At 43.1% G+C, this 63,066-nt stretch overlaps 1 protein-coding gene, 1 long non-coding RNA gene and 1 pseudogene across 5 annotated transcripts; 1 reads left to right on the top strand and 2 right to left on the bottom strand.

Annotated features, from left to right (window-relative positions):
* The first annotated feature begins 25,107 nt into the window (after positions 1–25,107).
* On the top strand, positions 25,108–25,585 carry LOC118634660 (annotated as a pseudogene).
* Positions 25,586–28,256: 2,671 nt separating this feature from the next.
* Positions 28,257–29,022, bottom strand: LOC118634661. The gene is made up of 3 exons (XR_004960386.1): positions 28,864–29,022; positions 28,433–28,547; positions 28,257–28,309 (listed from the first exon to the last, which is right to left on the bottom strand). It is a non-coding gene; the product is annotated as an uncharacterized LOC118634661 (long non-coding RNA).
* A 2,304-nt stretch (positions 29,023–31,326) lies between these two features.
* WSB1 (WD repeat and SOCS box containing 1) lies at positions 31,327–42,623 on the bottom strand. 4 transcript variants are annotated; one of them, XM_036268624.1, is made up of 9 exons: positions 42,455–42,617; positions 41,256–41,524; positions 39,819–39,950; positions 37,807–37,907; positions 35,391–35,563; positions 34,758–34,871; positions 32,701–32,808; positions 32,128–32,426; positions 31,327–31,441 (listed from the first exon to the last, which is right to left on the bottom strand). In XM_036268624.1, the coding sequence occupies exons 4-8, from the start codon at positions 37,900–37,902 to the stop codon at positions 32,267–32,269; spliced, it is 651 nt and encodes a 216-aa protein (XP_036124517.1). In that variant the 5' UTR covers positions 37,903–37,907; positions 39,819–39,950; positions 41,256–41,524; positions 42,455–42,617; the 3' UTR covers positions 31,327–31,441; positions 32,128–32,266. The 4 variants fall into 4 exon arrangements, 3 of the variants coding, with proteins under 3 accessions (XP_036124517.1, XP_036124518.1, XP_036124519.1); XR_004960333.1 differs by having other exon boundaries at positions 31,332–31,441; positions 35,391–36,927; positions 42,455–42,623; XM_036268625.1 differs by lacking the exons at positions 37,807–37,907; positions 39,819–39,950; positions 41,256–41,524; positions 42,455–42,617 and adding an exon at positions 36,752–36,897.
* Positions 42,624–63,066: the final 20,443 nt, after the last annotated feature.

Raw genomic sequence — 63,066 nt, 5'->3', positions numbered from 1 at the left:
TTATGGTGGTAGTTACACAAATATATATGTGTGTGTGTATGTGTGTGTGTTAAAATTCTTAGAACTATACAAAAAGGAAATAAGAATACCTTTTACTGTGTGACAATGTAAAAAATAAAAAAATTTAAATGTATTATGGCAGGTATACCACATATTATCTAAAACCTCCAGTAGGGCTGAAGATGGCACTCCATAATCCAACAGTAACATTTCTTCAGCAAAATATATGAATAATCACATTCAATGGGATAAATCAAGACTGCCAATAACCTCAAATAACTTCAGATCAGGTGTTTTTTTTTTTATTGTGGTAAATAACACATACTATGAAATTTACTATTTTAACCATTTTTTAAGTGTAAAGTTCAATGGTATTAAGTACATTCATATTGTTGTGTAACCATCATCAACATTCATCCTCAGACATTCATTTCCTCTTGTAAAATTGAAATCATACGCCTATATCTCCTCATTCTGCTCTCCTCCTAGCCCCAGGCAAACACCATTACAATTCCTGTCTTTATGATTCTGACTACTCTAAGTACCTGATGTAAGTGGAATCAAACGGTATTTGTCTTTTTGTGACTGGTTGATTTCACTTAGCATAATGTCCTCAGGGTTCATCCATGTTGTAGCATATTGCAGAATTTCCTTCTTTTTAAAGGCTGAAAACTGTTTCACTTTATGTATATACCACATTTTGTTGATCCATTCATTTGTCCGTGGACACTTGCTGCCACATTTTAGCTGTTGTGAATAATGCTGCTATGAGCCCTGGCCAGTTTGGCTCAGCGGTTAGAGCGTCCACCTGCAGTCCGGAGAGACCCGGGTTCGGTTCCCGCTAAGGGCACGTACCTCGGTTGCAGTTTGTCCCCGGCCCTGGTTGGTCGTGCGGATGGCAGCCATTCGATGTGTCCCTTTCACATTGATGTTTCTCTCTCTCTCTCTCTTCCTCTCTCTCCCTCCCACTCTATCTGTACAAAAAAATGGAAAAATGTCCTCGGGTGAGGATAAAAAAATAAAATAAATAATGCTGCTATGAATTTGGTATTTAAAATATCTCTTTGAGACCTGCTTTCAGTTCTGCATTAGGCTTTGTCATGAAGTGAGTTTAAGCCAAACTTAGGCAGAGGAAAAGACTTTCGGTGTTCAGGGTTTTTGTTGTTTTTTTTTTTGGATTTGGGCATTGCAGATAAGTGATTGTAGGCATGTACCAATTTATATTCCCCTGAGAAATTTATGAGTTCTCATTTCCTCATATCCTCACCAACACGGTGTACCAGGCTTTTTCATGTTGGCCAATCTAATGGGCATGAAATGGGCCCTCATTATTTTATTTGAATCTCATGATTATTAGTGAGGTTGAGCATTTTTCATTTGTGTATGGTCATTTTGGTTTTCTCTTCTGTGAGTTTTGTATTTATTAATTTGTTTTTGTTACAGATGTTTCTCATTTTTTCCCCATTGACACCCTCCTTTCCTCCCACCCACCCCATCCTCAGCTTTGTTATCTATGTTCATTGGTCATACATACATGCATGTAAGTTCTGTGGTTTATCTCTTCCCCCCCAAACCCCCCTCCTGTGAGTTTTGTCAGTCTGTACCCTATCTCTATGTCTCTGGGTTAATTTTGTTCAGCAGTTTGTTTAGTTCATTATATTCCACAAATAGGTGAGATCATGTGATATCTGTTTTTCTCTCCTTGGTTTGTTTCGCTTAGCATAATACTCTCCAGGTCCTTCCATGCCATCTCAAAGGATAAGAGATCTTTCTTTCTTACAGCTGCATAGTATTCCATTGTGTACATGTACCATAGCTTTTTTATCCATTCATCTACTTATGGACACTTGGGTTGTTTCCAGATCTTAGCTATTGTAAATAGTGTTGCTATGAACATAGGGGTACATATATTCTTTCTGATTGGTGTTTCAGGTTTCTTAGGATATATTCCTAGAAGTGGGATCACTAGGTCAAATGACAGTTCAATTCTTAATTTTCTGAGAAAACACCATATTGATTTCCACAGTGGCTGCACCAGTCTGCATTCCCACCAGCAGTGTACTAGAGTCCCCTTTTCTCCACACCCTCGCCAGCACTTGTTTGATGATTTGTTGATGGCGGCCATTCTGACATGTGTGAGGTGATACCTCATAGTTGTTAAATATTCTTATTTAGTAAAACTAATACAAAGTAATATTGAATGTAAAATGTAATTACAATATAAAATTAGACAAAGAATAAAAATATTCTTATTTATGATGTGGGCTCTTCGTGTCTTATTTAACAAACTCTTCACTTCAAATTCATGAACATATTCTCTTGTAGATTTTTTTTTGTTTGTTTTAAAATTTGGCTTTTTGGCCTGGCAAGTGTGGTTCAGTGGTTAAGCATCAGCCCATGCACCAAGAGGTCGTAAGGTTCAATTCCTGGTCAGGGCACATGTCCAGGTTGTGGGCCCCATCCCCAGTGGAGGGCATGCAGGAGGTGGCCAATAGATGTTCTCTTTCATCAATGTTTCTGCCTCTCTCTCCTTTTCCCTTCCTCTCTCTCTAAAATCAATTAAAAAATAAATACAAATAAAATTTGGCTTTTTGCCCCTGCCAATGTGCTCAATGGTTAGAGCATCAGCCTGTGCACAGAGGGCTCTCAGGTTCCATCCCTTGTCAGGGCGCATGCAGGAGGCAACCAATCAATGCGTCTTTCTTATGTGAGTGTTTCTCTCCTTCCTCCTCCTTCCTCCTTCCCTCCCTTCCTTTCTCTCTAAAAATCAATGGAAAAAATATCCTCAAGTGAGGATTAACAACAACAAAATATTAATTTTTTATATTTAGTTTAAATATATATATCTAGAATCTATCTTTGAGTGGGGTGTAAGGAAGAGACCTAATTTTATATTTTGCATATGTTAGTCAGTTGTTCTGTTACTGTGATCAGTTGGTCCTTTCATTTCACACTGATTTGTAGAAACACCACCTCGGTTATAGTTCAAGTCCCCATCTGTGTGATCCATCTCTGAGTCCTCTATTTGTTGGCGGTGGTTAGAACGGCACCAGGTGTTAGACAGGTGGCATCAGACCAGACTGGTTCAGCTACCTTGGTACTTGAGCTCTGACTAGGGAAGAATTCAGAGTCAAGACTCAAAATATAAGAGAAAGTTTATTTAGGAAATCACAGAGGTAGAAGAAGGGAGCTTTAGGAAACAAGCTACAGAGGCAAACGAAGGAGTGTTTGGAGTTTAGGAGAAAGGAAGGTAAAGGTAACAGGCCTAAGGGAAGAAGAGGGAAGAGGAAGGTTGGGGCGGGCCCTCCCTGGAGGGAGGGAGAGCCTGCTGGGTCCTTGTCCTGTGGTACGTGCCCCTAGCAGGAACCGAACCGGGACTCTCTGGCCCGCAGGCCAAAGCTCAACCGCTGAGCCAAACGGGCCAGGGCTGTCCTAAGTGCTTTTAAGGGTGGAGATTTTAGGGAAGGTCCCAGGGGAGTCTCTCAATAGCATATTGGGCAGCTTTCCAGGTGTGTCCTTTCTGGGTCGTGGGCTCCACTGATGGGTCAGCACCAGGGCAAGGGCATCCTTAGTCAATGTAGCTGATCCTGAGGTCAGCCTTGGGGTCACTTGTCTGGTTTTGCTGCTTTTCAGGGCCTGGAGCTGAAACACAGCTGAGGCCCAGATATATTTGATGTGGGTCAGAATCTCACTGTCCTGGGGGCTTAATGCTTAAGGGTTATTCTCTGGTCCCCTTGATCATTCCCCCTCGAAGGGGTCAAATCCACATGACTGGCAACATGCCAGGGGAGGAAAGGTCAGGGGAGGGTCTGAACCACATGACCAATGATGTAAAAGGTCCGGGGTCTAAACTGTATGACCAGTGATATGCTGGGGAAGGAAAGACCACCCTGGGGACAGGTCCTTGTTGTCCCGGTTTTGCCTATTGCTAGGCACCGGGGGCTTTCCGCCCTGTCGACTCCCTGTACCTGGCCCGTCATCCTCGCTCCGCTCATGTCTGTCTGTCTGATCTCTTTGTCCACCTTTGCTAATAACAAATCTTTATACATGGCAGGACAGCCTCCCTCCCTCCCTCCCTCCCTCCCTCCCTCCTTATGCTTCTTCAACAGTGTCTTGACTGTTCTTGGCCCTTTAGTCCTTTATTTTTTTACATCAATTAAAGAAAAATGTGTCCATTTCTATAGGGAAAAAACAGTTGAATTTTGCTAAGCACTGTCCATGGGCCACAGGTTCCCTGTTAGTAAGGAGAAGCGGAATACATTTTTTTTTTTCTCAAAAGAGATGGCAGTCACACCTCGCTCAAGCTGAGGTCACTTGTCAGCCACCCTCTAATATCTAGACAAGGGAAAATGAGAAAACGTAACAAAGGTCTCTGAGTAACCAGAGAGAACCGAGGGCTTATGCTCTAAATCACGTCCTTTTGTCAGAGCCGACCGGGCCTCCCTCAGAGCAGACTTACCTTTGCTCCAGGTATTATTCTAAGGAACTTGATGGTCCAGCTTCCTAGCCCACAGCAGATGAAAGGCTTCAACGCAGAGGGGACGTGCGGAGAGCAAAGCATGCTGATGACAAAGGCTGACAAAGGCAAGTCCAAACCAGTCTCCAAAGCATAAGCAGGAATAAGGGGGCCGCAGAACGGGGCCACTCACTTCTGGAACCTGGGAGGCACAGCCCTGCATTTTATTATATTTTTTTAAAATATGTTTTTATTGCTTTTCTAAGAGAGAAGGAGGGAGAGAGAAATAGAGACATTGATGACGGAGAAACATCCATCGGCCGCCTCCTGCACGCCCCCTACTGGGGATCGAGCCCACAACCCAGGCATGTGCCCTGACCGGGAATCGAACCAGGACCTCTCAGTCCATGGGAGGACACTCAGTCCACTGAGCCACACCAGCTGGGCACAGCCCTGCTTTTTATAAACAGAAGGCAGCTCAGCTCCACGTGGTCACTTGGGAGCCACCTTCACCTTGTGGCTTCCAGGCTGCTCTGCCTGTGGCCATTCTGGTCAGAGATGAGAAGGAAAAGTGAAGAAACTCCAGTCCAGTATTTCCTCCTAGGCAAGTGAGGTGGGACTACGCACCCACCACCCGCAGCATCGTCTCCTCGGGGAGAGGTTAGCCTGTGACTCTGCCTAGCTGCACAGGGCGACAGGATCCTTCACTGGGGAACCTGGAGGCCAGCCCAGGACTGTGGCTCACCCTGAGTGAGACAGGGAGCCACTGGAGGATTTGAGCCCAGCAGTGACTTGGCTGATTGGTAAAAGATCTCTCCAGCTGCTGCCTGAGAAGGCTGAGGGGTGAGGGGTGGGGAAAAGGACTAGAACAAGAAACTTGGTTTGTGTGACCCGCTCTATGAAGCTTTCCCGGCTCCCTCCTACCCTCAGGCAGAGCTGACTCTTGTTCCTTGCACAACATTTCTCACACTCAAGCACTTTGCTTGTCTGTCGTCCTCTAGATCACTGTATACACAACACCTGGCCCAGAACAAGTGCTCACAAGATAGTTTCAAGCATGTTGGATACAACTGAAATAACAGCTGAGACTTGATGGTCAGGGTTCTCTGAGTGTAAGCAACGAAAACCAATTCTGGCTGTCTTAAAGAAAAGAAAACTTCACCCTGGCTGCTTGGACTCAGCAGTTAGAGTGTTTACTGAAGGGTCCCAGGTTCGATTCCGGTCAAGGGCACGCACATAGGTTGCACCGGGTTCGATCCAGCCCGTTGGGGTTGTGTAGGAGGCAACTAAACACACATCACTATTTCTCTCTCTCTCTCCCCCTTCCCTCCCTTCCACTCTCTCTAAAAGAAAAAATAAAAACCAATGGAAAAATATCTCAGGTGAGTATTAACCAAAAAAAGAAAAGAAAACTTGGGAGATGCCCGGAATCCACAGGCAGGCTGGAGGACTAGGCTTGGAAGAAGTATAGGGAGCAGAAGAGAATGTCCCTGGCGGTCAGGTTATGCTGCTGGGATGAACAGGCCAACTGCCTGGCCCGGCCTTGTCCTGGGAAGGGGTCTGATGTGGTGGCCTGCCCAGGCTTCTGTCTCTCTGGTGCAGAGAGAACTGTGTCTGACAGACCTCCAGACACCGCTTTGGCTCTACAGGACTCCCTGATTCATTGTCTCACCAAGGCTGTGCTCGTGGGGAGCAGGTCGTGGGAAAGGAAACCACAGAGAACTATAAGGGGAAATGAACGCCGAGTGGCCAGGAGCCAGCAAATGTCCACGACATTTTCCCAGGGCTAGGAAAGCACAGAGGCATGGACTGTGGACTGTGGACTGTGGACTGTGGACTGTGGACTGAGGACTGTGGACTGTGAAGGAGACGCATCTTTTCTGTCTCTGCACTCTGGTGCTTAGCAGGTGCTACCTAATGTTTATCCAGTGAGAACATGGATGCACTAACCAGATATGAAAACCCAAGGGCTATGTGTCTCTTGAAACATTAATTTTATGAATAAAAGGGGATGAGATAGCAGCAGTCTCAATGAAGAGAGTTGCCAAACAGAAGGAAAAAAATGGTCCCAGGAGAAAAATCATAGCGCTGTTTTTTTCTGAACCTTCCCAAAGGCCCTGTCCATCTAGCTCTGAGCAGGATCAACATTTATTTAAAGCAATTGGCCCCATGCAGCCCTGGCTGATTGCGTTGGATACATTGGAGAGATTGGGCAGCAGGGGGTGGGCCGGCCTCCAAACCCTCTTAGAAGCCAGGGATCTGGCCCTTACATGACGCCCAGAAGCCTCAAGGGAAGGAGCCAGCAGGAAGTTTTGATTATGTGTGCCATGAAGCCAGTGTCTTCCAAGGAAACCCACTGAGCCAGTGACCAAGGGTCATAATCCAGATCTGGGGGGTTGGCTGTCCGACCAGCCTGGAGTCCATACTGTCCAGAGATCTCCAAATGTGCTCCTGAGCCTAGGACACCACCAAGGGCAGGGGGCAAGGGAGGCTGCACTCTGAGCCCCCGGCCCAGTCACCTTCCACCAGAGTAGGAACACACTTTCAGGTTTTCCAAGGAAGCTTCTTTGTGGATAAAGAGTTCTTCTGTGTAGCGGCCACAGAAATGTGGGATCTAGTTCACCGTCTTAGTGCACACCCGTTTGACAAAGTGCTTTTGGGTGCGTATGTGGAAAGAACATTTATAGTTATGTGACCTTATTCAGCTTCAGTTTCCTCATCTCTAAAACAAGGGCAACTTCAGAAGACTGTGGTGAGATTAAATGGGATAACGTATGTGGCTAGATTCTTTTTTTGTGTGTCCTTTTTATTGAATTGATTGGAGTGACACTGGTTAATAAAATTATACCGGTTTGGGGTGCACAATTCTACAACACATCATCTGTACACTGTATTGTGTGTTCACCATCCCAAGTCAAGTCTCCATCCATCACCATTTACCCCCTCATACCCTTCTCCACCGCCTGCCCCCTGAAATCACCACACTGTTGTCCCTCTCCATGAGTTTGTTTTCTCTTTTTTCTTTTTTGCTCAATCCCCCCACACCCCCACCCTCCCCTGACGGCTGTCAGCCTCATTGATGTTCATTTTTCTCCCTGTATTTTTCCATCCTCTTTCCCCCATTTGAGCAGTTTTGAGAGTTGTAGCAGAGTAAAGAGGAAGAGGAAGAGAGGCAGAGGAACCTAAAAATTTTATTTTATTTTTTAATATTTTTTATTTATTTTATCCTCACTCGAGGACATTTTTTTGCATTTTTCTTCAGATAGAGCAGGAGGAAGAGAGGGAGGAAGAGAGAGAGAGAAACATCAATGTGAGAGAGACACACTGAGTGGCCACCATCCACACAACCCCAACCAGGGCTGGGGACAAACTGCAACCGAGGTGCGTGCCCTTAGTGGGAACCGAACCCCGGTCTCTCTGGTCTGAGGGCTGATGCTCTAACCGCTGAGCCAAATTGGCCAGGGCTTAAAAAAAAAAAAAAAAAAACAATCTCTTTGTAAGAGTCTAAGCCCTTAGGAGAACTGAGTTGTTTCCTGGAGGTGATAAAAGTGAGGAAGAGGATCCGTGCGTGTTCAAGGCACCCCGGCTGGAAGCAGTGGGGAGAGACCAGAGCCAGGAGGAGGGTCCCCTGTCTGAAGAGAGTGACAGAAGGTCCTCAGGGCAGCTCTCAGGGAGGCAGTGGGAGCCCCGGGCAAACGGTCTAGGGATGCACCTAAGCCGGTCTGTGACCCTGATGAACTAACAGGACCTGAAGGGCCCTGCAGACTGGGCGCGGGCAGCCTCGCAGGGACTCGGGGATTGTCTCCGGACGATCAGACTGATCAGACGGCTGTCCTCCTACCACGGGGCACTGCATTAAGGCCTCAGAACTATGGCACAACCCCTGGAAGAAGTTATGCATTTTCCCCCACCAGCCTGGTGGAAAAGGGACTCAGAGTCAGAAATGAGGCAGAATTCTACAAAAAACAGGAAGTTCTATTTTTCTCCCTCCTTGGGGTGTCTGGAGGCTGAGGGAAGACCCCGCCTGCGGGTCTAAGGCCTGGAGGCCAGGGCGGGGCTGTGCCTGCTCTCTGCCCCTCCTCTGGCTTCTTTGAGGCCGCACCAAACGCTGCTTCCTCCCCAGGCCCCATCTGCTCTGCGGTTCCGTCCCAGCTTTGGCTTCCTCTGGAGGGTGTAGCCGCATTTTACGACCCCTGTAAAACACTGTGGGCTGTTTCCTTCTTTCCGTGGGTTAGATTCTTATGGGAGCAGGGAAGAGGGTAGTGAGGAAAGGAGGGGGCAGGCTGAGCTTTTGAGGCTTCCCCTACTCCCCAACCCAGGCCTCAGCCAGGAGATGTGGCCCAATCCCAACCCCTGGCCAGACAGCCAGGGATATTTACAAAATGACCAAAGAAGAGGAGGGGCAGAGAAGAAAACTGCTTCACACATGGAAAGGCCTGGCAATGTTTTCCAGATGCATTCTTCTCCGGTGGTTTTCCAGGCCAATGCGGCCTGGGGCAGAGAGCTCCTGGGGGCCACCGTGGCCCAGCTGATATGCAGATGCTTCCTCTCTGCTGTGTGTGTGAGCATGTGTGGATGTGTGTGCATTGTGTGTGTGCATTGTGTGTGTGTGCATTGTGTGTGTGTGCATTTTATGTGTGTACGTCGCTATTCCAGGACAAGGATTCTCCCTAGATCTTTAGAGCCTGTAGGGCATCTAGAAATCTCCTAAATTGAGGCCCTGGCTGGGTAGCTCAGTTGGTTAGAGCACCATCCCAATACGCCAAGGTTCAGTTTGATCCACATACAAGAAGCAACCAATGAATGCATAAATAAGTGGAAAAACAAATCAATGTTTCTCTCTGTCTCTCACTTCCCCTCTCTCTAAAACACAAAAAATTAAAAAAAAAAAAAAGATAAATAGAAATCTACTAAATGTAACCACTTCTTTTCAGGGATGTGAAAACTAAGGCCTAAGAGACATGATGTGCTGAGATCATACCATTCTCCAGAGGCAGAGGAAGAAGTGGCCTGCACCCCAGCACTGCCCCCTCTTGACTGGGGGGGGTCGCACTCTCCCAGTGGCATGGCCACTTGATGAAGAGAGCGCAGTTGTGCCCTGCACTGGCCCTCACCTTGGGCCAGGCTCTGTGCTTTATTGTTTACATAGGTTATGCCATTCCATTTACTCCTCACCATCATCTTCCAAAGGAGGCACTTTAATCTACCTTTCGGATGAGGAAATAGAAGCCAGATGCCTTTTCTTTCCCACAGTCCATGCTCATTCTATTTATGTAATTGTGGTTGATATTTCTGAGTACATACTGAGTACCAAGCACTGTTCTAAGCACATCACGTATGTTAGTTCATTTTGTCCTCATCATAGCAGATTCTGTCACCACCATGTTATAAATGAGGTCCCTGATGTGCAGGGTTCAAGCAATTCACTCAAGGAAAAAGAAATTGCAAGGGGAAAAGTCAGAAATCCAACACGTGGTGAGGGCGGGGAGACGTAAGACAGGAAGGGGAGGAAAGCCATTGAAGTCTGCGCTAATAAGCAAGCTAGCACCGTGGGCAGGTGGAGCCCACCCTCACCAGGGACCTGCTAAAGGCTGCACAGAACACACATCAGGACTTGGCAGAGGGGTCAGGACGCTCCTCATAGGTAAAGGGTCACACTTGGGGTGGTGGCAATTCCTTGGCACTTTCTGAGCCGCCCCTGTGTGGGCTTCTCACTCAGGGAGTGTCCTGAGGCAGAGATGCAAGAAGTCACCTTCATAAGGTACCATCTGCAGGTGACTCCTGCTGGCCCAGGAGAACAGGCAGGACAGTAGCTGCTAGAGTGAATCAGGCCCGACATACGGATGCTCACAAAATGCTCATTTTCTTCTCTTCTCTCTACAAGTACTTTTTTTTTTTATAACCCAGACATTCCTGGAAATCAATAAAGTTGATTTCATTAAGTACACTTCAAAATGAAATTAGCTTTTACAGCACCAAGAAATTTTCATATTAAAAATTTCATGAGCCCTGGCCGGTTTGGCTCAGCGGTTAGAGCGTCAGCCTGCGGTCCAGAGAGACCCGGGTTCGGTTCCCGCTAGGGGCACGTACCAAAAGAAAATAAAAAATGTAAATATATATATATATATATCTCACGAATTAGAAAACTTGCTTTGTCAGATGGCTACCCAGTTATTAAATAAAAAAATTATAGTTTTTCCTAGCCCATGTGGTTCAGTGGATTGAATGTCAGTCCCATGGACTGAGAGGTCCTGGTTCGATTCCTGGTCAGGGCACATGCTGGGGTTGCAGTCTTTTTTTTTTAGAAAGGGGTTCCATTTATTTATTTATTTATTATCCTCACCAGAGGACATTTCTCCACTTTTTGTTCAGATAGAGTGGGAGGAAGAGAGAGAGAGAGAAACATCGACGTGAAAGGGACACATCGAGTGGCTGCCATCCGCACGACCTAACCAGGACTGGGGACAAAAACGCAACCGAGGTACATGCCCTTAGCGGGAACCGAACCCATGTCTCTCAGGACCGCAGGCCGACGCTCTAACTGCTCAACCAAACCGGCCAGGGTGGGGTTGCAGTCTTGATTCCTGGTAGGGGACGTGCAGGAGGCGGCCAATCGATGTTTCTCTCCCTCATCCGCTGTCTCTCTAATAAAATCAACAACAAAATTCTACTTTCTATGAATGTTCATAGCAGCTCTAGTCACAGTTGCCAAAAGATGGAAGCAGCCAAATGTCCACCAATGAATGAATGGATAAACAAAATGTGGTATATATGTACAATGGAATATTATCCAGCCATATCAAGAAATGAAGTACTGATACATGCTGTAACAAGGATGAATTTCAAAAACATTATGCTAAGTAAAAGAAGCCAGACACAAAAGGCTCCATTTATATGACATACCCAGAATAGTCAAATCCATAGAGACAGAAAGCAGATTCAGGGTTCCCGGGCTGTGGGGAGAGGACTGGAGGATGACCATTCGATGGGTACTGGGTCTCCTTTGGGGTGATGACAATGCTTTGGATCTAGGTAGAGGTGATGGTTGTCCAACATTGTGAATATACTAAATGCCAACGAATTGTTCGTTTTAAGTGGTTAATATTATGTTATGTGGATTTCATCTCAGTTCTAAAAATTATCATGGTCACATTAACTGTAAGGAAGGAGAGAGAGAGGAGTCAAAGGCAGGTCTCAGATGAGCCACACAGGAAATGGGACAGCTGCTTCCCCCACCCCACCCCCACCCCCATCGTCCTGCCAAGGGATTCCATGCTGTCAAAAAACTGCATATTAATGGAGAAAACAATGAAGGGGCATTGTTTTGGTCTTTCATACTGAGACACGCTTATACAAATGGCTCAACCTTGGCCTGCCTACAGTGAAAGGGTTTCTCTTTCATGTCTGGTGAGATAAAAATTAGTCGAGCCCTTCTGGAGGAAGGTTGGACATTTTGTATTCTAAGAACTGAAAATGTTCATGCCCTTTTCTTTTCTTAATTCTCACCTGAGGATATTTTTCTGTTTATCTTCAGATAGAGTGAAAGGGAGGGAGAGAGAGAGAAACATTGATGTGAGAGAGACACATCGAGTGGCTGCCTCCTGAATGACCCCAACCAGGGCCAGGGACAAACTGCAACCGAGGCACGTGCCCTTAGCGGGAACCGAACCTGGGCCTCTCTGGACCGCAGGCCGACGCTCTAACTGCTGAGCTAAACTGGCCAGGTGTTCATGCCCTTTTAAATGATATACCTCCTATCCAGTTTTTGTGTGCAAATGTTTTACTCAAGACTGCATTTTTACCTGGAGCTAAAAGAAGAATGTGAATGTGTCCTTAAGTCCATGATCAGTGGTCTAATATGTTTGTTTTGTTTTGAAAAAGAAGTCCGTACCCTTTGACCCAATGTAGTTCGAAACAGGCCCAAGCATTTAGTGTACAATCGAGGAAGGCTGAATAATGGTATTTGGGAAGTTGGGAAGTTTTTCTTGGAGAAAAACTAAATTTAGATCTTTACCTCACCACACCTTATATCAAAAATAAATTCCAGATCAGTTTAAAAGCTACATGAAAAGGGAGAAGGAGGAGGGAGAGGAGGAAAAAACAAAAATAGACATCTAGAAGAAAATTAGGGAAATCTTTGCCTGGTACTCAGAGGAGCAAAAGGCAAAAAGCAAAAGAAGAGCCCTGGCCAGTTTGGCTCAGCGGTTAGAGCTTCGGCCTGTGGTCCAGAGAGACCCGGGTTCAGTTCCCGCTAAGGGCATGTACCTCGGTTGCAGTTTGTCCCTGGCCCTGGTTGGTCGTGCGGGTGGCAGCCACTCGATGTGTCCCTTTCACATCGATGTTTCTCTCTCTCTCTCGTCCTCTCTCTCCCTCCCACTCTATCTGAACAAAAAATGGAAAAATGTCCTCGGGTGAGGATTAAAAAAAAAAAGCAAAAGAAGAACAGATAAGGAAAACATCAAAAGTTCAGACCACATAAAAATGTAAAGTGTATGTGTCAAAAATCACCAAAACCAAAATCAGAAGGTAAATTCTAAATTTAGAAAAATATTTGTAACACATGTTACTGGACAGGGGCCAGGCCCAAAGCAGGTCTGCCTCAGCCTGTGGAGTGTGGGTTCTTGACTTCATGCAGGAAGTATTTCACAACACAAGTCCAGAGCAACAGGAGAGAGCCTAGGCAGGGCTGCTGTCAGCTCACAGGGATATAAAAGTCACAGTGACAGAAGTGAGCCAAGGTGGGGCCGCAGGGGGTAAGCCTGGAACAAGCTGCTGCTGCCCACTGCTCCCCTCGTTGCAAGTGTAGTGGGGACCCTTCGAGTTTAGGAGAAAGAAAGTAAAAAGTTCACGCCAGACGCCAGAGAACAGGCATGGGCGTGCTCCAGAGATCCTGCACAGGTGCCCTTTATCTTGAGTGCTTTTATCTCTCTTCCGCAGGTAAGAGTTTTAGGGGAGAGGTTCAGCAGAATATTCATCAGCTTCCCAGGTGTGTTTTTAATATGCTGATGCATCAAAATGGGCGTATAGGGGAGTTCGGGATTATTCTTTGGTCTGTGTTACTATTTATCTAGCGTCTGTCTGGCTGTAATTGGGTTTCTGTCACTTGTTCCTCTGCCTTCATTTGACCCTGGGTTTGGCTGGCACAAATGGCACTAACTGGGTCTCTGTCCTCTGTCTCCCTGACCAGGGTGATTTAAGCGATGCATTCTCTGGCTAGGGAGGAGAGGCATAAACCATTTGCTCTCGAGTGTCCTTGATCAGGGAAGACCAAGTCTTGCCATTCACTAGCTGTCTGGATGTTGTTTAAATTGTTTGCCCTTGTTTAATTACCTTGTCTCAGTTTCCCCATTCCACTTGCCAAGGAATTTTCCTAGCCTCTTACTTTCCTGTCTCAATATGACACACCTGACATTTTAAGAACTTCTATAAATCAATAAGAAAAGAAAAGAAAGAAAAGAAAAAAATGCACAAAAGAGCTGAAAAGGCAACTCACATCTATTTTTAAAATGTACCAGACACGTGGTCTTGGGCCTACGGAAAGCAGGAACATAACCAGGCTTTCAGTAAAACAGGCATTCCCCTTTATCCAGCTGGGCAGTGGCCTGCTGACCCCTCTCTGCGCGAAGCTTCCACCCGAGCAGGGAGCAGGGGTCGGGAATGCCCAGTCCGCCCTTTCCCAGGGCGCTGGAGAAACAGCTGCACCCTTATTGAGGCTTTCCCCAGGGCGAAGCCCATGGCTCCTCGGGGAGGTGGTGAAGTGATTCCTCTCCCTGTTTTCCGGACAATGGGCTCCCGGGAGCTGGCCTTCCAATCCTACAGCCAGCTTGCTGGGAGCTGGGCCAGGCCCCCACGGCCACCTCCTGAGCCCGTGCGCCGTGGCCACCGGGGGGCGGTGCTGCCCAGGGGACGCATCACTCTCCGGTTGGGGCGGCCGTGCCAGCGAGGGGAGACCACAAGGGCCGTTTCTTCTCCTCCCTTCAGGGAGGTAAGTCACAGCCGAGGCAAAGGAGGGGACCGGCGGCGATCCACAGGTGGCGAGCGGGCAAGCAGGGCGGATGCGTCTGAGTCACCGCGCTCGCCCGCCCCGGAGCATCTGCTGCGCGCCGGGCCTGCGGCTCCGCGGGAAACTGGGTCAGGCCAGTGGCCTAGTTTGCTGTTTAGCAGCAGCGGCCAGAGGCGGAAGTGAGTGAGAAGGGCAGCTCAGTTTACACCCTGGCCCATTCATGTGACAAATATCTGAGGAGTTCCTACTAAGTGCCAGGCAGGTCAGAAGGCACTGTGACAGGCAGTTTCTCAAGCCGGGGCCACATGAGTTCAGAATGTGTAATCTCAGGACCCTGGAGGCTGGGCTTGACTGGGCGGGTCCCCAAATCACTGGCTTCCTGTCACATCTCAAGTTCAGCTGCCTAGATTGGAACGCTCCATCCTGGCATTGGATTTCTTGGGATCTAAGCCTGCCCCACCTCTCTGACTGGTTCCACCAGCTGGTCCAAACCCTGACAGCACCTCCCATCCCCCATTGCCTGCTCCTATTGGCCTAGGGCTGGTGTTTGTATCCCAACCGGCCAGGGCCACCTGCCTCCCAAGCCTACTCAGTCTTCTCTCTGCTTCTGACTGCCCTGGGATGTCTGAGGACTACTTTCTTTTCCCCTCCCAAATCCTCTCCTTTTGCTAATAAAAAGAACACATTTTTAAAAATAAAAATGTTTTAATGATTATTTTTCCCTTCATTGATTTTAGAGAGAGAGGAAGGGAGAGGGGGAGAGAGATAGGAACATCGATGAGAGAGAACATCATTTGGCCGCCTCCTGCACGCCCCCCACTGGGGATCGGGCCCACAACCTGGGCATGTGCCCTGACCGGGAATTGAACTGGAGACCTCTTGGTGCATGGGGTCAATGCTCAACCAGTGAGCCACACTGGCCGGGCAAAAAGGACACTTTTGTCACCTGATCCAAAGGTGTGAGCTGCTGGACCTCAGCAAAGCCAGAAGCAGCCTGTACAGGCCTGCACTGCAGAAGCCAGACAGCAGGGCAGCTGGAAATGGCGGGGGAGACCCAGGAAAGAAGGGCCTTTCCAGAGAAGGCAGGGAAGCCTCAGGGAAGGGAGCAATGGGCAAAAGTGACACAAAGACGTTGGCCAGGAGGGAGGTGGGCAAGAGTCAGATGGAGGAGAGGCTGAGTCCAAAAGAAGCTAGCTAGCTCTTCCTCTCCTTCTCTAGTTCCTTCCTCTTCCCCTGCCCCACACCCCTTGAGGTTGGGTCTGTCACTGAAGCCACGTGATGGTGGCTGTGGAGTTGGCTGATGCAGGGAGTTGGCTGATGCAGGGCCTCTCTTCAGCTGTTTTGCTAACACAGTGTCATCTTATCCACTCCCCACCCTGCTTCACAGTGGCTCCCTGAGCATCAGAGATGCTCTGCCTGCCTTATGGGTGGACACGTTGAGGCTCAGAGGACTAAATGACTGCAGGAAACAGCAGAGAGGCAGAGGGTCCTCCTCACACTTCACACTTTAGAGGATGCGGCCAGAATGAAAGGAAAAGCAGGCTGGATGACTTGTTCATAGATTGGAAGGTTTCAATTTGTCTTCAGCATTCTTTTTTTTTTTTGGTACGTCCCCCTAGCGGGAGCCGAACTCAGGACTCTCCGGCCCGCAGGCCGATGCTCAACCATTGAGCCAAACTGGCCAGGGCTATCTTCAGCATTCTTTAAAAATTTTTAAAAATATTTGCTGTAGCCCTGGCCAGTTTGGCTCAGTGGTTAGAGTGTCGGCCGGCGGTCCAGAGACACCCGGGTTCAGATCCCGCTAAGGGCATGTACTTCGGTTGCAGTTTGTCCCCGGCCCTGGTTGGGTCATGCAGGAGGCAGCCACTTGATGTGTCCCTTTCACGTCAATGCTTCTCTCTCTCTCTCTCTCTCTCTCTCTCTCTCTCTCTCTCTCTCTCCCTCCCACTCTATCTAACAAACAAAAAGAATTGCTGTAGAACATCCAAATAAGAGAAGTGTATAAAATAGAATCCAAATGAAATTCTCCCCCAACTCACACCCGCACATCTCACTGTCAGCAGCTTAGTATACATCTTTCCAAGCTTTTCCAGCTCTCTGTAGATTTGAGCACACCATTGCAAAACTTACTCTGTTCTTTTCTGACAGTCTTATCTCCTTCTTATAAAAGCTCCTAAAGTCCCACCATGTGGTTAACCCAGCGCTCCCAGATGGACACTGAGGATGTGTCCTGTGTTCCTTTTCAGGTACACTTCTTAGTGCACTGTGGGAACAACTCTGGGAATATGTGAGCACAAAGGAAACGAATGTCTCCGCTAGTCTCTTTTAAAGCTTGTCATTGCAGGGCTGACAGGCACAGGACAGGCTGCATCAAGCCAGCACACAGCATTTCCAAATGTCAGCCTCCAGTGATCTCTCCTGGTCATCTGCTCCCTCCTCCCTGGCCTCCCCTCACCCAGGAAGTAGCCCAGTCTAAAGCTCCTGCCTTTGTGCACAGCCTCTGGGGTTCTTCTGGCACCCCTGGCACGTGCGCGCGCACACACACACACACACACCGCCGCCACCTCATTTGCCATCGAACACCTCCACCATCCTCTGATTATCAGAATCGACATTGTCCCACCATAGCGAACCACCCATTCAGCTATGAACTTGCAAAGCCTCCCTCTTGCAGCCCAGCAGCTCTGCCCACTAGCTTTGGCAACAAACCCTCTTTCCCTCCTTTTAAGGCAGTGACAAAGATGAGCAGTTTGTCTCCAAATGCAAATGAGGCCATCTCCACTGCCCCAGAGCTGGGCCTAGATCTGCTTGGAGTGTTACTGCTTATTGCTCAATGCAGGATCTGGGCTCCACTCTGGGTGGCCTGGCATGAGTGGTGTGTGCCCGCCAAGCAGTAGGCTTTCATAGAGCCTGTCTCTGCTCAGCCCCAACGAGGCACTGGGGGGAGCAAAGAGAAATAGAGGACATAAACCCTGACCCTTTGTCCCCTAGTACTATGTGCACAAGGGCTCCTATGATTAAACTCTGTCATACCCCAGCATGGCTTTAAAGAGCTTTGCCTCCCGCTGGCCAGGTAGCTCAGCTGGTTAGAGTGTTGTCCCGATATGTCAAGGTTGCAGGTTCGACACCCAGTCAGGGAACATACAAGAATCAACCAGTCGGCCCAGCGGTGTAGCTCAGTAGATTGAGCATCATCCCACAGACTGAGTGGTCCCAGTTCAATTCCTGGTCGGGGCACATGCCCAGCATGTAGGCCAAATCCCCAGTGGGGGCCATGCAGGAGGCGTCCAATTGATGTTATCTCTCATTGATGTTTCTATCTCTCTTCCTCTTTCTGTAAAATCAATAAAGAAAAAAAATTATTTTTTAAAAGGGAGTGTTCTTTAAAATAAAATCAACCAATGGCACTGGCCAGTTTGGCTCAGCAACTGGAGTGCCAGACCGCAGACCAAAGTGTTGCGGTTTGATTCCCGGTTAAGGGCACATACCTTGGTTGCAGGTTTGATCCCCAGCCCTGGGAGGCGGCCGATCGATGTGTCTGTCTCACATCAATGTCCCCCCGTCCCCCGCTTCCCTCCCTTCCACTCTCTCTAAAAATCAATGGGAAAATATCCCTGGGTGAAGATTAACACCACCAAAAAAAGGAATCAGCCAATAAATGCATAAATAAGTGGAACAACAAATCTCTTTCTCTCTGCCCTTTCCTCTCTCTCTCTAAAATCAATAAATAAAAATAATGAAATAAAATAAGGAGCTCTGCCTTCCTCCTGCCCAACCCTTCCCCGCCAAAAAAAATGAGTTCATGTGATTCTTCCTCCACAGAATTCCTCGGCCACATGAGTAGCAGTTCCAGCAGCATGTATTGTGGGAATGTTCAGACCAGTTCAGTGAGACTTCACAGACAGCTGCTGTGCTCCATTGAGACATGTACTGTGTGTCACTGTCTATGCTGGGACATGGGATGCAAAAGTGTCCCTGTCATTGGGTCCAGCCTCACGACCTGGCCACCTAGACAGATGGGTAAGCAATGACAACATAGTGAGACACGTGCAAGAAGAAAGGTAGGAAGAAGGAGGGAGGTTGTGACACGAGACGGTGATGTGGAATGTGTGGGGGAGTGTGATGTGTACCCAGTTCACCTTCTTTTCTTCTTCTCTTGCACATTTTTACTCATTTAATTTGAGGGTATATGTTTTCTGCCTATATACACCTCTTGTTCTTGAAATCCCACTGCCTCTGGAAACATTTTCAGTTTAGTCGAAGATAGTAACCTTCCCAATCTAAACGCAAACAACCCATGACTCCGGCCCACTTCACAGGTCTGCACGATTCCTATGTCCTTGCTGTAGCCTAATATTTCATTCACCTTTCATGAGCTCTTTCCTTCATTCACAGACTGGACTGGGGATATGAACCCCAACGAGGAAAACGCTGCCTGTTGAACAAGCTGGATACCAAACCTTTTTGGGGCAAGATAACACCCAGTGCTGGTGAGGTTGTGTTAAAATTGTCACACACGCACACATACTGCTAATTATAATTTAAATGCCAAGTCTACACTTGGCATTTAAAAAAAAGTCTACACTTTTTTTTTTTTTATCCTCACCCGAGGACATTTTTCCATTTTTTGTTCAGACAGAGTGGGAGGGAAAGAGAGGAAGAGAGAGAAACATCGACGTGAAAGGGACATATCGAGTGGCTGCCACCTGCACAACCAACCAGGGCCAGGGACAAACTGCAACCGAGGTACGTGCCCTTAGCAGGAACTGAACCCAGGTCTCTCTGGACCGCAGGCTGACGCTCTAACCACTGAGAAAAACTGGCCAGGTCAGATTCTACACTTTTGAAAAACAATCTGGATACAAAAGTGACAAAGTATGCCCTGGCCAGAGTGGCACAGTGGGTTGGGCATTGCCCTGTGCACCAAAAGGTTGTTGGTTCAATTCCCATTTGGGGGTATACAGAGGCATCTGATTGATGTTTCTCTCTCCCTTCCTCTCTCCTTAAAAAATAATCAATAAGCCCTGGCCAGTTTGGCTCAGCGGTTAGAGCATTGGCCTGCGGTCCAGAGAGACCCGGACTTGATTCCAGCTAGGGGCATGTACCTCGGTTGCAGTTTGTCCCTGGCCCTGGTTGGTTGTGTGGGTGGTAGCCACTCAATGTGTCCCTTTCACGTCGATGTTTCTCTCTCTCTCTCTTCCTCTCTCTCCCTCCCACTCTATCTGAACAAAAAATGGAAAAATGTCCTCAGGTGAGGATAAAATAAAATAATCAATACAAAAATATTTTTTAGCCCTGGCTGATTTGGCTCAGTGGTTGGAGCGTTGGCCTGCGGACCAGAGTCCCAGGTTTGGTTCCCACTAGGGGCACGTACCAAAGCAGTGGCAAAGTATAACTTCTGGTCCACTAGTCCATCTCTGAGATTACAAAAGCCCCTTGGCACGGTGACTTTTTCCGCAGGAAGCCCAGCACAGGCTGCGCACAGCGGCCCTCGGTAAAGGTGTGAGAGGCAGCGGGCTGAGAGGCGCAGCGTGGTCGTCAGACGTACAGCTCTGAGCCTGCCTGGCCCAAGCCTCCGCTCTGCCACTCACCAGCTGTGTGACCTGGAGAAAGTTCCGTCACCTCTCCGTGCCTCAGTTTCCTCTTCTGTAAAATGAGGGTGATGATTAGAGTAGGACCTATTTTGCGGGATTATGATAAGATTTAAAGAAGGTAAAATATTCATGAAGTATGAGACTGTCAACATATTATTATTGTCATCACTGAAACATCATGTGGTGATTATAAATGGTAATATGTAGCCCTGGCTGGTTTAGCTCAGGGTTTAGGGCGTCGGTCCAGGGACCAAAGAGTTGCGGGTTCGATTCCAGCCAAGGGCATGTACCTTGGTTGTAGTTCCATCCCTGGCCCTTGTTGAGGTCATGTGGGTTGCAACCAGTCCATGTATCTCTTTCGCATCAATGTTTCTCTCTCTCTCTCTCCCTCCCTTCCACTCTGTCTGAAAATAAATGAGAAAATAACCTCAGGTGAGGATTTAAAAATAAATAAATAAATGTAGCAATGGAAAAAATATGGATGATGTCATAGTCTCAGCCCATTCTCCCCACCTCTGACTTGCCCTCTCTGGAACATTCTTTCTTAGCAGTCACATAGCTGACAAGCAGAACTAACCCTTTAACTGCACTGCTTGGCCTTCACAGCCTCAGTTTCCCTGAAATGCCTACAAGCTGCGTCACACCTCTCTCTGTACCTTTACTGCCCCTCACGCAACCTGACCAACTACTCATCTTTCAAACTTAGCATTGCACCTAGAGCCTTCCTTCATTCACGTGCCTGAATGTGGCTGCTCACTCTGCAGCATACGTATGGTTCCAAGAGACAAACAAGCTCCTGGCCATGCCTGCCCTCTGGGTCTGAGCTAGACAGCCATGCATATAAATCCTATCACTGCCTCTCTGGTCCTGGGTCCCCTTCATCCTTCAGCCATTGACAGGCCATGCAGTGGCCCCTTCTCCCCTCAAGGCCTTGCTCTACCCCAGGGCAGGCAGCACTGTTATCCAAGGAATGAGTCCGGAACTGCAGAAGAGGGCTGGCCATCAAGTGCTTTGAACTGGAAAAGAGCCAGGTAATGAGGTCATTAGGAAGGGAGGCCAGGTAGGAAGGATAGCGCTGCCACCTCAGGTGGAATTTCCCAGCATCCTCCTTGGTGTCTGGTGCTCTCTCCCAGAACCCCCTTTTTCCGAGGGTCCCATTGCTGTGGGGACTGCTGGGGCAGTGGTTCCAACAACAGGAGTGAAAGGAAATAGTACCTTTGCCTCCCAGCCCAGATTCTGCTGTTAACTTCACCTTGTCTTGACCAAGTTGATTGCCTTCAGTAAAATGAAGAGATTTGAACAGATCAGTGGTTTTCAGTGTGCTGTGGGTCATGGTTCAGACTCAGAATCTCCAGGAAAGGGACCTGGCAGGTGTGTTTTCAGAAATTCCACCAGTAACTCATCAACACTGGCCTTAGCTCCTTTCTGGGGCCCCTTGTCGCTCCTCCATTCTCTGCTGAGGGCCATGGGGCACACTAACTGTGAACCTGGGGTGGGGTGAGTATAGAACCCCAGTGCTATACCAAGTGCTAACCAGTGTTATTACCAAGAACTTGCAGTGTAGTGAAGAAAAACAACTTAGATTGTGCTATATCATGAGAACTATTAAGGTAGTACAGGACAGTCTTGTAACTAGTAAGTCCTTATATTCTTATAACAATTTTATAAGGATGTTAATTATTATTATCCTCATTTTACAGCCAAGGAGCTGGGCCCAGAGAAGCTCGGTCCCTGCCCAAGTTCCCACAGCTGGTGAGTAGAGAGCTGGGATGCCCGCCCTGGCAGTTTGGCTGCAGAATACCGTCAACCGACTCTGTTGCTCATGGTAACAAGCCCAGCCAGTAAGGCCGGGCCAGTGATCCTGCGTGTGGCTCAGTATAGCAACTATGAGGCTGTCTTTTCCTTAGCTGTTTAGTGGTTTGCAGGTCTGTTTTCACTTGCCCCCTAGAGTGGAACTCCTAGAGAGCAGCAACTATGCTTCGGTATCCCCAGCACTCAGCATGGTCTGGCATATAGCAAGTCCTCAAGTGCTGCTGGGTGAACAAATGCACGAATGAAGGAAGGAAAGAAGGCAGGCACCCATGCATGAATGACAAGTGCTGGGAGAGAGGGAGGCACAGGGTGCAGAGGAAGCCAGGGTAAGATAGCCTGAGCAAAGGTGAAAATCGGGCCTGAGGGGTGGTTTTGTGCCGATAGATCCAGGTCCAAGGAGCAGCTAAACAGTGTTCTCTGGACAGTCTCTGCACACGGCCCTCCTCAAGGAGGCGGCTCCAAGCACTTGTTCCAGCAAAAACCTCAGCTTGGAGCTGCAGCCTCCCCCTGGCCCCACACACACCAGCCTTCCCCTCCAGTGGAAGTTGGCTCCTCCCAGACCTCCAGCGCTTGCGTCTTGGGGGCTGGAAGCCAAGCTGGTTTCCATCCCTTCTCCACCTCCCGTCTGCTCCCTCCCTGATCATCTGACTGCTCACATGAGGCCCAGACTGGGGTGTGGCTGTTATTAAGGCCTCTGGCAGTTATTTCCGCGAGGGGGGCGGTGACTTAAACAGAACAACTGCTTAACACACTAGAAAGTATTTTATGACTTGCCTCAAATTTGTATGGGGGCAAGGAGTAATGGTAAACACCCAAAGCCTCTATTGCAGTGGAGATGTGATCTTTCAGGCAAAATATAACAGCTCCCTGCCTTAGGCCAGGCCCCATGCTAAGTGCTTTGGGGGCTTGATTTCATTTAAATCTGAAGGCCATGGGCCTTAAGTACTATGATGATGTCTATTTCACAGGTGAGCAAGAGGCGCTTCGGAGGTTAAAGAACTTGCCCAAGGTCAAACAGCTACAAACTAGTTAAAGCAAGATTTTAAAAATATATATTTTTATTGATTTCTGAGAGAGGAAGGGAGAGGGAGAAACATTGATGTGAGAGAGAAACATCAATCAGCTAGCTACCTCCTGCACACCCCTTACCAGGGATCAAGCCTGAAACCCTGGCATGTGCCCTGCCCAGGAATCAACTGGCAATCTTTTGGTGCACGGGCTGATGCTCCAAACAACTGAGACACACCAGCCAGGGCTAGAGTAAGATTTTAAACCAAGTATTTCTTGACTCTGAAGCTGATGGTCTTATGACCTCATCTGAGAATGTCAATGGCCTCTCAATATTGCCTAGAAAAAAGGTAAAATGACCCACTTTGCACAGAAAAGCTACAGAGGGCACTCTATCTCTCTTTCTCTCTACCCCCTCTTCTCTATCTCCCTCCCTCCCTCCTTCTATCTCCCTCTGTCTCTGCCTCCCCCCTTCTCTCTCTCTTATTTGCAAAGTGAGATACCAGGGATGGGATCTTCTATGTTGTTCCTGGGAGAAGGAATAGTGTGTGAATTTTGTTTTTTATCATCTTTATAGTTTTCCATATAGCTTGACCTTACAAAATGATGAACATTTATCTTTAAAAATTATAAAGTCATGAAAACATCACTTTAAAAATACATATGATCGCTTCTCGGCCTTTTGGCTAAGATCAAGTGTAAAAATACATATGAATGCCCAGCCAGTGTTGCTCAGTGGTTGAGCATTGACCCATGCACCAAGAGGTTGCCGGTTTGATTCCTGGTCAGGGCACATGCCCAGGTTGTGGGCCAAATCCCCAGTGGGGGACATGCAGAAGGCGGCCAATCGATGTTCTCTCTCATCGATGTATTTTTCTCTCTCTCCCTCTAAAATCAATAAAGAAAAAAAATACATATGAAGCCCAGCCAGAGGGGTTCAGTTTGTTGAGTTTCACCCCATTAACCAAAAGGTCACCGGTTCAGTTCCTGGTCAGGGCACATGCCCAGGTTTGGGCTTGATCCCTAGTAGGGGGTGTGCAGAAACCAATCAAAGTTTCTCTCTCACACTGATGTTTCTCTATCTCTCTCTCTCTCGTCAATAAAAACATAAAAATACATGTGGAGATTTATATTTATTAAAAATGTATTTACTTTTAGAATCTGTTTTGCTCTGCCTGCCAGGAAGCTCAAAGAGGAACTGTGTGCTCAGTTGCATATTGAGTGTTTTATTAACTTTATTTCAGGACCTGGAGTTAAAAACCTGGATTTGAATCCTGACTCCACATTTTGCTATCAAGTGGCGTTTTAGCAAGTTCATTAAGTAACCTCTCTATGCCTGTTTCCTCATTTATAAAATGGGATGAAGGCCTCTGTTCATGACGGTTGCTGTGAGGATTAAATTATACATGTTAGGCTCGTAGAACAGTACCTGGGTCATAGCAATGTTCATAAACGTTATTTTTAAAAATTTTAATAGCCCTGGACGGTTTGGCTCAGCGGTTAGAGCGGCGGCCTGCGGTCCTGAGAGACCCGGGTTCGGTTCCCGCTAAGGGCATGTACCTTGGTTGCAGTTTTGTCCCCGGCCCTGGTTGGGTTGTGCGGGTGGCAGCCACTCTATGTGTCCCTTCACGTTGATGTTTCTCTCTCTCTCTCTGTTCCTCTCTCTCCCTCCCACTCTACCTGAACAAAAAAAAAAAAGGAAAAAGTCCTCAGGTGAGGATAAAAAAAAAAAATTTAAAAAGATTACATTGGCTGGATTTCATCAAGCCAGTTTTCAGGAAGGGCTCATGAATGTTGTAGACCTTTGCTTGCCTCATCTTACCTCACTTTTACTACCTGTTTCTCATGTCTTCCACTCCTAATATTATCTATAACATCTCACTCACCTTTTAATTATATATAAATTCCATTGACTTTGTTTTTATTTATTTATATTGAATTGAGAGGGAGAGAAACATTGATGTGAGAAACATCAATCTGTTGCCTCCTGTACGCACCCCGACCAGGGATCAAACCCATATTACTTTGGTGGACAGGACAATGCTCCAACTAAGGGAGCCACCTGGCCAGGGCTCTGCTTTGTATTTCATCAAATCCTAGATGCCACTGGTTATAATCTGTACTATTATAATGTGAATAACTTAAGAAAGAAAGAAAAAAAAACAAAACCTTAAAGACACCATCAATTCTAAAATACATCCCAAGGGGCATCCGAGGTGTCAGCGGGCAGCATCATGGATCAGGTAATGCAGTTCGTTGAGCCCAGTTGGCAGTTTGTGAAGGATTCAATTTGGCTGGTTAAAAGACTCACCAAACCTGATAAGAAAAGAATTCCAGCCCTGGCCAGTTTGGCTCAGTGGTTAGAGCGTCGGCCTGCGGTCCGGAGAGACCCGGGTTCGGTTCCCGCTAAGGGCACGTACTTCGGTTGCAGTTTGTCCCCGGCCCTGGTTGGTCGTGCGGGTGGCAGCCACTCGATGTGTCCCTTTCACGTCGGTGTTTCTCTCTCTCTCTCCCTTCCTCTCTCTCCCTCCCACTCTATCTGTACAAAAAAATGGAAAAATAGCCTCGGGTGAGGATAAAAAAAAAGAAAGAAAGAAAAGAATTCCAGAAGATCGCCATGGCAACAGCAATAGGATTTGCTACAATGGGGTTCACTGGCTTTTTTGTGAAATTGATCCACATCCCTTTAATAGCATCATTGTTGGTGGCTGAAGGCCTTTTTAGAGGAGGGTTTTTCATCTTGGGGATTGGTGAACAGTGAAGATTTGAGAAGCTCATGGAGTAAAAAAATTTGCCTACATGTTTTGTTTTGTCTTTCTTTCTTCCAAGATGTTTTCTATTTCTAAATTAAAATAATTTCAATAAAAACATCCCAAGTTCAGAGACGTTCAAATGCGTGGGGATAAAAGTGTAACTTGTAATCCATGAATACAGTAGGAATGATCTGATTCTTTATTCCTGACTGTGAACTGTCCCTGCTCTCCTGATGCATCAGTTGACCTGGTTAACTCCCACCCAATCCAGTCTGGCCTCCAGGACTCTGGCCGTGCCACCTGGTGGCTGCGATTCCCACGAGGTCAGCTCCAGACAATTGTCTCACCTTGTCCGCCCAGCTGATGCAAGGGCCTCAGGTTTTCCCTGCATTTGGCAGCTTGTAACCTGACCTAATGTTGATCTTTAAAGGCAGTGGGGCTGCTTTAAAGGCCATCTATCTGACTTTCTCACCTTCAGTGACTATTTTGCTACTTCCTGCTTCAGCCTGTCTGAGTTGGGTTGTTTAGATGGGCAACACAAATGATTTGTTTGTGGTAAAGTAAGTTCCTAAGGAGCACAGTGTGGAGGAACAACTAACCAATGTCCAGGGTAATTCCCCAGGCAGTGGGCAAAGGGCAGAGCACAACAGTCGTGTTCTTGTCTGTGTGGGTTTTGATCACAAAATTATATTTGGAGTTATTCCTTCTTTGTTTTGTCCACAATGCAGTGAAAGGTGGAGTGTGTTGGGAAAGGTTAAGCCTGACATCATACTTGACCCCGGGGGATTGGCAAAGAGGAGGGCAGGAATTAATTAATTAATTATTTTTATTTTTATTTTTTTTATCCTCACCCGAGGACATTTTTCCATCTTTTGTACAGAGTGGGAGGGAGAGAGAGGAAGAGAGAGAGAGGGAAACATCGATGTGAAAGGAACACATCGAGTGGCTGCCACCCGCACGACCAACCAGGGCCGGGGACAAACTGCAACCGAGGTACGTGCCCTTAGCGGGAACCGAACCCGGGTCTCTCCGGACCGCAGGCGGATGCTCCAACCGCTGAGCCAAACCGGCCAGGGCGGGCAGGAATTAATTTAGGAGTCTGATGTTGACTGAGTGCTTTTCCTAAATTATAGAGCCCATCCATGGCCATTATAGAAACAGGGCTCTGGAGACAGAGTAACCAGAATTATATCCTGGGTGGCATTTCTTAGCTGCATGACCTAGAGGAGTGAGTCGGTCTCTCTGAACCTCCACACCTATAAAATGGGGATAATACTTCAGAGTTGCTGGGAAGCACCAGGAATAGCAATGAGCCCACGGCCCGTGCTCAACAAATGGTAGTGGTAACAAACACTGAATGCCTACCATGTACTGACACTGTGCAGATATGAAATAAAAGCTAAACACTATTTATGCAGGTGAGGCATTATTACTTTATTACAGCATTTATATCAAATCTCCCCAAGCTACAAACTGTTAAGTAGCCAAGCCAGCAATCACCCAAGTCTTTCTTGGGACTGCAGCCTCAGCCAGCACTTCTGCCAAGTCCACTGGGCAGCAGTCCCTGGGGTGAGAAACTGGGCCAACCTGCTATATGAACCTCCTCCTGATCTGAGGCCAGATGGGGCTAAGCCGAGAAGGCTGGGTCTTTGCCAGCAGCATGACCCAGTCTGAGAGCTGCTTTTTCTGCTCAGCACAAGCCGGATGGGCTGGCACTGGGCCTCTCATCCCAATTCCCCAACCTGGGGGTGCTTCCATGCCTGCTGACCAGGGTCCAGTCTCTCATCTTTCCATGGCTCCAACAACCAGTCACTGTGACCCACATGCCAGCCGAGCCCCAAGAGAGAAGGCTGAGAGAACCAACCTCCACCATGCGTGACACAGTTGCCTTCTAAATGAGGCATCAATCCCTAAGGAGTAACTAGCAACAGAGCATATTTGAAAGGCCAAGTGGCATGGAAATGAACTAAGACTAATGGAATTTAAGAAACGGACAAGAACCCTTAGGGCTGAGGCAGCTTATCCGTAACCATCAAAACGAAGCCAGTTAGGTCATAAACTCAAATTATCTACAAGATTTGGGAATGCCATGAAAATGAATAAAACAAGTGAAATAGGCTTGTGTTACAAAATAGGTCAACCTTTGACTTTGGGGGCTGCAGACCCTTGCAACAGTTGGCCCATCGGAATGGCTGCTGTTTCTCCTTTAAGCTCAACTGGTATCATTCAAGAGAGAACTCGAAACCCATGTAACTCCTGCCAAATTATCCTAGTGGGCTTGGAGGTGGGGAGGTGGTTGAGGACTAAAAAACGTGGCTATCTGTGTGATCTAGCAGTTTCCTTCTATTGAAAACATTTTCAGGAAGCATTCCTGCTGGTCCCACAGCAAGCTTAACTGACTCTCCTCACAAATGCTATGAGACAGACACTGTGCATCATGACTTACTGGGGAGGCTTCCCATTCTGTTAGTTCTGAGCCTAATCTTTGGCTCACTTAGTGCACATTTATCTCTCTATGGTTTCCATTTTTGTATTATCCTCATTCCTCGGGTAACTTTTAATATACGTCACTTTTTGTTTTCTTTTGTTGAGAACACTTCATTATTAATAGTATACATAAAACGACTTACTGGAGTTGCCGCTTCCTGTCTTCATTGCATGTCACTTCATCTCCTTTCCTGACCTAACATGAGATGATTTCTAGTTCACACTATTTTTTCGGAGAACAAATTTTTAAAAGAGCCACTGCTGCTTCAGACTGTTTTAAAACAAATCAACCACACAAACAAACACAAAAACCTCTCACCATCATCACTGTATCATAGTCTATTCCTGACAAAGTCTGGGGTTTACTTTCACACCAGAAGAGCAACTTCTCTATGATATTACAACTAGAAAAAGTTTCTGGACTTCTATTATCTCTGAAAGAGAAACCACGAGGATGATTAATCATTGTTGTAGTCTTTAACAGGGAAAATAATGATGGGAGTTAATTTAAATGGAATTAAATCCGCCCCCCCCCCCCAATACTAGCCTCATTCAAGTTTTTTTTTTTAATCCCAATTCTTCAAATGTTAAAATAACACCAAGTCAAACCACACAAAGCTACCCCATCACCTGTATAAAACAGATCACTCTATACCTGATTTAGACCAAATGTTTTGTTTTGGGCTACAAAGGCAAGCAAAGGGCAAGTTGAGATTGCCTGTTAATCTTCATTCCTCCCAAACTTCTTACCACAAACATGAAGCCAAGGTTATGATGACCCTTTCTCCTGGTTGCACTTTGTTTGCCACCAAAATCTCTTTCTTCTGAGGGGAGAAGATTACAAACAAAACAAAAACTAGGGTACTTCAATTAATGCTTTATCTATGATTTTGAAACTGACATACAAGAGTAAACCCATATACCATAGTACAATACTGTTTTTAAAATCTATAAATTCTGTAGATGAAACGCACTGTCATAGGCCAGAATCTGATCAGAATTACTTGGATAAAATATTTATCATCCACAACCTTCATTCTAATGAATCTGGAGGTTGGAGTCACTGTCTCAGTGGTTTCTGGCTTGTGAGACAATGTTTTGTTTCTCATACGCTGTATTTTCTTATCCCTGTGCTGGCTGGCCGACAGCCAGGCCCTCAGCATCCACCAGCCACTGCCTCAACCCATAAGCATGCTCCGGCGTAGTCCAGCCTTTTTTGGTCTTGCTGCCCTGAGGGTAATACCACCCAGTTGAATACAACTTTGCCTTAATCACAAGCAGGCAGGAAATCATAAATTTAAGCCTTGTCAACCTAAGATCAAGTTATAGGACAAGTCATTTAGATCATCTGAAATTGTGCTAAGCATGAGAAGCATTTTCCTACGTTTACACAAAGCCCCGCCAGTTCTCCAAATGACGTGTTTGTGGCAAAGACTAGAAGAGAGAGGTCATTTTAAATCATGTAGCTAGAATTTGACCTATGTTAAGACTTCAACCACATCTTCCCTACTTCCCCCTTGCTTTGGTCACTCAGTCTAATACTTTAATAAGTACATTAAAGTATTACCATCCTATTATTACCTTCTTCCTGACAAATGGAAGACATAAGCATGTTTCTACTTAACTCATATTCTGCCATCTTCCTTTCATCCTGGCACTGTGGTTTTTTAAAAAATGTTTTGAGAGAGAGGGAGAGATAGAAACATTGATGTGAGAGAGAAACACTGATTAGTTGCACCATGCACACCCCTCTACTGGGGATTGAACCCACAACCCGGGCATGTGCCCTGACCAGGAATTGAACCAGGATCTGATCTCAGCCCATGGGACGACGCTCAATCCACTGAGCCACACTGGCCAGGTGGCACTATGGTTTTCATGGGAAAAGGAAGCAAGCAATTCTGGCCTGTTCAGACAATGATTCATCCAAAAATGCTATTTTTACTTGGTTTAATACATTGGTTGGAGAGTAAATAATTTAAATGTTGTGAAGAATTAGTAATGTATCTTACTTTAATATAATACAGCAGAGCCCTGGCTGGTTTTGCTCAGTGGTTAGAACCAGTCCATGGACTGAAGGATCGTGGGTTCGATTCCCAGTAAAGGACACATACCTGTGTTGCAGGTTTGATCCCCAGCCTGTCGGAGTCATGCAGGAGGCAACCAATCGATGAGTCTCTCTCACATGGATGTTCCCCACCCCAATCACCCCCTTCCTTCCACTCTAGCTAACAACAACAACAAAATCAATGGAAAAATATCCTCAGGTGAGGATTAACAAAAAACAAATAAAAATAAAAAATAATACAGCATATATATTAAATAAAATGAAAAAAATCACAAGTTTAAAGATAAGATGCTTTTGTGCTTCTTTTCATAAAATACAGGTGATTCTCAAGAAGTAACTTTGGCAAACTTTCTACTGGCTTTCAAATTCATAACCTACAGCCATATATATACACACTCTTAACAGAGCCAAATGTAAGTACTTCAAAATAACTTCTTAGTAAAACTATCAAGTCTTCAAGAGCACACAGAGCTAATAATAGGTTTTGCTTTTTACGGCTTCTTCAAAGGGCCCACAACACTAATTTTTTCTTATGGCTATTTTAATCAGATTGGTTTACTTTATAAGCCTATTAGTTCCCCTAAAAGATCCTATATTTTTTATCCTCGTCCGAGGACATTTTTTCGTGTTTTTTTTTTTTTGTTCAGATAGAGTGGGAGGGAGAGAGAGGAAGAGAGAAAGAGAAACATCGACGTGACACATCGAGTGGCTGCCACCCACACAACCCAACCAGGGCCAGGGACAAACTGCAACCGAGGTACATGCCCTTATAGCGGGAACCAAACCCGGGTCTCTCTGGACCGCAGGCAGACGCTCTAACCGTTGAGCCAAACTGGCCAGGGTCTATTTTTCTTTTGCTCAGTAGTTATTTTCCTTTGTTCTATAGTTTTTAAAGTAAGCATTACTACAACAATTCTCCCAGAAGAAACCAATATAAAAGTTAAATTCATGAAGCATTAACTCTAGCCCTATAATTGTGCTATTTCTTCACTACCTTGCTTGCTTAATTTGCTTGTGGTACTCCAACAATCTTACAATGGAGAGAGACAAAAACTATTAAACCTTCCAACATATTTAAGAAACATTTCCAGAAGAGTAATTTTTCTGTCTTTAATTAAAAAAACTCAACAAAAATATATAATCAGCATTTTACATAATACATACATTCTTAATATCTGCAGGTAAGATAAATAACAGAAGGCAAAAAAGCAGGTATGCTGTATTGCTTCTCTTTGGTAAGTAAATCACCAATATTACCCCCTGCAGAAACATAAGATACATGTAAAATAAACAAAATGGCAAAAAGCACAAAACCATGGTCTTAAAATAACTGACCCTTATTACAAACAACAAAATATTTAGCAATAAAATAATACAGTAGATGGATTTTCAAATTGACTAAAATTTGTAATACTTTATATCACAGGGGTTAAAGTAACAAGCTGCTTTCCAAAATTAAGGTCTGCAGCAGTTTGAGGGAGAAAAAAAGGACACCCTTTCTCTAGTTATATCCTGGCAGTTTTTAATTGAATCATGCCACATTCAAACTCTACCTGTCAGATGTCACCGTTAAGGAAAACAAAATCCTTCCCTATACAAAAACTTTGTTTTATTTGCAAGTCAGCCGTCTAATCGCCCCCTCCCCCATTTTATGAGGCAATTCAGCATTCTTAAGTCAATATTTACCATCTAAACTCAGTGTCCCAGAATAAAAAAATTTCTTCCACTTTACAGCAAAGATACATACTGTGGCTCTACTGAAGCAATATATACATGTCAGAGCTAAAGATTAGAGAAGCAGAAGGGTCCATTCAACACATAGCAGCTTATAGCTAAATATGTACATGTATGTATGTTTTCACAGTTAAATTTTAGAAAAACAATTACATTTTTAATGTTCAGAGTATTTCTACTGTAGTCTATAAATAATATTTAAAAAACTCAACTGATCAAAATGTAGTACAAGAACATATCAAGTTAAATAAATCTTCTAAACTTTGAAAACAGATACTTGAAGTCAGTAAAGCTTGAGGTTTGTGTCTAGTGTGCTCCATCAGTCCCAACTACTCATATTTGCAGAGTCCTCTAAATACGATAGGAGAGAAACTCCAACACTTTGGAAGGAATCGGCAGCTTCTGGACTTCTTGAGTGGGCATCACTCTCCGGATCGACATGCGACATAAATGTTGAAGGCTAGGGATTTGCCTTGGAGTGGCCCAAAAATATACACTTCCATCATGTGTCCTACACAGAAACAAAAAAACCACAAGCTCAGTCATCCGGGTACATGTGTTTCAATATCCCACACCCAGACAACTACCATCCAAGGCTGTCACAAACTGCACTTTAAAAACTAATTAAGGAGACCTAACCAATGCTCACGATCTCCTCTATGACAAAGCAATATTATAAAGAGCCCTTATAAAAGATTTACTAACAATAAATACTGGCTGCTTTGACTAAAAACCACCTGAAACTGTCTCTTGAAAACACAGACAAAATTTAAAAATGGACTTACCCAGCAGCTAAAACACTGCCATCAGTAGAAAAGGCACAGCAAAGACCATTGCTCAAAGGTGCAACTTGTACTGGATAATCCTCATCAATTCTCCAGAATCTCACCATTCTGGGAAGAAAATACATTGTCTAATAAGTATCTAGTAGGAAATTTAATGTAAAAGCAACTTTCAAAATTGAGAAAGAAATGCCACTATATTCTGAGTCACAAAACAGTACATTCACACATAAATCACTAGCAAGCAATTACTGTAATTTGCTTTATCAAGTATGTTATAGTCTTGCCCTGGCCAGGTGGCTCACTTGGTTGGAGTGTCGTCCTATGCACCAAGAGATTTTGGGTTCTATTCCTGGTCAGGGCACATACCTAGGTTACAGGTTCAATTCCTAGTGGGGGTGTGAATGGGAGGCAATACATTGATATTTCTCTCTCCCCCTCCCTTAAAAATCAATAAACATGTCCTCCTGTGAGAATATATATATATATATATATATATATATATATATATATATATAATTTTTAAGTATTTTATATATAGTCTACTGGGTCAACTCATAATTTAAGAGACTATAATGCATGTCTATCTTCCCTTTCCAGTTCAGATCCATAATGCTCAAAGCCCAAACCTTTTCCCTTTTTCTTACATTTAAAAACCAATATCTGATCTGTTTTATTCTCATTCCAAGATGTTTATAAGCCTTTTCACCTAGGTAGATGGTGTCTAGGAACGGTAGAAAACTGACATTCAGAACTTATCTGAGCAAACAGAAAAGCAATGATTACTGGCAAATAAAAAAAATACTCTACCCAGCCCAGGCTGGTTTGGCTCAGCAGTTAGAGCGTTGACCTGCAGTCCAGAGAGACCTGGGTTCGGTTCCCACTAAGGGCGTGTACCTCGGTTGCAGTTTGTCCCCAGCCCTGGTTGGGTCATGCGGGAGGCAGCTACTCAATGTGTCCCTTTCACATCTATGTCTCTCTCTCCCTCCCACTCTACCTGAACGAAAAATGGAAAAATATCCTCGGGTGAGGATAAAAAACAAAAACAAAACTCTACCTGTATTTGCTAACATTCTGGAAAGACGATGAGTTGCTTTCTGAATTAATGTGACCAAATTTCTTAATCCATGCACATTGTAAGATAAAAGCATGAGAAAATGGAATGGCTATATCTAGTTTCTGCTTATTAATAAGCACACCTCGCCCTGGCCGGTTTTGCTCAGCGGTTAGAGCATTGACCTGTGGTCTGGAGAGACCCAGGTTCGGTTCCCGCTAAGGGCACGTACTTCGGTTGCAGTTTGTCCCCGGCCCTGGTTGGGTCGTGTGGGTGGCGACCACTCGATGTGTCCCTTTCACGTCGATGTTTCTCTCTCTCTCTCTCCCTCCCACTCCATCTGAACAAAATATCAAAAAATGTCCTCGGGTGAGGATTAAAAAGAAAAAAAGCACATCTCATCCATGTGACATTTCATCTATCTTGTAGTCCCAATCAGAGTGGACACAAACTATTCTTTTTATTAATTTTTTAGAGAGAGAGGAAGGGAGAGAGATAGAAACATTGATGTGAAAAATGTTGATCAACTGCCTTCTGCAAGCCCCCTAACTGGGGACTGAGCCCACAACCCAGGTATGTGCCCTGACCAGGATCTCTCAGTCCATGGGACGACACTCAATCAGGCCACACCAGCGGGCCAAATTACTCTTTTTACTCCATTGACAATGTCCTTCTGCTTCAACCTTTGTAAGATAGTGTTGCTAGGCTAAAAGCTAACTAATTTCTACTTTATACCCAGTTTCCCTGAACTAGTTAACAAACAAGGAATACAGGAAAGGTATGCATTATTTTTAGTTGACATGGATACTGTTCAGGTCAACCTTCTTTAAGACACACCAACATCTCCCAAGATATAGTAGTCTAGAGAAAGAGACACTAAAACCCAAACTGCAGAAAGATTTTTTTCTCCCCTTTAGCTTTAAGAATGTTTTCATTAAGTAGAAGAATAAAAGGAACTCTTTAAACGGCAATAATAAATAGGTCAAGCTGTGATTCACACACTTACTTATCATCAGCAAGGCTTGCAATATGCAGTCCATCATGACTAAAAGATACAGATCGTACCCATCGGTCATTTGCTCCTCCAGCAAATATTGGAGTAGGTGGGGGAAACAGGTGCCTGAAGTCAAAATACAGGTTTTCAGTGGAAATGACAATCACTTCAAGAAACAAAATTACTCAGGTACAAAGCATATCTGTCTTTGAGTAATGTTTAAAGTGGCTTTAAAAACACAACTAAGAAGACTTGAGAAGAGCTGATGTATCCAAATTAGACGAAAAAGATCCAAAAAGAATTACTAATATTTTACGAATGTGGTTTAAAAGGCACTAAGATTGAGTTCAACTTTAGTTTTAACTACTTTTTTCAATATGAAACTATAAATATAATGACTTCTACAGAGTCATATCCTATTAAACAACAAGATCTGTACCAAGAGAGCCAAGTTTATTTTTAGAATTTATATTTAAAAAGCTTTGCATTATTTAAGGGCTTAAATAATAACAAAATTTTAAATGACAACAGACTGCAATTTTAGGTTTCACATTAGTAATTCTAATCATTCATGTAGTTTCTTAAAAGTTATACTGATAGCCAGAGATGAATTACAGACTAAAATAATTCATGCTGTACACCCACCCAAATTCCATCAGAATGTCTCCAGTATGTGGATCCCAGATATATACTCGAGTATCATAAGATGCAGTAGCCAGTAATGCTCCATCAGGAGAAAAGTCACAAGCTACAACATCATGGTGATGTCCTTCTAGTTTCCGTATCATGGTATATTTATCCATATTCCAGAGGAAAACCTGCAATAAAAAGGCAAATGTTATAGCTTCATTCAGACACACAGAGGACAAAATGGCACATCTTAAACTAAAACTGCTAAATTTAATTCAATTATATTAAATTAAACATGATAAATTACAGATAATTAAAAGAATATGCTCAGTGTCATAGTCAGATTAAAATCAGTCTTTACGTTAATTAAAGTAGACATGCAAATTCTATTTCAAATGTTTCTGTTAAATGTTAATTAAAAAATAGCCTAAACATAAAAAAGGCAGTACAATTTAACCACAAGTTATACTGAAATCCATTTATTCCAAAACTAATTAACTAAAATATACAGAAATAAATAGGGTTAAGTACTACAAACCCTTCTTTTTCTTCCAGAAACTACCAAATTTTAAAAAATATATACAGACAGAAAATGTAAGGTTAACAAATTGTTACTCCATTGGCATCTCCCTTTGAGATAATCACTTGTTTACAAAAGGCTTGGGTCACCAACGTGAGCCTAGGAAGAGAAACAGATACTGCAAGCAAAGAGAATTTTCACAGCCAAATGAAATTTCTTTGGCAAACAACAAGGATGTTAAACCACATTACAAAATGAAAATGCTAATTTACGAAAATAATACAATCAACATTTCTGTGAATCAAGATTTGCTAATCTTATTTTTCCCAAACTGACCATACAATCATTAGTCATTTTAAGTATAAAACATTTAAATTACTTTAGTACAAGTTCACATATAGTTTTAGATTCTAAAATCAGTAGTAGTTAGACTGTGCAGAATAGCTATAAATAGGATTCTAATGTTTACTGTAGTCTGTTATACTAAATGTGAGCTTGGAAATTAAACAATCCTAGTAACACAAATCTCTCTTCCTCTTGGGATAAAGTATTCCTTTTGGCTACATTTTTTCTGCACAGACACAATATATTACTTCCAAAGGAAAAAAATCACAAATTTTAAATTGGATCAGACTTAAGGTATCTATATCATCTCAAAGAATTCCAAAAAATAGTACAGAGAAACCATCTGAAAGCCAATTACATTACATTAAATTGGTTTCACATAACAGACTCCCAATTCCAACAGACTGGAAGATCAATTTACTTGGAGGAGTCAGTGGGTTTCACTGGGGGAAATTATTTTAAAAAAGAAAAAAAGAAAGAAAGAAAAGCAGAAAGGGACATCGACCAGCACCTGTGTACGTACAGTACACCTTGCAGCCGAATGCAAGGTTACTTCATCCTATGGTAAAGGTCGCCCCCAGCCCGGCAGCCAGAGATGCCACTCTTTCTGCCCAGCTAACACCATTGTGCGCCTGTGTGCGAGTGGTGCCAGCATAACCTCAATCACACCAATATTGCTGCCACCACCTGTGACAGGGAAAGCAAGAAGCATATGGAAAACACACAGCCTAAAATAGCAATGTCAACATCTAGCTTTGTTCTTCTTATGATTTTTAAAGAACTAAACTAAATATTTGTTTCTAAACTTGCAACATTTGCAACTATCATTTTAACATACTTATTGGATATAGATAAAATGCATTTAACCAGCCTCCCACCCCCCATTATTTCAAAGTGTATTGTGATCATCCCATGTATTTGGACTTCAACCATTTACATAAATATCTGAAGCTAAAAAGATCTCTAACTCTACTAACTCAGAACTGGTAGACAACTAAAGAGTTCATGAATAAGCATAACCCTCTTGAGAGTTACTTTATACTTTATCTGTCTACAGGTATGCTACGCCTGTTAGCACAAGACAGACTATTTCTTCTATAGTTCACTCTAGAACATACGTGAGTGCTACTTTAATTTTTATTAGATTTTTAAGTTACTTTTTTTCAGTTAAATGTCCAGGACCAGCTGGGACTCAAACTTTTTAAACAGCAAACTGGACAAAAAATAGAACAACAGAGAAGAAAATTATTAGCAAGGGAATGTCTTAACATTTGGACTATATTTCTTCTATACCACATAAACTTTCCTAGATCTTAGAAAAAATGAATTTGACAAATCCCTTATTTAATCAATAGTATCTCTAACTAAAAACAATCCAATTTCTCACTGCACAATCAATAAGTATATTTAATTTCCCTCATGCAAATTCTCCCCATCACAAAATAAAACATTTATGATATTCATGACACCGAGCACAGACTTAATATGTTACTTAAATTTAAAATGATTATGCACATATTATTATAATCCAATTCACAACAAATACATAGGAACTTTGACACGTACTGCTTTACTGGCTCCCACTGAGCACAGCATGGAAGAGTCAGGAGAGAATGCACAGCTGTATACCCAGTTCTGATGGCCCCTCAATACTTTCATCATGTTTCCTGAACAACAACAACAAAAATACTGGTGTTAATCCTAGAATCCACTTCAAATGAGTATCATTCGAAAATGGCAGAATCATAGAATCACAAACTTCCACAGCAGCAATGATTTATCTATTAACAGGTTGGCAATATACATCAGTTACCCATTTTTGAAGCTGAAGTTTTATTGGAATACAGTCATGCCAATTTGTTTATGTTGTACTCCAATGTAAGAACAGAGTAACTATAGCAGAGTTAGCATGGTCTATAAGCCTAACATTTGCCATCTGGCCCTTTAAGAAAAAGCCTGCAGACCCTTTATTTATAGAAGAGAGACTTCTTTTGGTCCAATCCCTTTATTCTACAAATGAAAGAACTGATACACAGCAAGGTTGAGACTTAATGAACATCTTCAAAATGTCTTTTCACCCTTCTTTCTTTTTGCTAACCTATATTCTTCTTCAAATCCCCTGTACATTTTACCTAAAGCATACAATTATGGCTAAGTAAATATTAACTCTTAATTTTACAAATATTTACTAAATACCTACTACTACAGGCAGTGAAGATACAGCTGTTTAAGACAAAGTCCCTACTCTCTTGGAGCTTACATTTTACTGAGTCTACATTCTTAAAACATATGCACACAACTAAAAATATGTTGAGAGCCCTGGCCAGTTTGGCTCAGCGGTTAGGGCGTCGACCTGCGGTCCTGAGAGGCCAGGGTTCGGTTCCCGCTAAGGGCACGTACCTCGGTTGCAGTTTGTCCCCGGCCCTGGTCAGTCGTGTGGGTGGCAGCCGCTCGATGTGTCCCTTTCGCGTCGATGTTTCTCTCTCTGTCTCTGTTCCTCTCTCTCCCCCCAACTCTACCTGAACAAAAAAATGGGAAAATGTCCTCGGGTGAGGATAAAAAAAAATAATAATAATATGTTGAGAAAATAAGCACTATATGATATGCAAAAGAATATAAAAATTTAATTATCAAACTGTTCTAACTATTGGAATCCCTTGATCCTTCAACAGCTGAGAAATCAGAGAATTGTTGAAATGCAGAGGAAGCACCTCATGGTTTGGTTAACAGTAGCATATTATTTTATTAGGCAATGGTCACTACCCATCAGCTGGAACAAGTCTCCAAATGTGAGGGTGTTGCTTCCTACTACATTCAATTTAAACTACCTAAGCAAGCCTGTCAACTTCCAGCTTAAGGCTGTCAGAGAATTAACAGATCTTATTTAAATACAAGGTTTTAGTTGAAACTGTAAACTCATTAGAGGCTAAGAAGAGGGAAGAAATACTCTCTATGGTCCTCTCAAACAAGTTAGCTTCTCCAAAACTTTATTAATAAGCATCACAATGATCAAGGTTTCAGAAAAATCTGAGTACTTGACACTGACATCTTTTATTATATTGAAGGTCAAATCTTTTACTGTTTATAAGGTAATTTCTTACTTAACCTATCCAATGTAATTTTATGTTTACTAGCATTTACATGTTATAAATTCTGAACAAATCATATTTTAATATAAATTTAATTAGATCACCAAGTTATATCTGTTTGCTATTCAAGGTCTATTTAAATTTTCACTAAGCAAATGAGTAACCCTCCCTAAGATAAGAAAATAAACCAACACAGACCAATTCATATAAAACTCTAAAACTGTTCTAGATTTTATCCTCGAATAGTTGATACAGATCTGCGTGGTTATTTTCTGAATAATATTAGATTATTTATTTAGAGTAACTGCTGGCTCCTATTCTGAGTCATACTGATTTTTAAAAAATCTATACAGGGAAAGAGACCAAAGGACTAAGTAGAAAAAAGGAAACTGATCATATGCCACTTTTAAGTCAAATGTTCCAGATATACCTTTCAGTAGTAGTAACAAGAAACTAACTCTTTTTCACAGCCTGGAAAAAAAGACATACCATCATCTTTCAGGTCCCACACTCTCAGAGTTTTGTCTCTTGAAGCTGACACTAGGATCAGGCTCCCATCTGGAGCAAAAGTTAAATCTCTGACCACTTCAGTATGATCTACCAAGTTAAGGAGGAGTTTTCCTAAATGCAATGAAAAGGGAAAATAAGACAATGTTAATAATGTTTATCAGCTTCTATTTTATAAAATAGTGTTCCTCACCATTTAAAAAAATACTTGGGCACCTCTTCAGCTTACCAAGTGTAAAAATGACTTATTTATTAGTGTTTTTACTATTACCTTTAAAGGGAGAGAAAGTGAAACATTGATTGACTGACTCCTGCATGCCCCCTACTGGGGATTCAAGCCCACAACCTATGTGCCCTGACTGAGAATCTAACCAGCAACCTCTGGGTGAATGCTCAACCAAGTGAGCCACACCCACCATGGTGCAAAGCCTATATTTATTAGAAAAAATTAAAAGGGAATTCTTGAGCCCTGGTTGGTCTGGCTCAAACATAATCTCAGTGGAAAAAAAAAAAAAAGTATTTTATCTAGTATTATAAGAGTTTTGTTTTCTATGAAAATCTATATGCCTAGCCCTGGCCGGTTTGGCTCAGCGGTTAGAGCATCAGCCAGCGGACCAATGAGTCGCGGGCTCGATTCCAGTCAAGGGCAAATAGCTCGGTTGTGGTTCACTCCCAGCCACAGTCAGGGTCGTGTGGGAGGCAACCAGTCGATGTGTCCCTCTCACATCGATGTCTCTCTCTCTCTCCCTCCCACTCTATCTGAAGGTAAATAGAAAAAAAAAAAAAACCTCAGGTGAGGATTAAAAATCTATATGCCTAATTTTTTTCAGGAATAAAATTTAATGACTCATCCTCAGTGTTCAAATCACTTGCTGTGTTCTAATGTACATATTGTCCTAATGCTCATTTTTAAAAATTCTTCAAATTTTTTAGTGCATACTATCAGCCAGAAATTAGGCAGTGAACAACACATTTACTTTTCATTACCCAAAGAATGTGACTTCTAATCCTATCTAGTTAAACTTTAGAAAAAATGTCCCTAAAACCTTCCAAAGGGTTAGATGATTGTTAAAAACCCAATTTATCTTGAGGCTTGTAAGCTCTCAATCACTGAAAACTATATTAAAAAAACAAAACAAAACACCTTGCTATTTGAGTCATAAACTAAATTACTAGTTATAAGTGATAATTAGTAAAACATTTCTTTTTGCCATTCCGGCTGTAATATTCTCTGACAAGTGATCAAGCAATGTGAACTCTATTATCCTAAATTAAAGCCATAGCTGAAGATGCTATTAGGCCAACTAAACAGATACATTGTACCAATTGCTTTTCAGGAAATTAAAATCCTCAAATCCTATGGGCACCACCCTGCATCATAAAATAATCAAATTTGCTTTTAAAGCTATGAATCCATACCTGTATATACATCCCATATTTTGATACGCCCATTGTTTAACCCTGTGGCAAGGAGTAGCTGATCTTGTCCGAATTTGAAGCGATGCCATTCTATATTTACACAGCGACTCTGTTTTTCTGGAACCGAAGATCCAAAAGCAAGACTCCAGACTATATCACCACAATCTATAATGTGTTCACGAGGCTTATTTTTCTGAGCACCATCACTGTTTTGTCTTGACAATCTCAAACTGCTTGAATTAGCGATATTCTTTGTGCCATGTAAGAGACTAGGGGAAAGGGTCAGATTGAAATCTAATTATTATTTACTCTGGACTCCAGTGGATATGAAAGTTAAAACAACCTCAATATTGTTACAGTGATACTAAATAATAATAGAATCCTATAAACGGGAAGGGGAAAAGTTGCTTTTAGCTATGAGGGCATGACCAAATAAATTCTCAGTAGCTGAAAAAGAGAAATTCAACAATAAAGTAATTTATAATTTATTTTTTCAATTTTTTCTTCAAAACCATCATATCAGTTAGGACTCCTTTAACTAACTTAAAGCAAGTATAAACAAACAAAAAACAAAATAAAAAACTCAAGAAGATATTGTGAAGCTGACACCAGAAAACTTTCCTAAAAAAAAACTAAACAACCCTGTGATCAGTAGTTACCCATATTTTCTAGACCTAAAGTAATATGTAATAAGGACATTAATAAATATAACTATGAAAGTCGACTAGACACAAAAAGCAGGAAAGGATTATTTAGGTTATGATACATTTTAGAAAAACTTCCAACAAATATCCACACTCAAACCCAAGTAGAGAACAAGTACATAAAAAGTAATTACATGATCTATGCACCTCTGTTATCTAATAAAATGTTGTGAAATCAAAAAGCGTCACATAATAAAGGTCACCTGACCTGACACAACACAATATATACACTACACCAAGGCACAATTAATCTGCCTTTTAATACACAGAAACATTTATTAAAAACACCAAAGTATCTAAGAAAGTGTTCTATAATATATAAGACCAGATCATTCTTCCCACAAATTTTCCAATAAATACATTTGGCTTATGATAAAACATATTTACAATAGTCTACAAAGGAAAACCTTAAATATCAAAATCTTTTTATTACTCCACACAGTGAAAACAGGAAATTCTACAAATACAAAATAAAAAAAAAGAAAAATATCTTACAAGTTCTTATGGCACTGGGACCACGGAACAAGCTTTACTGTACAATGTCCTTGGGACCAAGCGAAGTATGAACCATCAGGAGCAAAAGCAACAGTCCAATTTTCACGACCACATTTCTTGTCAAAAGGAGCTGCTAGAGCCAGAAGTTCACCTATAGTACGTGATCTCACTAAAAAGAAAAAGAAAAATACAGGGTATTATATATAACCAGCAATGAATTTGAGACTGCCTCCATATTATTTTGGGACTCACTCAAACTCCACTGAGTATTTTTTTCTCTTTTCTATAAGGACAAAATACAATTGAGTTCTGCTTTCCACCCTTTGAGGGGACATACCTAGAATGAAGACCCCTTAATGATAATATCTTCAAGTTTTGGGGAAATGAGTTTCCTAACACTTTCCAAAGCAAGGGCTTTTTAGACAGTTTAAATAAAAAATACTGGTCAAATACTAATATGGTAATGATCAATCATGGCTAGTGATCACTGAAGTCCTGACTTTTGCATTGCCTTGTGTTTTCATCAAATTACTAACATTTAAAATGCAAGAGTCTAGCTCTGGCCCGTGTGGCTTGGTGGTTGGAGTCACAACAGCCAACAGGTCTCAGGTTGGATCGCTGGCCGCAGTTGGGACATGTGCAGGAGGCAGCCAATCGATGCCTCTCTTTCACATCAATGTTTTTCTCTATCTCCCCTCTACCCTCCCTCCTCTCCACTCTTTCTAAAAAAATTAATGGAAAAAATACACTCGGGGTGAGGAGTAACAAAAAAATAAATCAAATGCAAGAGAATAAAGTTACTTTGCAAGAAAAATACCTTCCAAAAAGTCTGTAGCTTTCAAAAACCATAAACCACTATAAAATACAATAGGACATCATTACGCAAAGAAAAGCACTATAAAGTGGTCTATTCAAAATGAATATTCTTATCTTTTTCAGGCTCAGGTCACAAAAATCACAAAACCCTCAGAACTAGAAGGAACTTAAAAGACTATTTAGTCCCAATTTTGGGAAAGGATCTTCATTATCAGTGTTTGACCAGTGCTGTCTTGGATTGGTCTTACTTTCAAATTTTGCTATTTCCTTCTTAGTCATAAGTCATTGTCAAGTTTAGATTCCCTATTATTTATTTTGTGGTCAGCAGTCTGGTTCTCTCTACAGTGTATTTTTTTATGTTTTGGGCTTAAACTTCCCAACAACTGAACTTCAATATATTCCATGTACTGCAGTTCAAATAAGAATCACTTATATTTCTACTGCAAGGGCTGATACATGAACCTCAAAATATACTCATTCAGTGACACTTCCAGTCTCAAGGTGTGCTCTATCAACAGCTAGATAGCACCTGTCATATGCCAGGGACTCATTAAATATTTGTCGAATGGATATGAAAGCACATGTGTAAGCTCTCATGCTTAAGTGATTTAAATATTTCATTGCCTAATTCTTGATATATGAATAAACTATGGCTTAAAAAGTAAACAAAACTGAGACCTATTTTTCTATATTCATAAATATGGATACCTAATAAGGCTCATTCTTATTTGGTGTAACTGAGATTATCAGAAAATTTCCTTTTGATGACTCAAAATCTTCCTCCTTGCCACTCCACCCACTCAGTCTCAATTCTGACCTAAGAGGATAAACCTAATCCTGCTCTCACGTGACATTTATATGTTGAAGACAGCTATAATATAGTCAATTAAATCTTTCCACCTGGCTAAAATCTCTAGTCCTTTCAATCATTCCTTAGATTAGATGGTTTCAAGTCCATTCGCCTTGTTCATACTTTTCCGGATAAACTCCAGTTACTAATAGCCTTCATAAAAGTGGCACCCAGAGCCCGGCCAGTGCGGCCCAGTGGTTGAGCGTCGACCCATGCACCAAGAGGTCATCGGTTCGATTCCCAGTCAGGGCACATGCCCAGGTTGTGGGCCAAATTCCCAATGTGGGGGCATGCAGGAGACAGCCAATCGATGTTCTCTCTCATCAATGTTTCCATCTCTCTCTCGCTCTTCCTTCCTCTCTTTCTAAAACCAACAGAGAGAAAAAAAAAGTGGCACCCAGAACTAAACACAATATTTCAGATGTGGCTTAATCAAACAGCAGAACCCCCACCTACCACCAACTCACTTGTAGCAATACATCATAAGGTGTCATTAACTTCACTCACAATAACATGACTAATACAAAATTTACAAACCAGTGACCTTCATATGCCTGCATAATGACTTTTTAAATATACAAATGCTTTTTGAAAAGGCTTGCCTCTCCATGTTTCCTTACATTCCTCCAAGCCTATAGTCTTATATAGTCATTTCACTAGGATACTTTATGTGCCCAGCCCCTGAATTTACAACCCCTGCCTAAATATATATATATTTTTTAAATTTAGGTTTCTTTTTAACCACATCTATCGATAATTTTAGGAGGAAAAAAATAAAAGTTCACGAATAGGGGAAGCAAGCTTTAGTTTCAACCGAAAAATGCAAACATCATCTTAAAAAGGGAAAGCCCCTGGTTATCTAGATGAGTATACTTCTGTGATTTCTATCTAAAAAAATTTGGCCCTTTCACTCAATTTCAAAAACACCTGGTAAATTAGACTAGCACTCACCTCTCCTTACGCAAGCATAAGCAAGGTTAACTTTCCCACAGAAAACTCATTTTTTTGGTCTGTATTTTCTTTCAGGATTCAAAATATTTTTAACAAGGTTGGGGTTTTTTTTGTTTGTTTTTTTTCCTCACCCGAGGACATTTTTCCATTTTTTTTTGTTCAGATAGAGCGGGAGGGAGAGAGAGGAAGAGAGAGAGAGAGAGAAACATCGACGTGAAGGGACACATGGAGTGGCTGCCACCCGCACGACCAACCAGGGCCGGGGACAAACAGCAACCGAGGTACGTGCCCTTAGCAGGAACCGAACCCGGGTCTCTCTGTAAGGCTGTGTTTTTTTTCTTCTTTTACCTTGGCCACAATCACAAAATTCCTTTTATATAAAGGGTGGTGATAAATTAACTAAAAAACAGGTTCAAATAAAGACCACAAAATAATAAGCTAATTTATTCTTGTATATAAATTCAAGAAATGGAGCCAAATTAAAAAAAAACCTTGCGAAATACTGTTACAGTATTGTATTAATAATTACCTCATGTTTCTTTGCTTAACAGGTCTATCAAATGATCTCTGCAGTTTAATCAAATGGATTTAAGTGCTCATTTAAATACTCACTGGTACAATATTATAAAGTAGCACAAGGTTTATAATGAAGTACATTACCTACAACTGTTTAATGTTGGTATCCTAAAAAATGTATGATTTAATGACCTTGTATAAGGGAAAAACTGCCTGCTATGGGAACTCAGCCATAAAATACAACTCTACATTATTAACAATATATCTGTACAGTAGGACCACATCATCTGAGTCACTGCTGAACTGAGCTAACCAGATTTAGCTCATCTTCACACTCCTCCCTGCAATTTCATAACCAGAAAGGGAGGATGTGTGATAGTGCCTTGTGAAAGAGCGCAGTAACACTCTGTCACATAGATTTCTTTAATCATTCATGGAATCCTGTCTCTCCTCTTTCAGTTATACTAGAGAACCCAAATAGGTATAATTAATACTCAAGAAAGAAGGGGAAAAGTCCTTACTGATAGATACAAAGCTACACAGATAAACTAGTGTTTAACTCTGTATCTCAATGATACTTCAAAAAAAACGTTAGAAAAGGTCAAAGTATTTTTATATTGGCACTTAGCTAGTAATTTGATATTATATCAAGGAAATAACACCGAGACCTAAATATGCAAAAAAATATTTTTTTTTATTAAAAATGCTACTTAGATTATTCTACCTTATGCAGGTCTGCTAAAAAGCTTGATCCCTTAGAAGAGAGGAGTGGAAAGTTTTCAAAATGGTTCAGGTGAGGTAAAGACACATATTAAAGAAAGGCAGATCACTCATCTGTAATATGTAGTAGGAAAAAAAAAAAGCACTGAACTGAGAATAAGCACTTTTGAGTTCCATGTTCCACATCAGGGCATACTAGTCTTAAAGTGCAGTTAAAATAAAAGTGGGACATGAATTTTGTTTTCTCTGCATATTTAATAAATATTTAATAGTTATTAAAATCGGGTTAAAATTCCCCTCCTAAACTGCCATTCAACCTTACCCGCAAGAGAACTGAAGCCCAGAACTCCAAGCTGTCTCTAAATATAAAAAAATGGACCCCCATACAGGAGAGGGGGCGCTTTGGCTACTTCAGCTTCTCCCTTTCTCTACAAAATCCCCCTCCAGGCACGTCAAGAACAAGGAAACGCAAAGGCTCTCTTCCTCAGCAGCCACCTTCAGTGTCCATTTAATTAATACAGTAAGTTCAGAGTTGGTGTTGGGGGGGGGGACGGGGGACGATGCTAAATCTATTTTAATTTTAAAAATAAAAATTGCAGATATTTAAGGTATATTACATGATGACTCGATCGGTTTAATTTTTACCAAGTCTATGCACCCTCCAACCCCCCAAGGCTGTTCCAGTTATTTTACCTTGGGAGAGGATTTAAATAACGCGAGGTGCTTTTAAGTGAGCCGCCGAGGTCCTGGCGCGGCCCCCCAACTCGGCTGCCCGGTGCGGAGCTGGTCACTGAGCGTTTTCAGCCTTTCCTGAGCCCGCTCTGGCTACACCCGCTGTCCCTCGGCCCCTCCACCCAGCCACTCGCTCCTCCCCGCTCCCTGGGTTTGAAAGATAATTCAGACTCGTCCTCCCCTGAACCACTCCCTTTCTTAGCGCCAGGCCTTTTTTTTTTTAAAATATTGCCTTTTCCAGGCTGATGGCACCGATTCGGTCGCGTTTCTCCTGAAAGGGAGGTTGGCACACGGGGACCCCGCCTCTCATTACAGCTCAGGACACACAAGTTTACTTTCCGCACGTACGTTTAAGAGTCCCCGAGACTCACCCAACACTCCCCTGTCCCCCTCGACACCCCAGCCGCTGCTCCAAGAATCCTAGGAAAACGGCCCCGCTCGGAGGAGGACACACGGGTCCCCAGGGGTGTGTCCGCCCCGGCCACACAGTCAGTGGGGCCCTCGCCACTCGGCGCCCACGCTCCCCTCGACCCTAAGCGCCGCGACCGCCTCCTCCGGGGCCAGGCGCAGGGCCGGCGCGGCATCGGTGCCGATCCCGTTTACCCCTCGCAACACCCCCGGCGGGGCCGCGTCCTCCCACTCGGCTCCGGGGCCCGGCTCCCCACTTCCCTCAGACGCAGGTTTCCTCTCGACCCTCCTCCGGGAGTCCCTGCCTCTCCCGAGCGCCCGCGCGCGCACCAGCACCCTCGCCCACCGTCCCATTCCTCACCGATCTCTTTCTCGTTAACCCTCGGAGGAAAGCTGGCCATCTATGGGGCACCGTCTGATTCCGGAGGCGCGATGCGGACGCAACGACAGAGAAGGGAGCGGCGAGCGAAGAGGGGCGTGACGCGGGCTCGGTCCCTCCCGGTCCCGGGGACGCAGGGGAGGGGCGGGGGCGGTCGCGGCGGCCTCTGCCGACTGCCCCGGGAAAGCTCCGGAAGGCCTCGGACCAAACTACAGAGTCAAACACAGACAATAGACCCTGGTCTCTGCCTCACGCTCACAGACCAAGACACTCCCTTCTGTTGCCGTCGACGGCAAACGAGACACTGGAGACAAAATGGCGGGCGGCGTGGGTGGTATCAGGGTTGTGAGGCGGGGTCTCGTGACATCACAGCCCGAGGCCCCGCCTCCCGACGCTCGGGACGTGACGGCCTCTGCTCGGCGCCCCGCCCTCCCGCCGGCGCGCGCGAGCCTGGTCTGGCGGGATCTGATCCCCGGGAGCAGGAAGAGCGGGGAGGCGGAGGCGGAGATGCAGCTGCAGCTGCAGCCCCCGCCCAGCCGAGGCCGGAACTCTGAGTAGGAACTTGACTAGGCGCTTAAGTCTCGTTTTCCCGGCCGGGACCCCTAGCACGGTATTTATGAGGTGAAGTGCCTTTGAGAAGGCAGACCGAGAGTTGTATAATACGTATTATATACAGCCTAACGACGGCATGGGATGTGCCCTGGCCAGTGTGGCTCCGTGGGTAGAGTGTAGGCCTGCGCGCCGAAGGGTCGCTGGTTTGATTCCCGGCCAAGGGCAGGAAGCTGGGTTGCAGGTTCCAACCTGACCAGGTCGGGGCGCGTGTGGAAGGCAGTGTCACTCTCTCTCCCTCCCCAACCCCACCCCCTTCCACTCTCTCCAAAAATCAGTGGAAATGGAAAAAAATATCCTCAGGTGAGGATTAACAACAACAGCAAAAAGATTGCATGGAATTTAGCTGAACCGAAAAACCAAAAAAAGACATTTCAGATTTTAACCGGATTTGGCCACCTCCCCAGCCCCCAGTGTGCTGGGGAACTGGAGGCTGCACTGAAGGGAAAATGAGATGAGAACGAACGTCGCTCTGCACCACCACTCTCCAGGCGGCGATGGTTCTGAAGTGAACCTGCGGGTCCTAGGAAGGATCGGGGTGACAGGTCGAGAGAAACGGGGAGGCCAGCCGGGGCGTGGTGGCATCTTGCCCCACCACCCGGACCGCCTGGGGCTGCCTTTGTCCTTGCCGGCCCTTGCCTGCCGGCTGCTGCAAGGCTGGTAATCCGCGGTGCTCTGGCCTCTGGCCAAGGCTGACCCCACTTGTCCGCTAAAAAGCGGCCCTTCCTGCACCGGAGGTCTAGGCCATCAGGAGACAGCTACTCACACTCAGGACTGATGACTGTGTCAGTGTCTGCCAGAAGCCACGTGGGTCCGCAGAGGACATATTTACATTTTAATGAGGCGTTCCGAGGACTCGAAACCGTGTTCCAAAGGAGGCCATCTAAGGCTGGGGATTTCAAAAGACGTGGCAGATGCGGATGGGAGAAGAGCGGCATAGCTAAACTCGAGAGATTTCTAATGAGAACACGTCCGGCGTCTACTTTTTCATTGCATGAGTGATAATTCTTACAGTAGTGAAATGCTTAATAGTATATATTTTTAAATCATCTCTCTCTCTCTTTTTTTATTAATCATTTTGTTACATTCAGCCATCATATTTATTAAGGACTTACTCTGTGCCAGACAGTGGGGCTAGTTGTTGTTGAATATCGAGAGAACATACCCTGGCCCGTTAGGCTCAGCGGCTAGAGAGATTGCCTGCTGATGGAGGGGTCCCAGGCGATTCCTGGGGTCAAGGGGCCACATACCTGGGTTGCAGATTCACCGGTGGTGTGGGAGGCAACCAGTTCTCTCTCACATCATGTTTCTCTCTCTCTCTCTGTCTCTCCCTCCCTCCCTCCCTTCCACTCTATCTAAAAAAATCAATGGAAAAATATAGGGCAAGATTAACAACAACAAAATTTAGAGAACAAAAGAAAAATTTTATATCAGTCTTGTAGCTCATAAACCAGCATTTCTAATTCTTTTAACCAACTGTTATTATCTTTGTTTACTTATACTATATCATACAAATTCATGGAAAAATACCAGTTCTTGAATGTCTGTGAATTATTTTGGTGGCCTTTTCAAACAACTGTTTAATTCTACTGTAGTTGATTTATTTCTGCTAACCAACAGACTTCCTGACCAGTTTCTCAACTGGCAAAGCATGACAGTGGAATGAAAAATAATTTTATGATTTGTGTACTCATTAGTGATAACACTGAATATTTATTGGGTCCATGCTACATGCTAGGCACTATGCCATATAAGTGCTTTTGTGGATTAACCCATTTAATACTCATGATAGTATGAGTACGGTAGTAATCATTCACATTTTACAGACACTTAGTAATTTGACAGCAGCCACAGAGCCTATTAAGTGGCAGAGTGCTAGATTTGCACCCAAACTTCTCTGGCTGTTCTGCCCTACCTACTTCCATAATACCTTGTCTCTCATAAATGAAACCAAGCTTGAAAAGCAAATATATGCCTTGCATTTCAAATCTATTTTTAAATTTTAATGTTAAACCTGAATAGCCATCATATCCCTCCAGAGCTTTGTCCTTGGCCCACAGCTCTTTTTCTGCTTCCACGCTCTCCCTGGGTTATGGCAACCTCTCCTGGATTTAACTACCAGCTCTGTGTGAAGACTCTCAAGTCCAAACCTGACTCTTTTCTCGAGCTTAAAGTTCACATATCTAAATACTTAACAATAAAGCTCAACATATCAAAACCAAGCACATCTTCTCTCCAAAAGTTGCTCCAATCTTCTATATTCCCTACCTTAGTGATCATGTTCACCCAGTCAGTCCCCCAAGCCAGAGGCTGGAGTATTCTCAGACTCCCCTTCCTCTCTCAACCCCACCTGGAGTCAGTCAATCCACAAGCTCTGGCAGCTTTCTCTTAAACTGTTCTGGAGTCTGTCCTCTCTTTTCTAACCCTGTTGCCACGGTCCTTAATTCAAGATCTTATTATGACATCTCTCTTAACAATCCTTTATAACCCCATACCTTGAGAAAAACCACCTTGGTGTATTTTCTTCTAGTCTTTTAAAAATGTACTAGCTATGTGTCCTTCAGCAAATTATTTAGCTCCCTATGCTTAAGTCTTCTAATCTGTAAAATGGGGATAGTAATAATACCTACTTCATAGTTTTAAGGATTGAGTTAATATAAAAAAGCATTTAGAATAGGGTCTGACACAATGTCAGATACTAAGTGGCAGATATGTGTTAGATATTATTATTGTATATAGTAATCCTAGCTAACTTGCAAAACTGAAAGATCAGATTCTCATAAAAATAAGGGATTGGCAAAGAGCCATAAAAGTAGCATTAAATATATGTATAATCAAAATAATAAAAGTTCTGGAAAGTATTCATTTTCAAAACACTAAAACTGTTATCAGTGGGGAGCTCTCATCATCCCCACAGGTTGCCTGTGGGTTTCTTTCGATATCTCGAGAAGAGAAATTTTCTGAGACTCGCACAGGAGGATGAGATATTGTAGAAAGCTTTATTTGTGATGAGGTAAGCCCCTGAGTTTCTAAGGTTCCCTCTCCCTTCATCCCACCAAGGAAAAAGTCCAGCTGCAACTTTAGTAGGGCTAGAATTAAAGCTGTTTCCTAGAGTTTCCGTCCCATATCTGTACAGTCTAATTCAGCATCAGTCTAATTTAGCTCGTGTTCCCCACTGCACTTCATCCAGTCTTGTGTGTGAGGTCTGTAGGGCCACATGGCAATGGAGGGAACTTGGGCAGGAGCAAAGTCAAAGGAACCAGAGAGCCAAGAGCCAAGAGAGTAACCTCTTTTGTTTGGGGGATTATGTATTCCCAAATTCACGGGCTTGCATTGGCTGTACTCTGTTTAGCCAATGATTTCTGTTCCCAGGTTTAACTGACAGGCACCTTCCCTACATCACCCCAAGTTTACCGTGCATATATACCCACCCTCCCCTTAATCCAGTCCCTTCCCCTAGTGCTCTGAAGAGAATGAACCCGTGGTTCCCTGAGAGTATGACGTTGCAGCTTCCTGGTGAAGCTACCCAATGACCATGCTTATAATGTCTGGCCTCCCCATTTGCTCCTTTCCTATTATTAATAATTAGCTAATTACAATGGTATCAAAACCACTCAAAAAACCCAATTCTTTTGAATCTCATTCTTGACTTATTCAGAAAACATTGCTGCTATGTAGTTATCTAAGGCTGATGCACTCATAATTTGTGTTAATGTAGATATTATTTCCTTGAAAATTTTGAACCCAGTTTTACTATCTTGAAATAATTTTTAACAAATTTGCATCCTCCCTTATATTCTATTTTCTCACATCTCAACAAAATGGTGTATTAGCAGTCTGGCATTTCATGTAGTTATATTTGTTAAGAGTGTGTTTGTTTTTTTCTGTATCATTTTATTATACTGGCGGGGAGGTACTTAAGCATAAGAGAAGGAGAAGCAATAATGATTACATTATTTTGTTCAAGGAAAATATAACCATGCCTATATAATTAATTAGCATTTGGGAGTAGATTATAATAGAAAAATTTGTCTTGCCATTTTCCTTTCATATTATAAAATAACATTTTCCTATATTGATAAAAAATAAAAAACATCTTTTCATATATTATTGTGGGTAGCCTTAACTTCATTTGGAGGAGAACTTCTTCCTTTCCTCCCCCAGAATACACAATAATAGCACAGAAAGGTGGGCTTCTCCTGTAATTAGCTTTTCATTACTCATGTGGACAGTATTGCCCTGGATGTCATGAATGCATTCAGTTCACAATAATGGCCTCTTTTTGGGGAGGGAGAATCAATATTCACCAAAAATTAGAGCAAGTCAAGTGGATTGCTATTAAGATATGCATACAACTGGTCTCTGAAGTTACAGACACATCTCTAAGTATTCCTGCAGGATCTTATTTCTCTATTTTATTAAATTTTATTGATTGATTTTTGTAGAGAGGGAGGAAGAGAGAAGCATTCATTTGTCGTTCCACTTATTTATGCATTTACAGTATTGTTTGCTTCTTGTATGTGCCCTGACCAAGGGTCAAACCCGCAGTCTTGGAGTATCAGAATGATGCTCTAACCAACTGAGCTATCTGGCCAGGGCAGGATCTTATTTCTAAACTTATGTCTTGGTAAGAGCAGTAAGTGTCTCCGTCCTATAACTAAAGGGAAGCAATATTTACTTAAAACAACAACAAACATGACTAAGAATTTTTTTTAAACTAATACATTTTGCAACAGGGGTTTGAAGCCAGTACCACCACCACCAGAAAGAAAAAAAAGCCACAACATCCAAATTGCCAAATATGGCAATTATTGTTCCTAATGTGGTTACATTTCAAAGACGAAAAAGATTGCCGTAGTGTTTTGGCTCTGTATTGACCAAGACCAAACAAACAAACAAACAAAAGTTAATAACAGCCTGGAAAGCTGGCATGGCTGAAGCAATAGGAGAGTTGCTTGTTTGGTGTTTGTTTTTGCTTTTTGGGCCTTTCTGCTATTGTTATTGTTGCTGCAGCTACCCCCAGGCTAAATCATAGGCAAAGCCTAAGAATTCATCCAAAGTTGTTCAGGGCTTGGGTACCAAGGCTGGAGTTTCTAATCATGAATTTGTGAAGTTAGGTCTGGGATTCTAGCTAGATTGAAGAATGTGGAATTTGCTCCAGATTTAGCTCGACAAACATAATGTAGCCACATAAACATGTCCAGTAATAAACAGTAATAGATAACTTTGCAATGTGAAACATGCTAGAAAAATAATAGGGCCCAGTGGGAATTCTGGTGGCAACCCCCTTTGTCTGTGGTATTCTTGCTGGGGATGAAATGTCTAATGGTGGCCCCACTTTTACCCTGCTGTCTTATTTTTCACTTTTCTTCCTAATTTCACATATTTTGTGGGGTGTTTTGAGCAGAATATCAGCATTTTATTTTCAAAGATGTATATAACTTGATCTTAGTTTACCTGAAATTGCTCAAAAATATGGAAAATGGTGCAGCCAGTCTAAATGTTTCTACATCTATGTCTGAGCCAGAATGCTAGACGGCTCATAGAAAATTATCATATTACATCTAAAAAAGTGAGCAGGAGATCCCTGCCTCCAGTGTTCTGCAGGATTCATTCCCTGGACTTGTTGCTGAGCTAACCCAGTTCCATCTCCATCCTAGCCTTTTATTGTTTGACTCATTGATTTGAGAGAGAAGAGAGAGACCGATTTGTTGTTCCACTTATTTATGTATTAGTTGGTTGATTCTTTTTTTTTATTTTAAATTTTTTTAAAATTGATTTTAGAGAGGAAGGGAGAGGGAGAGAGAGATAGAAACATTGATAAGAGAGAACATCAATTGGCTGCCTCCTACATTCTTCCCACTGGAGATTTGGTCCATAACCTGGGCACGTGCCCTGACCAGGAATGGAACTGTTGACCTCTTGGTGCATGGGTCAATGCTCAGCCACGGAGCCACACCAGCCAGGCTCATTGGTTGATTTTTTTATGTGCCCTGACAGGGATCGAACCCACAACTTTGGTATATTGGGACAATGCTTTAACTAACTGAGCTACCTGACCAGGGCTCCCTTTCTTCTCCTTACCCCTAAACTTAGGGCACTTACGTGCTAGCTGTGATCTTTAGCTGAGTCCTTGACATTCACGAGAAATCTGTACAAAATGGAATATTCCACACTATAATGGAGATTTTCCTCATATCAATCATTTTTCTCTTCCTTTGGTAGAACTTTGCATTTTTATTTTTCTGAATGCTTCTGTCTGTGACCCTTCTATAGAGATCACAAGGGGAAAGAAAATTATCCTTCCCCTACCGCACAAAATGCAAAGATTTCTCTTCCTTGGCCTCCCCCTCTATTATTTTGTTTCTTGTTTGGGAAATGCTTCCTGCTGCCTGGCTTTTGGTAGGCCTCCCTTCTGGTGGAGGGCAACCACATTGGCTGGAATTTGAATCTTTTATCATGGGATCCTGGAGCCCGCTCACAGACTATCTCCACTCGAGCGTCTAGCCCCCACTAACCCATCTTCTCCTTGTGTGATGGATTTGAGTGGGGGATCTTCCTATTGATGCCTTTACTCACTAATTTATAGGTCATAGTTTTTTTAGGCCAAGGAATTTCTGACTGATTTCCAACACTCCTCCATGTGATTTCAAGTTCTTTTATATCTTTCTTATTGTTTTGCCTTCTGAATTTATTTTTCCTTTCTATGAAATGAATACCCCTGATATAATGGAAATGTTTCCTTTTCTTTACTTGGTTGTAGTTTCCTAAAGGCCATGACCTTTCTTTATCTTGGAATCATTTTTAGGACTTTGCACATAATTGATATTCAATATATATTAGTTGAATGGAACTGAATTGTATCTTTCATCTAACTTCCTAATAGAGTAGTTGAGGTTAATTTAGAAAGCAAGTGTTCTTATTACTGTCTTTACAAAAATAAAGAGAAATCAAATTAGAAAGCTTACTAATGGGAGAGTTCAGAGATTGAGGCAACTGTAGATTGAAGCCAATAAAAACACATTGGTGACTTTGTTTCTTGGTTTCACATGGGAAAATAAGTATATCGAACAGATCACCTCCAACGTAGAGCTAAAAGTCTTCAAGACTAAGCATTTAAACTAATTTCTCAGACGCATAAAATCACTTTCAGACCCATAGCTAAAAGGGACCATAGAAATCATACAGTGTGAACTTATTTCACTGTATGATCAGGTGATGAAACTGATGATCAATTCCTCACATTCATATTACTAGTCAGTGGAAGAATGAGGTTGAGGCACAGTTCTGCTCATTAGAAGCTCAGCATATTCCTATTGCACTCTGATTCTTTTAGCATAGTGCAGTTATTTGTATATGTGCCATCTCCCCCGCAAAAGGGTCATAAGTTAATGGAAGATTGCCCTGGCCGGTTTGGCTCAGCGGTTAGAGTGTTGGCCTGTGGTCCAGAGAGACCATGTTCGGTTCCTGCTAAGGGCAGGTGCCTCGGTTGCGGTTTGTCCCCGGTCCTGGTTGGATCGTGCGGGTGGCAACCATTCGATGTGTCCCTTTCATGTCGATGTTTCTCTCTCTCTCTCTCTCTCTCTCTCCCCCCCTCGCTTTCCCTCCCACACTCTATCTGAACAAAATATTGAAAAATGTCCTTGGGTGAGGATTAAAAAAAAAAAGTTAGAGCTCATGTCTTTTTTATCTTACTCTTTATGGAAAAGAAAAAGGTATAATGCTTGGAAAATATGGCTGCCGTATAGTAGGTGCTCAATTAACTCCCTTTGAATTAAGTTCTTATCTGATGAAATGTGATTTGTCTTGGCCTCATGTTCACAAAAAGCCACTATTTATTCATTAAATATTTGTTAATTATGTACCATTTCCCAAATACCATGCTAGTATCAAAAGGAGGGTTAAAAGAAAGATCTCCTGCCCTGGCCGGTTTAGGTCAGCGGTTATAGCATCGGCCCACGGACCAGAGAGTCCTAGGTTCAGTTCCTGCTAAGGGCACGTGCCTCGGTTGCAGTTTGTCCCCAGTGGGTGGCAAACCAGTCAATGTGTCCCGTGCCCCCCCCCCCCACTCTATCTGAAGATAAATGCAAAAATGTCCTTGGGTAAGGATTGGAAAAAAAAAAAGAAAGATCTCTTTTCAGCTTGGCATCTATGTTAAAATATTACTGTGACATGGTAAATATCACAATTAGAAATCCTTTTATAGATTCATTTGCATTTCATAGAATTTTAATGCTAAAGGGAACTTAAGGTTACCGAAGATCACATTGTCAGTAAATGGCAAAGCTCAGGCCACAATGAATGTCTTTTCCCTCAGAATACAGTATTCTTTCCATTACAAAGAATTCTTTCCTTCATTTTGCATTTTTGGAATAACATGTGTGCTAGTTAAATTTATGAGTATTAATAAAAAGGAGATCCATATTTCTTCTGGATTAGATATCAAAATGCCTGAAAGAGGGAGTGGGTGGAGAGAAAATAGGGTAGGAAGATAGAACCATTGATTCTTAGCCAAAAGAATAGAAAATTTCCTAATCATCTGCTTCAAATTATAGAATTTTAGAACCAGGAGGATACCTGGAGACCACCTAAGCAAACCTTGTTAGTTTGCAGTTGAAGAAGCTGAGACTCAGAGGTTCAAGCAACTCCCACAAAGTCACACAGTAAGTTACTACCAGAGGCAGGACTAGAATCCAGGTATCATCACTCCCCATCCATAAGGCCAGTATTTCCTGAACTTCAGTTATTTGCAAACTATCTTTTCAATTTGCCAGAATCCACACTGTATTAGTACTTACTTATATTTTTATTTGTTAACTAGTTTTTCTTTTAATGTAAAATTTTCTAATATATAATGTATTTTAAAACTTTATTATAAGAATAAAAAAATGGCCCTGGTCGGTTTGGCTCAGCGGTTAGAGCTTCAACCTGCGGTCCAGAGAGACCCGGGTTCGGTTCCCGCTAAGGGCACGTACCTCGGTTGCAGTTTGTCCCTGGCCCTGGTTGGGTCATGCAGGTGGCAGCCACTTGATTTGTTCCCAGGTTAGCTCATTTAGTTCTCCTAGCAAATGTAGTCCCATTTCACAGATAGAGAAACAGTTTCAAAGAGGCTAAATAACTTTTGCAGATTCACACACTTATAGTAAGAGACAGAGCCAGGATTCGAACTTCCTGATTTTTCAAGCCATGTGTTTTATTGATCACATGAAGTTACCGATTTGGAGACCCAGCTGTTAGGGTTATTTTCCCCACCAAATTGAAATGTAATACTGATCTAAAGATCAAAGGATCCTGAGCCGTTATCTCACCACATTTTTCCCAGTCATAGGTTTCCTTAGATTTCTCATCACCTCATGCAGGGCCCCAGTAGATTTATGCAGTAGGTCTTTCATTTCCTCTCTCTTCATTGTACAAATACCTACATAAATGCCATTTGGTTCTTATTTTATATTGCATCATACTGTTATATTATTAGAGCAGTGGCAAAATTTGAGAAATTGGTTTTAAAAATTGAAATTCCAAAATTAGTGCTGTTAGGGATCAAATAAACTAGACTAAATTTTTTCATGTATAGAAATAATCCATGCTGAGAGATATTTATAAATCATTTGATTTAGCTGTCTCCTAAATCTCATTAGGAAGGCTTTTGGTGAGCAGGGTGGGGATTCCGAGAGTGAACTGCGCGAAGGGAGGTTGTTAAAAGAGAGGCTGAACGGGCTGAAACATGGAGAGGGGGAAGGGATCTTAATGGTCAGGTTTCAGAGGGACTTGGGAGATGAGGAGCAAAGTGTAGGGGGATAAAGATAGTGATAGTGGGGAGTGAAGGGACAGGAGATGACAAAGGAGGAAGAACAGAGACCGTTTCTCCTTTCTTCAGCTCCGTAGCCTGGCTACCCTACTGGCAGCAGCCCTTGCATGTATCATAGGGCCTTTCACATCCCTTGAGCTGATGATAGTGTCCTCAACCAGGAAGGAGATAGAGCCTCATTGCTCCTTTTTGCTCCTTTTGGATAACAGCCCCTCCAGCAGCCTGATGTCTTGGAGAACATCCTCCTCCTCTCCCATTTCAGCAGGTCATTCATGGACATTGCCTCATGCAACCTCCACGGATGCCCCTGCCTCACAGTTCTCATGTTGCTAAAGCCATGGCACTGCTGTCTTAATGCACACATTTTGTAGAACATCTGGGAATGTCTCCAAATGTGGAAGTCAAGGTTCTGTCTTTCATTTTATTTATCGAAGTACAGCAAAAAGGTAATGGACGCATATCATATGAGGAGCCAGCAAGTGACATAAACTCTTATTTCTTTTTTTTTCTTTATCCTCACAGGAGGACATTTTTCCACTTTTTGTTTACATAGAGTGGGAGGGAGAGAAAGAGAGAAACATCGACGTGAAAGGGACACATCGAGTGGCTGCCACCCGCATGACCCAACCAGGGCCGGGGACAAACCGTAACCGAGGCACGTGCCCTTAGCAGGAACCAAACCCGGGTCTCTCTGGTCCACAGGCCGACACTCTAACTGCTGAGCCAAACCGCCCAGGGCTAACCTCTTATTTCTTAATGGCTCGTCTGAGGCAATCATCGATTTTGGATAATCTACCATTCATTTCACCCTTAACACAGCCTTGTCCAAAAATACATTAAAAAATTTTTTAAATCCCCAAAAGCTGGGACCTGCTTTCATATCAATGTCTTGTAGTATTTTAAAACCAGTAATTATTCTGCCATTGGAGAGATTCCAATTTTGTTGATATGTAATTTGAAAATACAAAGACATTATTTCAGAGTCACAGGGCAAGGCAAAGTGGTATCCTTGAGTCAGCTACAAAGACAACAGTCAAAACCTTTCATTGTTTGCCAACCTCTTGACTTGCTCTCTTGGAAAAAGGGATTTCAAACCAAAAAGTGATTTTAAACAAATACCTCATTAAGGGAATTAAAGCACAAGGTAGGTGAGAAGGCATTAAGAGAGTATGTAGTCCCATAAATGAGCTGGTCCTCAGGCTCAAACATTTTCCAACCAGGGTTCTAAAAGAATCTACAGACGTGATCCTGAAGCCAGGATAGCAACTCTCTGATGAGAAGTCAGGACAAAAAGTGTAAGTGTGTAACTTATTGAGGAATTTGTTTAGGAATTGTACCCAAAGGACTTGATGAACATAATGAAAGCAATCTAGAGGAAACTCTCCAGGAGAGATTCCTTGGGGAATTAGGGATCAGGAGGAGTAGTCATCGGTCAGAGGAACCACAGGCTGGAAAGTACATCATTGGGTCTAGAGAGCAGAGGTGGCAGGGTTCAGTGGGAAAAGTCCAGAACTTGAAGCCTGGAATTTTAGTCCCTCTTTCTTACAATTCACATGACACAGCCTTCCACTGCAGTCATAGAAATGCTTGGTGAATAAAAGAGAAAGTATATGTGAAATGCTTTATAGCCCTAGAAGGAAAAACTACATATTAAAGAATTAGAATACTTTTCGTTTAGCTTCCAGGTTTCACTGGATTCATTAGAAATGTACGTAGCTGAGGAATAAGCTGTAAATTATGGAGAAGCAGGCAGTACTAAAATGGATATCAGTGAATTAGTAAGATAATACTGTTTTTTATTGCTTTGAAATAGGACTGGCAAAGCTGCTGAATATACCATTAATTTTTCTTCTGCCAAAGTACAACCATTTCCCCCGAATTTATCCTTACGCCTTTCTTGTTTTCCTCCCGACTTTATCTTTTTTTTTTTCTCTGTTTAAAAACTTCCCATTTATCTACTTTGGGGTGTGAGGGGGAGAGGGCATTGCTAAAGGATTCTACCTAACTTTTCTCACCATTGCCTTGACTTAAATTAGTCTTGATATTCTCAAACATGTTTCTGTATGTGAACTAGGGTGGAAAATATTAGTGCGAGAGGAAGGTCAAATTGGGGATGTAGAAGAATTGGCAAGGAATTGAAATCCAAATGCTTGAGTCACAAAAAGGAAACGAATGAAGCTAAAATATGATCAAGCCATGTGAGGAATCAAAGTTTTTTCTTAAGTGAAAATTATTGTTTAGGGCCATTACTATACCACTCTCGGGATTCAGGACTCCTCAAGTCTACGAATCAGCTCTGAAAGCAGCTGCTTCAGTGTGTTACTTGTTTCAGAAACTTCTTAGGTTTGGATTCATTTAGTACACTAGATACTGATAAAAGAAAGCAGAGGTGGGGAGGAAAGAGAAGCCTGAGAATGTGTTGCCAAGATTCTCTTTTTGTAGCAAATGACTCTTAAGGAAGAGCTCATTCTCTTATCCCTTTAAATCTTACTGTTTCATATTCCTCCCCAAACTTGACCTTCCTTTCAACTTGTATTGGAGTCTCTCCAGAACTAAATTCTATTGTCTAACTCACACGATAACTTTTCCTATTTCCTTCCTTCTCGCCTGCCCTATTACAAATAGGTGGCAAGTACTTGCATTTTATGAAAACTTTCTTGTAACCACTGTTTATTTTTTATCAAAATATTCCATGCAACCAGTTTAAGGAGTCAAACAATGCTTTAAAAAAGACACCAAAACCCTGGCTGGTTTTGCTCAATGGTTAGAGCGTTGGCCTGTGGACCAAAGAGTCTTGGGTTCAGTTCTGGTCAAGGGCACATGCCCTGGTTTAAATTCTGTCCCAGGCCCTGGATGTCACCCTGTGGGAGGCAACCAGTCGATGCGTTTCTCTCACGTCGATGTTTCTCTCTCTCTCTCTCTCTCTCTCTCTCTCTCTCTCTCTCCCTCCCTCCCTCCTACCCTCCCTCCCTTCCTCCTTCCCACTCTATCTGAAGATAAATTGAAAAATATCCTCAGGTGAGGATTAAAAAAAAAAAAAAAAAAAGACACCAAAGCCTGGCCAGTGTGGCTCAGTGGGGAAGCATCAACCCATGCACCAAGAAGTTGACAGTTCAATTCCTGGTCGGGGCACATGCCCGGGTTGTAGGCCAGATCCCCAGCAGGGGGCGTTCAGGAGGCAGCCAATTGATGGTTCTCTCGCACATCATTGTTTCTATCTCTTTCTCCCTCTCCCTTCCTCTCGCTCTAAAAATCAATTAAAATTTTTTTCTTTTTTATTTTTTTAATCCTCACCGGAGGACATTTTTCCATTTTTTATTCAGGTAGAGTGGGAGGGAGAGAGAGGAACAGAAGGAGAGAGAGAAACATTGATGCGAAAGGAACACATCGAGTGGCTGCCACCCGCACGACCGACCAGGGCCGGGGACAAACTGCAACCGAGGTACGCGCCCTTAGCGGGAACCGAACCCGGGTCTCTCAGGACCGCAGGCCGACGCTCTAACCGCTGAGCCAAACCGGCCAGGGCTTTTTTTTTTTCTTTTTTAAAAAGACACCAAAAGCAAAGGCTCCTGATGCCCTCAACTCCCATTTCATCATTATTTTCTATCACTCAGAGGCAACCACTGAACTGGTTTATTGATCTCATCTGACAGTTTCCTCTGTATTTCTAAGCAGGGTGTGTATATTATCTCTTTTTAACTCTGTCACATAGCAATTTTATAAGTTAGGCAATTGTGAAAAGCTTAAAGATGTGCACAAGCTATTAATCTAAGTTTATTGCTCTTCAAAATTCAGATACTGAGTTTAATTTTGTTTAGTCTTTGAAGTACAAAATTAACATAACCAATGCATAATATACCATTCTGAATGATAATTTTTTTATAAGTGCAAACCCAAAGAAGATAATACATTTACCCAACTATAAAATCAATATAATATAATCAGTCAGGATTCAATCACAGAAGCAGAACACAATAGGAACTGTATTATGTGTGTATCGGTATCATATATATCATATCTAATCATACACAATTGTGGGAACTGTTTAAGCAGACTCTGTACAGCTGTTGTTGTCTTCACACCTAATTCTGGGGCTTGAAGACTTCAGGGAAGGCAGCCTGGAAGGGAAGATAGATGTAAAACAGGGAAAAACAAGTATGAGCTGGAACCTCCAAGCATGAGTAGATCCCACATAGACAGACTGAAACCATGTCAGTTCTCTCTACCTCCAACTTGATGATATAGAAATCCTGCAGGGGAAGCTGTCACCTTTTACCATATACTAGCCCAGGAGTTGGAAATGCTGGAGGAGGATTCAGGGGAAAGGGGAGTATTGTAGGTCCAGCCGCTGTCCCATGCCAACAGGGTAATCAATACTGTGAGCTACAAAATGGCTGCTGCTTCACTTCCAAGACCCAATTTGTGTAAGAATATCTCTTGCGGTCCACCCTAGCCAGAAACATACAGGGAGGAAATTCTGGGAAATGTGGTTCACCCTAGACAAGTTGGGAAATTACAAAGCCACCAATCTATCCCTTTTCAATTTGGTGTGTATATGTGTGTGTGTATAAAATCATTATAATAATAATAATAATAACAGCTATTATTATTATAAATAGTTCAGGAATCAAGTGTCCATCATACCTCCTTACCAAGAAAACAACGGAAAAAGGGGAACATTTGAGATCTTGCTACCTTGTATATGTGGTCAGTTTGGCTCAAATAAACTCATATAAAAGAGAGAGAGAACAATGAAAAAGTCATCTAACATTCCTGGGACCATGTGGGGAAAAAATTGCTTGTAAGAGAAAAATAGAATAATA

The sequence above is a fragment of the Molossus molossus genome, unplaced genomic scaffold (assembly GCF_014108415.1).
Source record: "Molossus molossus isolate mMolMol1 unplaced genomic scaffold, mMolMol1.p scaffold_m16_p_19, whole genome shotgun sequence".
Classification (NCBI taxonomy): domain Eukaryota; kingdom Metazoa; phylum Chordata; class Mammalia; order Chiroptera; family Molossidae; genus Molossus; species Molossus molossus.
Note: the sequence above shows the minus strand (reverse complement) of the source record. Positions and strands in the feature narration are given on the sequence as shown.

What these genes read in the sequence shown, in the direction of transcription:
- WSB1 (XM_036268624.1), bottom strand. Translation starts at nt 37,902, where the DNA reads ATGATGAAAGTATTGAGGGGCCATCAGAACTGGGTATACAGCTGTGCA. An exon ending in CAGTGGGAGCCAGTAAAGCA is followed by an intron (nt 35,564 to 37,806) that starts GTACGTGTCAAA and finishes TTTTTATTGCAG; the next exon opens with GTTTTCCTCTGGAATATGGA. An exon ending in GGCAGTGTTTTAGCTGCTGG is followed by an intron (nt 32,427 to 32,700) that starts GTAAGTCCATTT and finishes GTTTCTGTGTAG; the next exon opens with GACACATGATGGAAGTGTAT.